Below are 70105 nucleotides of genomic sequence, written 5' to 3'. Positions count from 1 at the left end.
CAGGGTATTTGCTGAGAGGACTGGGGATCTCTTAGAGATCAGAATTACCTAGGATGAGGGGCACACAGCCCTTAGTTCAAGCAGGGGACCAGTGTAGACGGTTGGTGCCTGGGCTAGAGGTTATTCCTTCGAAGTGTGTGGGTTTCTATGTTTTCCTACCCCTTTATACCCTCTCTGTAAGGTGGGGTGAGTGGGTAAGCTTCATAAAAGGGATCAGAGCCTCTAGTATCGCATCCAACTGATCAGAGGTATGGTGCATTCTCTGTATTCCTCCCAACTCAGCTCAGGGCTTCTCTCCACCTCTGAGCACCAAGGCCTGGAGTATATCAGATAGTGACACGATGCCTTTTACTACATTGTTCTCTTCAACGACCACCAGCCGGTGAACCTGGCACAGGATGGCAAAGGAGAAAGGAAGGGAACTTTTAGGCTAAACTCAGTGAAATAACTTTCATTATTCTCTTCCCTATTTCCAAGCCTCCCCCTTCAATCCAAGTAGTCATGGCTTTGCCCTCAATCCCAAGTCTTTTGATTCTCCTTCCCCACCTCAGCTTCCACTAGTCTGTTAATGATGGTCTCCAGAGTTTCATGCTGGTAGCACTTGAGTACACCCTCAAAATAGTGGGATCGATGCTGTAGTGCTTTTGTCACAGATATATCCAAGTTGTTATAGGTTTTTTCTGCTGCCAAGTTCTGGGAAAATGAGGGCAAAGAGCCCAAAATTATGGTTTCCAATTCTCCAAACCCCAATTCCATTCCACTCCATCCCACCAGAAATGGAAAGCTCAGGAGAACTGGGTCATCTCTCAGTCCAGACTCAGCCAGTAAGGGAGTTAGTTCTTTTCTCACATCAGGATGTGAAGGCCAGTGTCACAAAAGCCCCTGAACCCACAAAGAATTCCCTCTTTTTCCTTCCCACATTCCCCAATCCCTCCTTCCTTTTCCCTACCACTTGGTCCCTCTGAAGTCACTCACAATGACATCAAACTTGGAGTAGATGTCCACCACACGCCCTGTGAAAATAGGGGCATCTTAACCAGAAGGGCTTGGAATCCAACAATGAACCCCCATCATCGTCCACAGAACACCCCTGGGGGCAGATTCCCCCACCCCTTTTCTCCTTCCCCAATTCCTTACCTTTTTCATCTACCACAGGCAAAGCAGAGACCCGGTGCTGAACAAAGATGCCCAATGCAACGTAGACAGGTGTGGTGGTACGCACCAGAGCAATGTTGGCATAAGTGCCTATCTGGAGCTCCTCCAGAGACTTAGACATGAAGTCTGGTTTGGGAAACTCTGCAATCTGGTAGAGAGACCAATCAACCAGACTGCCAAGTCCTCCAAATAGCCCTCAGACACCAACTCCCTAACCCGGCCCAGCTGGCCTTGAGGGCAGTATATGTGATGATGGGAGGTCAGAGAGGAAGAGAAATAGCACTTACAAAAAGCTTGAGGAACTTGAGGATACGTTTGTGGGTGAGGATATACAGAGTGTTGCCAGAATCAGGGTCAATGACTGGCAGTCTATGGATCTTATTTCGGATCAATGAGGAAACAGCATCAAAAAGGCTGTGGAAGGAAAGGGTAATGATTAGCTCTAGCTGCAGGTTATAGAAGGTTTGGGGGCAGTGAGCAAGGTCAGACCACCCCCAAGGCATGTGTGTATGGGGTCACCACTCCCCCCACCCTTTCCAGGTTCCTTTTGATGATGATGACATGTTTCCATTCTGAAAAAGCGGGTGGCAGCTCACCTGGCATTAGGAGAGATGCAGACAAGAGGTTTAAAGGAGTCCTGGAGGTACACCTCTGAGAGGAGAAGAGATAGTTTACACACAAAATGCCATCAAAGCAAACAGTTTCCCAAGGAAATGTTCCAGCCCATTGTCTCCCTGTGACCCCTTACTACAAACCTCTCCAGGTTTCTATCTTATGTTCTTCCAGCTCATAAATCTGTACCTGGAATAGAGGTAACAGGATTCAGGCTTTTATCACTTTGTTCCATTAGCCCCCTGATAGCCTGTTCCCTGGGAGGTGGAGCAGGGACAAGAACTGTGTGCCCTATGGAGGAAGCAGACCCAAGGCCACAAAGAAGACACTGTGGGAAATCAGTGGCAGGGCTTGGAGATGGGAACTTAAAAGAGGAATCAGTGGTTCCTGACTATGGTGTTAGAATCACTGGGCTGTGGGTTCCTCACCAAGGCTGACTTGTAGTAACGGTGTAAAATATTGATGAAGTCAGTGATGGTCAGCATGCCTAAAAGCCAAATGGATACTTATCAATTATACTGCCTCCCCCACAGCCCTCAGATGAGGGAATCCCAAGCACTACCCTCAACTTCCCTCCATGCCTAGCATGATGACATCATCCATCCCATGGACCCCTCCTTACCCACAAAGCTCTGTTTCTTGCTGTCCCATAACGGGGCTGCCCGAACTCCATTTGTGACAAGGGCAAAGAAAGCTTTCTTTACCTGCAGGCAGGGGATGGGTAATGGAGAAGAAAGGGTCACTAGGACAGAAACCAGAGGAGGAGGATAAGAGGCCTAAGGGGAAAGAAGAGTAAGAGTAGCCCTACAAATGGCTTTGGATGGGATATATAAAGCTAGAGGCCTCAGGGAAAGGGTAGAGAATGAAAGCCTCACTCACCTGCAGGGAGGTATCAAACACAACCAGTTTGGAGCTCGTGGGGATCAAATCATAGCATCGATGGGATTTCATGAAGCAGGTATAGACAGCACTGTTGGATTCTGGGGTCTCTGCATAGCATGAGAGGATTAGTGTTCTCCCTTCATTCTGCTGCTGTGATCCCTGCCTCCCCATCCCCCCACCTTCCTGTCGAAGAGGAAGAACACATACTTGTAGTTTCCCAAACGCTAAGGTTGCTCTCTGCGAAGCCCTCCCTATTTCATCCTGCCTTGCTCTTCTTGCTCACACCAAACCTAGACAATGTCTTTTTGAATCCGTCTTACTCAGTTTCCCCAGGCTAGAGACAATTTCATCATCTTTCAGCAGGACCATACCAATTCCTGTCAGGTAGAGAATGTTCCACTCAAGAGTTCTCCAAAGGAGAAGCTCTTGGTAGTCTATTCTTGTCTGCAAGGTTCTTCTCTAAGCTAAGTCTGAGCTTCGTTTTTTCATCCTAACTTCTGTTCATTCTCTCTTGCTCTTCTCCTTGAATAGGAGAATAAGAGTCTTGTGATGCTTCAGAGAGCTTTTGATGGGAATATGACTGGCTGCCTTATCCAAGCCATTCCAATTCAATACCATGTTGGTGTGTGTCAGTAAAATGCCCTGTCGGATGGGATTTCCTGCTGCCTGTATTTCCCTCCTGCCCTCTAAGGCTCTGAGGATAAGTCTAGGGCTAGGTTAGGCTGGGTGTAGGATCCTGGAAGTCCATTTGATGACCAAGAAAAATCCACAAATAGTCTGTACCAGTAGTAAGGTCTTGGGAGAGAGGGCAAGCTCAGGATCCAGTGAACACTAAGATCATCTCCAGCTCAGTCTTTTTATTCTTTGTCAAACTAGGGAAATATCCATAGCCTGCACTGCCCTACCTCATACCATCCTGGGCCCAACATGGATTTTTTTTTTTTAAATATAAGGCAGAGAGCTGCCTCTATCCTTTATCCTCAGTGATTACGCCAAGCCCCATGAAGCCTCTGGAGTTCCTGAGGCTAGTAAAAGGTCTGTCTGGGAAGTCCACAGAAGTTTCAAGGAGTTCTAGGAATGGTCAAGAACCTCCTAACTGGTTTTCAAAGCTTTCCACTCTTAATTCATTCTCACACTGCTGCCCCAGTAATCCTCCTAATGTCAATAATCTTTTCAGCAGCTTTCAATGGCTGCCCACTGCTTAATGAATTAAAAGTTCCTTACTCTGGCACCCAAGGGTCTCCATAACCTTTCAACTTCCAACATACCTTTCTAGTCCTATTTCATACTACTCATTTTCTTATACTCTACTTTCAAGCCAGACCAGACTAGCCTCTATCCCCTCCTCTCATTCTTCCCTCACTCCTCTCCAAATGTGTATTGTTCTCATGTTTAGTTAATTCTCCAGTCTATCTCTTAATTCTGAAAGTTTCCCCTTTCCCTTACAACTCAACTTAGATACCATTTCCTTCAGGAATTCTTCCCTCTTATCTCAACCAAGTCAGAGTAGTCTTTCCTTAAATTTCACATGCTACTCATTATCACAGTTATTTGTGTACATGTCTTTCCTTCTGCCCCTTTAAATTATACGTTTTAGAGAGGTAGTGTGGCCTAGTGGATATAGGGAGCCCTGGGATCAAATCTGCTTCTGACATACACCTGCTACGTGACCCCAGGCAAGTCCCTCCATCTGTCAGTACTCCAGGCAATTCTCTGAGACTAAAAGTTGCAGAGAAGGTAATGACTGGATTAGTAAATGGAGTATCCTCAGCTGGAAGGGGTTCCCTATACCAATGAAATCACAGGTCAAGTCCTGATCCCTCCCTACCCTTCAGGTAAAGTCTGTGTCATCTCTTTGGAGTCTTAATGTCTTAAGGGCAATAGCCTACACATAACAGGTGATTAATCAAATCTCATTTTAAATAAATGGAAGATCATTTCACTATTTTGGGGGGAGTGTCACATTTGTAAAGGCAATTTAGGGTTCTTTCATAATGGCTCAAAACTGATAAGGAGGTCGGGAACACTGTAGGATTGCTAAACCCTGTGTCTTGGATTTTAGTACAATATCCCTAATCCATTATATTCCTAACTTGAGATGCTGGGAAACTGTAGAAGTCTTCAAAGTGATCCCAAATTTGAGGGTACATACTGAGAGTGATCTAAGCCATCCCAGATTTGGGGGTACACACTCAAAATGATTTAATTATAGATACTGGGTGACAAAAGGCTGGCGGTTCCTGGCTCTGGGGTCTTTAATAGGTAACAGGGACTTGTGGAATGCAGTCTTCCAGCCTTCGCACTGACTACAGTTGAGAACCCTACCCTGAAAAAAAATCCCACTCTCCATCTAAATCACTTATGACAATCTTAGTAAGCACCACTATAACACCAAACTTATCCCTACTGTTCTCTACATAAGCTATTGACTCTAACTTTTATGAAGTGGCCTAATATCTCTGGCTTTTGGCTCAGCCCTGATATCCCCAGCACATACGATGGGAGAGAAACAAAACCTGCTGAAACTGCAAACAAATTACAGTCTGGCCACTGGTTTTTACAGAAGCGCTCATCCTTCTTTGAGTACATCGTAATGAAATACATTACCTTCCAGAGCTGGGGTGCATTTTTCCATACCACTCTCTGGAATAGTGACCTGGAAGGACAAACAAAGGAACTAAGCCTCACTTAGGATCTAGTGATCTAATTATGTTCCTAGCGGCTCTTGAATCCACCCTTCCCCCAACATTAAGGTAGACGGTATAAAAGGAACAAGGCTTCAAAACTGACATTAGTGATTCTCAGCCTAGCCTAGGTTCTAAAAGCTTCTGAAAAGGTGGCCCAAAGTATGGGCATACACTTGATTCCCAAAGAATCTGCCATGGGGGGGGGGGTCCAAAAACAGGACAGTGAGCTATCACTGCCTTCCCCAAGTACTATTTTGAGTAGAAGGACCATGTCACTTGGTCCCTACCATGAAGACAAGTAGCCAGTAGGAGAGTACCCTAGAAACTGGCAGCCAGTCAGTCACCACTAGTTGAATGACTGAAAGGTAAACACAAAACATGTTCGATAGCTGAGAAGCTTTTTTGAAATCCCCACCCAATCCCTTTTGTCAATTCAGTTGATCAGTTAACAAGCATTTATTTAGTGCCTACTACATGCCAAGAACTTCTCTAAGTATTGGGGATACAAAGAAAGGTAAAAAACAAACAGCTACTGGTTTCCAGGAGTTCAGTCTAATGGGGAAACAAGAGAACAAGGGAACGGAACAAACATTTATTAAACACCTTTTACTATGTGCCAGGCACTGTGCTAAGCACTTTACAAATATTATCTCATTTAAGCCTCACAACATGCAAACACTTATGTACAAATAAGATATATATAGGATAAAAGGGGATAGTCTCAGAAAGAAAGCACTAAGATTATGGAGGATTTCTTGCAGAAGGTGGGACTTTGAGATCTGAAGAAAGCCAGAGAAGCCAAGAGGTAAAGATAAGGAAAGACAGTGTTCCAGGCATAGAAGAGAGCCAGTGAAAATGCTCAGAGTCAAGAGATGAGTGTCCTGTTCGAGGAACAGCAACATCAGTGTCACTGGACTCGGTATGTGGAGGGTAGTAAGAGGTAATAAAACTTTGAAGGCAGGAATGGGCCAGGTTATGGAGGGCTTTACAAGCCAAAGAGAAGATTTTTCTATCCGATCCAGGAGAAAATATGGAGCTAAAGAAGTTTATTGAGTAGGAAGAATGACATGGTCAGACCTGCACTTTAGCATCACCTGATGAGCCAGAGCTTCCCAAAGCCAAGAGAAACACTAACTGCCTCTGTTTCCTTGTCCTATGGACACAGAGAGGGTAAAGGGGCAGTTCCTGCCTCCTCTCCTTGCTCAGAGTAACCAAACCTTGGGTAAATCTCTCTACATCTCCAAATTTCGGACACCTGGAAATGCCAATGTTACCCCAAAAGGAGTATTTCTTTTTTCTGATTTCTATCTGTACTAGCAGCTCCAATTCAACATACTCAGAGAATGGTTCCAAAAGCTACACTTCTTCCCCACAAGCTTTTGCAAACATCTGAGGCTAAAGGTCTTGACTGGGATCTGTCTGCTGGCTAGCGAACCAAAGGCAAAGGCAAGCTGAAAGGACAGCTCTCTGCTGCCAAAAGGAAGCAGGAATCTTCTGTGCTATTAGCAGCACAGGGCAACCCGTCAGCTGCATGTGACATTTTGGCAATGCCACTGGAACAAATCTAGTCACCTGCATATGAAGGTTACTGAGCAATGCAGATACATACATGTACACAGGAGAGATATATTCAAGATCACACAACATCAAAGACTGGCTCAAATTAAGAGAGAAACCAAGAACTGCAGAAGTTTACTTTGGCATTTATATACTACCTTGTATTGTGACAATTTTTTCATATGCAAATATCTTGTCTCCTACACCAGAATGTAACCTCCATGAAAGCAGGAATTTTAGTACCTAGGCTGGTACTCATTTGTTGTGGATCTTCCACTAAACTTCCCACTATGATGCCTCATTATAGTATGGAGGTAACTTTCGGTTTTGTATTAGATGCCATATTGCAAGCCAGAATGTTTTAGACTACAGTCTCAGTGATTAGCCCAGCTAAATTCAGAGAGTCATCACTAAAATGATGGTTTACCAAGTGATAATTTTTTTTTGACGCAGAAATTTATAAATTCATCAAAGCTGTAGAAAAGCTAAAATCTTTATTGGTGGAGAGAATACTTAAATGGATGGAATCACAGATTATTTGAATCACTGAAAAAGATTATGATGGTGATGTACACAATGACAGATGGTCAGATAGCTGCACTAAGAAAGACAAGGAGAGACAAGCACTGACTAGACAAAAACATACATATGGCTAAGTAACCTTATCATCTTTATGACCATTTTTCCACTTGTATTATCTGCTCCTCAAAAATTTCTGCTCCTTCTTACCTCCCAAAGATGGTATTGAATGAACTGAGATAGGGTACTTATGAACAGGCCTGGGAACAAAGTTGCTATGTAAATTTAAGAGAGTAATATATTTGACACAAATAGACATTTGCACACACAAGAACTGGAAAACTGGATTTGAACAAACACAAACGTACACAATCTATACAAATGTATAGCTCTGGTCACAGATATCTATTCAGAGGCAAACCTAGACAAAGACACTTAACAGAGAAAATTACAGGTAGGTCTGTATAGCACTTCAGAGTTTGCAAAGAGCTTTACATAAATTATCTTATTCGATACAAAAAGTTACTCATGAGATACAAAGAGTCACTTAGAAGAACATATCTAGAACTTTCAGCACAAAACATCAAATAGTTATTGAGTGTGCAAAGTCCTGTAACTAACTTAAAAGAACTCCCCAGGGTGGGGAAGAGGGTTACCCAATACCCACGGTTCTTCCCAGGATGTACGTGTTCCAAGGACCATCCTCCCTTGCTAGCCAAATCCTTCTTAGCTACTTTCTAAAACTGCAGGATTGGACTCTTTCGGGTCGTCCATAACTTATTCTGAATTTTACTGTGATCAGATGGAGAACAATTCAGCTCTTAGTATGTGAGCTCCTTGCAGTTTCCACGCCCCATGTCACCGAATCTTAGATTCTTAACGTTGCAAGGGATTTGTGGAGATGGCTGGGTCCGACCGGGCCTAGAGAGATGAAGTAACTCGCCCAAGGTCAGTTCACTGATGGCACAGTTGTTATTTGAACCCAGTTCTCCAGACTCTCGGTCCGGTCCAGAGCACTTTCCAAATCTACAGGGTTGACGTCGTCCCTGGGTCATGTTTTGGGGGTCCCCGTTTTCCTCTTTGCAAAGGAAGGAAACCAGTTTGTTTTTTAAGAGAGGGATCGTAAGGAATGCGAGCGAATGTGAAACGCGTGGGGCGATCCCTGGAAGAAGGACCACCGCAATGGGAACGCTCCCCAACGGTGGGCTGGGCTCCCTAGCGCCTGGGGGCTGCGCTTGCCTGGAAGGGTCCCAGGGCCTAGGGTCCGGAGGGAGACCCGTCTTCAGGAGAGCGGCCCAGGCTACAACTCAGCTTCCTAAAGCCAGTCGGGGCCCGAGGAGACCTCAGCTCCGTGACGGACGGGGGTCACCGGTAAGGTCCAGCCCAGGCGGGTGATCTGACATCCCCGCCCCCACCTCCCCAACCTTCCTCATCCCGGCAGTGGGGTCCCGGCTGGCCGCGGGCCGGAGGGCTCCCGCCGCCGAACCCTTCGGCTCCTGGCCCTCCCCCTCTCACCGTCTCCATCCCGCTCCGCGCCAGTTCCTTTCGTGCCCTCCGGGACGCTTCTTTCCGGATCCGCCCCTTTCATCACTTCCGGCACGCCACCCTACTTCCGCCCTGTCACGTAGGGACGCGCGGCCTCCGCCCTTCCGGTAGCGGCCGGTCGCCTGCGAGCGGCCAAAGGGGCGTTGCCCCTTCCCCCTCCCCTCCCGGTTGCGTCCGGGCCCCGGGCCGCTGGCGGCGGCGTTACCGAGCGACTCCAGGCGGCTTGTATTTAAAATGCTTTTTTTTATTTGTCCTTTAAAAACAAACTTGGAAGAAGCAAAATCCAAAACTTGCCCTTTGCCTCTCACAACATAAATTATGTACAGTTCATAATGATCGCCGATACAAAACATGCCACGGACAGGGGCTCTGGGGGCGGGAGGGGCGCGGCCTAAAAAAGGGGGGGTCATTTCATCTGTTGTTACGAAGGACAAACCTTGCTGTACAGCATACACAACACAAAATAAAGTCTTCACGGGATTCACACTTGTCAGCGATTTTTTTTCCAAGGGAGGCGGAGGGAGGGAGGGGGGAGGAAAGTCCTGGAGATGAAGAGGAGACTTTAAATGGGGAAACCGAAAATCGAATATGTGCAAGTGTAAACCAACCCAAAATACAAACACGGGATGGGGGGAGGGCGCTTCCGATGCAATTATACAAGCGGGGAACTTAAAAACAAAACAAAAAAACCAAAATTCCAACCTTGCAGCTTGGGTCTGAGTTATAGTTTATATAAAAATTAAAAACTGTATAAGGTTTCTTCACTAAGATCTACAGGACTATCAGATACCTAGCATATGCTTACAAAGTCTGCCCCCCCAAACCCCTATCCCTCCCCAATCCCAAACCCTAAGCTGGGCTCCAGCCCAGTCTGGAGCCAGACCTTCTGGGGCCAGTTCCCAAAGGGTACGGCCCAAGTGCTCTCCACTCCCAGCAGCCTAGGCCTTGCTCTTGGAAAGGAAGGAAGAGGTCCAGTGGTTGGGGGTTGTGAGGGCAGGGCCGGGGTGATGGTGGGATAGTGGTAGAGAAGCCGAGTCTTGCTGCCTGGTTTATTTACAGCAGCTTCTCTGCTCCTCGTGGAGCTGGGGGGGGGGGGGGGGGGTAGGGTTAGTAGTTCTTTTAAACCTTTGCATCTTTAAACAGTTGAGGAAGCAGCTTTTTCTTTTTCCCTAAAAAAAAAAAAGAATCTTCAGCCTCCTCCCCACCCCTGCCACCCCATTCTGTCTCAAATTAAAACACAAAACAAAAACTTAAAAAAAAAAACCTAAAAACACAACAGCAACTAGGCTCCCTGCTCCAGCCCTCTCCACTGGCATCACCTTCATCCTCATGCTCCAAATTTTTGATTCTTTAAAATAATTACAAAATGCCCTTTGCCCACAGCCCCTAGAAGAGAGAACTGAATAAAAACTTCATCTTCAAACCTATGGCTCCCTACCAGAGAGGGGCCTAGGGGTTACTCCACCCCCCCACCCCCCCACCCCCCACTCCAGGAAGAAGTTCAATCAACTGCAGCACAAGTTAGGGAGGGAGATAGGAGAAAAAGGAGGGAGGGGACCCGTCACCCTCTGGCTCCCCTAGGGGCCAGCTCACTTTTGTGCGTTATAAAAGTCCAACTGTACATCTGGGAGTGGGGAAACTGAGCCCAGCCCCTGTCCCCTCCCCTCACCTTTACAGCAGTCACAGCCAGGGAAGTGGGGGGGGGGGGGGTGGTGAGGAGCAGGGCAGCAGGTCTGGGATAATGGAGGGCAGCCCCCCCACAAGGGGAGCTCCAGGTGTCCCTCCCCTCGCCCCCTACCATTTATAAACTGGTTTTGTAAAAAGAAAATAGATATATTTATATAGAATATATAAAGCACAAAAATTAGTAGTTTTACATTTGCTCTCCCCAGGGGGTGGGGGGGAGAGGGGAGGGTTCTCACCTCCTGCTGGCCCCCCCATGCCCCACATGACTATATACAATCCGGCTTATAAATAGATAAATACCCCCCCACCCTCCCCACGATGACACTAAGCTCCCCTACCCCCAACACCTCCCTTTCCCACCAGACCAGCAGCAGTTTGGTGGCTGGGGAAGTAGGGAGCTCTGGGCCCCAACTTGCCCCATGGGGAATGGGTACACAACTCAAGAGAACCTCTTTCCCCTCCAATTCCAGGGAGAGGCTGAGGGAGGCACTGGGCTCATGATGGGGTTGGGAGTACAAGAGGAGGACACCCTGGTTCTGAAACACAACCCTAACACCTCCCCCTCCCAACTCGTTCAGAGGGGGAAGAGATGCCCAGCCTCTGAGGGGATCGAGGGGTCACCCTCTCTCAATCACTTCCCATCAGCCCTAGTCACTACCCCATGCCCACAGTTAAAAACAGATTTTTTTTTCCTAAAGATTTTCCTTTTTCCCTCCCCTCTCTTCTACCCCCAATTCAGACAGGGGGTTGAGGGATTTAGAGGGCTGGGGAGAGGGTCTCACATTTCAAAACAGCAAAAAATCCAACACTTAAATGAGGTAGGTGTGGGTGCAGGATCTCCTTGCCCGGCTTGCCTGCCTTGCCCGCCCCACCCGGGCAGTTGGGTGCCTCTTTCCCGTTCGTGTTGCATTTGTCAGAGAGAAAACAAGGAAACACAACCCAGAGAGAGAGAGAGATGGAAAGAGGGACGGAGAGACACAGAGGAGAAGAGGGAGACAGAGAGAAAGGGAAGGAGGGGATTAGGAAGTGGGGACAGGACCCAGCGGGCAGGGCCAGGTGTGGGGACCCAGCCTTTGGGATTGTCAAGCTTAATCAAGTCTCTTTGCAGCCTTGAGTTGGGCTGGGGACGTCAGTGGGAGCACTGGGGCTGGGAGACCCAAGCTGCCACCCTCCTCACCGTCTCTGCTGCCTCCCAGACGGTGCTGGGTAGTTCCCCCCCACCCCCCGAACCTGAGATGCCCAATGGCTGTTTCTGTCTGTCGGCTCCTGGAGCTGGGGGCAGATATGCCAGCCTAGGGCCTGTGGTGGGGGAGGGAAGGCATCCCTGGTGCCCAGAACGGGCACTGCCCCGGGGCCCTTAGCCCCATCCTGCTCCTGGGGCTCTGGTCAGCCAGCAGCCCCAACTCTGGGTCCTGGCTCTCTTCCCCTTCAACCCTTTTGGGAAGGGCTTTGGAGGGTTTCCCCCGCCCAGTTGCCTCTGAGCTTAGTTCATCCACTTCCGGCAGTTCCAGGCTCCACAGTGGCAGGGGATTTTGTGCTGATCATCCTCAAAGTCAAACTGATAGTCATAGGTCAGCTGGGGAGGGAAGGGAAAAAGAATCAAATCTAGCCAGGCTTTAGGAAAAAAAAAACCAATTCAAAGGAAATCCCACTGCCGATCGCATCAGTCCTAAGACTTCCTCTCACCTCTTCTCCTTTGGGGATGCGCCGGCTGGAGATGATAATGATCTTATCCTCCTTATCAAAGGTCACGACCTCCGCCACACAGTTGGGGGCACATGAATGGTTAATGTACCTGAACAGTAAAAGACCAAGGAGGGGTCAGTGTCAGGGGAGCCTGGCTTGGAGGCAATTCAGGTGAGGGCCAGTTCTACCCTGATGTGCCCCTCCCTCCCTCTCCATCTTACCTGGCAGGGCCTCCAGTAAGTGTGGCATCAATCACATGCTCATTGTTTATACGGAACATATAGATACCTCGATTCTGTAAAGAGGAAGGGAACAGGATAAACAGATTCAAACAGATTCAGGCTTCCTGGCTTTCCCCAAATGCCCCTCACTTTCCCTTGAAGACTCAAAGTTTGCCCACCACAGCCCCATCATCCTGAATCCCCAGAACCTCCTGCACATGGCTCCTCTCCTTGGCCCTAACCTGCTCCTCATAGATCTTCTCACGACGGTTGGCCACCTCATTTCGGATGATGGTGCCAATGTACTCAATGACCATTGTGTGCTTCTCCAAGTCCTTGGCAGCATACAGCCCCAGGCCCTGGATACGAGATCGAGCCAGGTACACATTGTTCTTCCATTCGGTGCGAAGTCGTCGGTACTGGGATGACTTGGAGTGCACAAACTGTTTGCTGTATGGGGTGTTGGTCTCGCCTGTGAAGGTGCTCTGGTATGCCTTGGACATGCTGGTGCTGTTGAGGGTGTGAGGCCTGGTGGCAGCAGGAAAAATGGCAAGTCAGATCTCTCCTAGAATGAGTGGGCACATAATGACCTGTACCCAACCCCGACCCTGGGATGTGGCAGATGTTAGCCAGACCTTAGGACATATGCTATGGGCATATGGGAAATACAGACTTGGCAAATGGAGGCAGAGCTCTAATACTATAAGGGTATCATTCTTGGTGTGGCAGCAGTTAAGATCCATAAGTCCCTCTACTCCAATGGGTACAGAAAACCTGAGATGGGTCTAGGAGTCAGTTGAGCTCAACTCCTCTCATTCCCAGATATGTGGATATATTCTCTCTCTCAGGACTAGCCTGACATAGGTGCTCTTCCCTCAACCACGCCTGGGGATTCCACTCACTGGGCTATCCCTTGGATCTCTATTCCTAGGACATATTCAGAATTCTGTCCCCTTACCACATTAGAATAATTCTTGAGAATTAAAGCTGTTTACACCCCTGCCTGCCCCACCCCCAATCACACAAACACAAAAACTACAAACTCTTCTCAAAACAGGGACAATCTCTCTCTCCTCTTGCCTCTTCACTGACTCAATTCAGGAAAATGATTAAGTAACCTGTTTGACTCCATTTCCCTCCCCCACTGCCCCCATCCCTGCCTCCTTGCTCCCTACCCCCACTCCACCTTCTCCCACCCTCCCCCTCAGCAACCACACAGGCTGCCCTTCAGCTCTGTACCACCACAGAACAAGTCCACCTCCTTGCTCTGGGCTTGGTCTTTTCAAATCGTTTCTGTCTTCCTGTACCCCAGCCGGTGAGCTAGGGCCCACCAACGGCATAGTGGGAAAAGCACTGAACAAGTCAAGAGACCAAGGTTCTAGCTCTGGCTCCATCTTTGACTTGCTGTGTGACCCTGGGCATGTCAATTAACTTCTCTGGGCCTCAGTGTTCTCCTCTGTAAAAAGGGGGCAATACCACCTGCCCTACCTACCTCATGAGGTTGTTGTGAGGATCAAATGAGATAATGGATGTGAAAACGCTTTGGGAAAAAAAGTATAAAATGCTATGCAAATGTGAGGTTTTAATATTCTTCCAATCATTACTCCTGGGGCCACCTCAGCCTGGGGTGCTTCTGAAGGCTCCCTCAAGGTGGAGGGAGTCAGAGCCCCTTAGAGGGGGGAAAGGGGAAAAAACCACTGGCCCCCTCATCCACAGCATCATTAAATACCTGCCTACTGCATGCCTCCCTCCACCCCCACCCCCATTGCTTGGCTGGTTAGGCAGAAAAGACAAGGCAGCTTTAAGGGGGCCCCTGGCTCCAGCTCTTCAACATGTCTGAGTGATTCCCCAACCTTTCCAAAGGAAAAGATGTCTCCATTTTCATGCCATCTCCTCCCCCATTATCCCGAGGTCTCCAGTCCTCCACCCTGTTTCCTACCCATTCCTGTGGCTTCGGACCCCTCCCAAACCTGGCTCTACCACAGACTCCCTCAATAAAGAGGCTCACCGTTTGTAGTGAGTGAGGATTTTGGGCTCAGAGCGGGCACAGCCAGTAGGGTTGATCATAAGTGGCAGTTCCATCAGTGGGTGCCGTCCATATCGAAACAAATAGTTGTGACAGCTCTCCACGCCAGGCAGCTGTGGACACAGTGAGCAATCTACTGCAGCCCAGACCCATGGGAGCAGCACTACCCCAATCAGCCTGCCCCAAAATCCTCTGCAGGCCACCCTGCCCTGCTCCTGCCTTACCGACTCTGCGATCCGTAGGACAGCATGTACTGTCAACCCAAAGAGCTCCTCGCCCTTAAGATACTCTGGGAATAACCGAAGCATGTCGGCTTCCTTGCGCATAGCAGCCACTGGTTCAATGATACGGTTCCACACAGCTAAGAGGGAAATTGAATGACCATCAAAAGGCCCATTTCCCCCCAAATCTGGACTCCCCCCCGACACAAGAGTTATTTTCTATCTGTGGCTCCCATGACCTAGGCCAGGGGTGGGGAACCCGCAGTCTCAAGGCCACTTGTGGCCCTCAGACAATCTTCACAGAATAAGACTGGATTTGGTCAAAGGGCCGCACGTGAGGTTCCCCACCCCGATCTATGCCTTGACTCCTTCCCTCTAAAACAGGAATGTCCCCCTGTGGGCCAGATCCTCTGCTCTAAAGACAATGAGGAAGATAAAGTAGGAATATAAAAAAAATTATCTCTACTCCCAACCCTAAATATAGTCAATACTGGCCAGGGCTTCATTTAATGCTGGTTCCAAGCAAGGGAAAATATTGATGGGTTAGGATCAGGCTAAGGGAAGCCTGAACCCAATCTGTGGGGATGTGGAAATAGTTCTCTTCACCTCAAATAAGGGAAAAAAAAAAAAAAAAGAACAGCAGGAAAGATTAAGGTTGAACAACAAAAAACTTGCCCAGTCTAATGGATGCTAGGCCATGGAAGATGAAAACCTCTGTGCATTAGAGCTAGGAAGGATTTCTTCCAACCAAATGGAAGGATGGATAAGATGACCCAGCCACACAGCAAAATGGTCCCTGACTCCCTAAAGCCTCACCCTGGGGGGACGCATCAGTGAAGACCAGGTCCTCCAAGCCCTGTTCCATGACCTTGACGATGAACTCCGGCCGCCCATTGTTCTCGATGATGGAGCAGCGGTAACAGCAGCGCCGATTGTTGGTGCGTAAGCTCCAGTAGATGCGCGTGGCCTCATAGCCCACCGGGTAGAGGGCTGTGGCACTGTGGAAGTCGGCCATCTGGTGGGGCAGGAGCTGCCCGATGGCATGAAACACCAGTCCTCCCACCCGGAACATGTGCAGCCGCTCACCGCGCTGGATAATGCTAGCAATCTGCTTCACCTCATCCCGCTCAATGTAGACTCGGCGAAAGACGGCAAAAGAGCTCAGCTCCTGCTCACAGGGCCCCTTCAGCTTGTGCAGAGGGCACAGCATTGTTTTATCCTTGAAGAACATGCACTTGGCCCGGATGGCACAGGCAAAGTGGTAGACGCTAGGACATCGCAACCGGTTACAGCTATTAGTGGCTCCTGTACGCTGGCACAGTGAGCACTTGGTCAGTAGCCCTCGGTGGAGGGCACCCTCGACATTCATCAATGCCCCGCCCTGAGTTTCATAAACCTCTGTGGACCACAGGGCGCAGTTGAGGTGGACCCACAGGTCCAGATCTAGGTTGAGGAGGCGGGCAGGCCCATCAGTAGCTCCATCACCCTCTTCATGGCAGAAGCAGCAACGCCGTAGGTCACGGGGCACCTTGTCGGGTCGGAGGGCTGTGCCCAGCTGCTCCATGAACTCAGCTACCTCCCGTTCACCCTCCCGTCGTCCACCACCCTTCTGGATCGTCAGCAGCAGCCGTAACCGTTTCCAGCGAAGTCCTTTCCACTTCTTAAGCCGGGGTGGCCGGGAATCCTCACCCTCTTCGGGGGGCCGGGCTCTGGGCTTGGGGCGAGCTGCTTCAGGCATCGGAGGTGAGGGAACTAGTGGTGGGGGTGATGGGGCTGAGGGTTCAGCTGGGGGGCTGGCAGGGGAAGGAGCTGAGGGTGAAGGGGGAGGGGAAGGCTCCTCAGGGGGTGGGGCAGAGAGCTGTCGGACATCCAGGTTGGAGACGTTGTGGATGTAGCAGTGTTGGGCGGGCAGCTCTGGGACAGGGCTTTCCTACAAAGACAATCCCATACCATCAGAACAAGGAAGCCCATTTGAGCCTCCCGCTTGTTCCCAGAACACCAGACTGGTATCTACCACTGTTCCTTCCCAAACCCCCGAACCTGCCCCTCTGAGGTCCTCTGCCCTCCCCCCAGCTCGGACCCCTCCAATCCCATGGCCCCACCTGCTTGAGGAGGCTCAGGAGGTCTAGTTGGCTTTTGAGAGTGTAGCCCGGCAGCACTGCATCAAACTGTTTCAGCCAGTCACTGCCACCCTCCGTGGGCTTTCCCCCTAGGCTTTTCTCTTTACCACCTGTAGGAAGAAGTGAGGGAGAACCCACTACCCATTGAATCTAGAGCGGCACAGCACCCCTTCTCCCCTGGCCTCCTGCCCAATCTCTGCTATACTCACCAGGCCCCTCCACTTCCCCCTTCTTGGGCTCGGCACCTCCCGAACGGGCAGGACTCTCTGGGAACATCACCTCATAGGAGCTGGGGATCTTCATGCTCAACAGCTCTGCCACAGCCACCATGACACCATTCAGATTCTGACATATGGGGGGAAGAGGGATGGAGAGAAGAGAGAGAGATGTGTCACCTGAGGTCCCTAGGCGCAGCACTGCCATTACAGGAGAGGCCAAGGCTCCTCCCCCTGCCCCCTGCCCCCCGCCGCCGTCTCCCACCACTTCGGTATACCTTGGCGGCCGTGGCAGAAACAGTCAGCATGACAGACACCTCACTCCCCTTGCCCTTTTCCCAGGTGTTGGCAGATAGCTTTCCTGTTGGTTCTAGTTCCAGAGCCCCAAAGGGCTTGGTATCTGGGAAGACTAAATAGGACAGGGAAGACCTTGAAAGCCCAGCTGGTCTCTAACCTTCCCCCTCAACAAGAACAAAAACCTAACAATAAAACCAAAGCAGCAGCTAATATTTACCTAGTACTTTAAAAAACATTTTTTGATTTGATCCCCACAATACCTCTTAAGTATCATTACCCCAATTTTGCAGATAAAAACTGAGGCTTGGTGAGGTCGAGCAGAGAAGGTAAGATTCAAACCTGTGACTTTCCTGACATCAAAAGCTAGCCCTTTTTCTGCTTCACCACAATATCTGCTTTTCCTAGCCCACACCACAGCCAGGCACATACACACACCTGGGATGCTGGCCCTGGGGATGATCGGAATGACTGGGGAGAGGGCCCTGTCCTCCTGCTCCTGCTGGCCCGATACCAGCTGGGGAAATCGAGGTGCCTCCTCCCCCAGAATACTCTCAGGTGAAGAAGCTGGGACAATGCTGTCAGGAGAGCCACTCTCCTCATCACTCTCCATCCTAGACAGAGACACAAGGCATGCTGGCACCATTTGGTGGTCACCCCTCCCCAGCCTCTTTAAGCCTGGGGATATCATAGCCCCACCTGAAATCCCGATGGCAGGGTAGCCAAGCACCCCACCCCACTCCTCATTTCATTTCCAACCTGACATCCTCAGTCTGGTTGTGAGGAGGAGTGGGAAGCGCTGCCAGCAGGTCCAAACTCTTCACTTCAGGGGCATCTGGGAGCAGAGGGGGAGAAAGGACATGGCTGGAATAGGGGGGCCCCTCCTCTCTTAGGATCCTGGTTCTGTTGCTCTGATAGTTTCCCCATGCCACAGGGTCTGCCTGGGGCCTAAGGACATGAAGCTTAACTCTGTCCCCACCTCCACATGCTGCCAAAGTCTGGGTTTTTAGAACCCCCCCCCCCCCAACCAGAGGTGGTAAAGGAACAGAAAAAACTCATTATGCTTTTGTTACAAGGAATGACTCTCTGTGCAGGGGATGGGGAAGGGATGATAGAGACCTATTTTCTTCTTTAAGGGAAAAATCTACCACAGTTTTGGGTGCTGGAGGCCTTTATGCAGTCAGACCACCAAGCTGGTCCTTTTCAAACTAAAGACCACTGCCATAGAAGGGAGCAGGAAAGAGGCAGGTAGGGGCCTCTCTCTGCCTCACATCACCATATTCTGCTTACCCCTTGGTCCCCCATCAGGCTCTCGGGCAGGGGCTACATTTTTAGGTTGTTCCCCCAGGTCCTCAGAAGGAGTGACTCCATTCACCAGTTTCTGCTGTACTGATGGGGGTGGGGTAGGTGGCAGTGAAGAAGGCGGCGTTGGCGGGTTACTCAGGTTATTCTAGGTGGGGCGAAAAAGGAACAGCAAATCTGACAGTGAACAAGTCATCGTGATGCCCCTACCCTGTGTTAGGCTAAGAATTCCCTTGAGCCCTCCCATCTCAGCATGGTGCCACCTCTTCCAGACCTTTGTAAGAAGCTGGGAATAGTAGTCAGGGCCAGTGGGTAGTGCCCCACTCCCAAATGCTCCCCTCAGCTGGCTCCGCCCATTGATGAGGCAGCCACTGCCAAAGGGCGCAAAAAGGCTGAAGTTGTTGGTGATGCTGGGTTCTGTAAGTGGCAGCAAGGACAGCTCCTGGGTGGGGAGAGAGAATCAAAGCCATGAGAACACTACAGCATCTAAGCCCCTACAGCTAAAGAGCTAGAGAAGGAACTCCCAAGGGACCACCCCCCCCCACCTCCTCCATCTGCCCTGGGGGCTGTGCAGCTGCAATTCCCAGGGGTCACCTGCTTTAGCTGTTTCAGCAGGGCCTCATTGGCTTTCACCCCATCTTCCTTCCGGAGCTTCTTTCGGGAGCTTGCTACCCTGTCACCTGCCTTCTGTACCCTTTTGGGCTTGGGGGTCAGTGGTTTCTTGGCTGCGGCATCCTGTGATAGACATATCTACTGTAAGGCGTGCCCACCCACCTCCCCTCCAGCCTTCTGCGACATCTCATCCCCCAGCTTCATAAAGAACTCGGTTCCTGTGGATAGTGCCATGCACATAGTAACAACAGTTAGAAAGTACGTAGAGAAGGCAGAGGTCAGACATGTCACTTGACAGACAGACCAAGTGGAGGCTACCTCTCTAGCCAAGGGACTCACCTCCTTGCTGACTGGAGTGCCCTGAAGCTTCTGCTCCAACCCAGCCAGCTTGCTGTCAATGTGCCCATTGATCTCTGCTCGGAGCCCCTCAGGTCCATGCCCTGTGCCAAGCTGTACATTCTTTGCCCGAAGCAGCTTCTGCAAAAGCAGGTGCCCAGCCTCTGAGCGGCTGCCTGCCAGTAAGAGGTGGTTGCTGGTGCCTGGTGTGCCCACAGGTTCCCCATTAGTCTCCCGTTTCACCACCTGGGCCCCCAGGGCACAAGGCTCCTCTCGAGGCTCCTGCTTGATCATGAGTCGGGGTGGCTCAGGCATCTCCTGCCCATTCACCTGCTCTACCTCTCCAGGCCTCATGTTGCTCTGCTCAGGCTTATGGGCCTCAGCCAGGTTGCCTGGGGTTTCCCAAGGTCCTGGTCCCTTGACAAAGAAAGCATCTGGAAGCTGGGAGGCAGCCGGTGAGGGGGATGGAATGTCCCCTGAAGGTAGCTCCAAGGAGGATTCTTGGGGCTTTGGGGTCTCAGTTTGGGTAAGGGTGAGCTGAGCCTCAGCAGGAAGCTGAGGGCTAGGGGGCAGCAATCGTGGGGAAGGTCTCTTTGGCTCTTGGGGGCTGGATGGCAGAGGAGGAGGCTGTACAAGGCCAAGGGTTGACCCTGATGCTATGGCTCCTTGTGGCGTAGAGAGCCGGGAAGGGCCCTGGGGTCGGGGCACTGCCCCTAGCTCCTGTACAGGCCCCGATGGAGCTCCCAGGAAGCCCCCAGGTTGGGGCTGGCGGCCCAGGAGGCCTTGCAAGGAAGAAGGCTGGGTCCCAGGCTCCAGATAGGGCACTGTTTGCCTTAGCACCTGGCCTTGCTGCAGCTGCCTCTGCATGAGAAGGGCCTGCAGCTGCTGCTGCTGCTGAGGACTTAGGTGCCGAAGCTGCGGGTTCTTGGCCAGGACACCCTGAAGCTGGGCCCGCAGCTGCCCCACTGTGGGCATTCCTGAATGCCCTGGCAGACCCTGCCCAGGGTGGGGTAGAGGGCCTGGCTTGGGAGGCTGTGGCCTAGGGCTCCCTTTCAGGGGTCGATCCAGCCCAGAGGCCCGCTCCCCTACAGAACTAAGGGGCTGGGTGAGCAGGTGGGACATGGAAGTAACTTCAGGGGGTTGCCCACCAGCCATTTGCCCATGACTTGCACTGCCTGCTGGATGGAGTAAGCTGATTTGCTGCTGCTGCTGCTGCTGCTGCCCTGGGAGTCTCAGAGGTGCCTGTAACTGCAGGGAGTTCATCTGAGGGGGCTGGGGCTGGGGCTGGGGCTGGGGCTGGGGCTGGGGCTGGGGCTGGGGCTGAGGCTGGGGCTGGGGCTGGGGCTGGGACTGGGGCTGGGGCTGGGGCTGGGGTTGGATCTGGAGCTGGGGCTGGGGCTGGGGTTGGGGCTGGGGTTGGGGCTGGGGTTGGAGCGGAGGATGAGGCTGGGGTTGGGACAGGAGGAGGTGAGAGTCCCCAGGGAGGGGGGGCTTCACCTCCACTGGCTCTGGGGGCAGGGTTTCTGTCGGAGGACCCAATGCCAATGGTCCTCCTAGGTGCACCGAGGAGGCTTCAGTGCCCTCGGGTACTAGCACTGTCTCTGCCCCAGCTTGCTCCTTGCCTGGTAGGCCTGAAGGCAACCCCTGGCTCAGCAAGAGGGTTGGTCCCAAGGCGCCATGGCTGGGAAAGTGCTGGAGGGGTTTGGCAGGCAAGCCGGGACCCAGGGCCACCTGCTGCTGCTGCTGCTGAGGAAGAGAGCTGGCTGGGGGTGGCAGCGACTGCTGCTGCTGCTGCTGTGGAGGCAATAAGGTTCGACCCTGGTTTAGGAGCCCCAGCTGCTGCTGCTGCTGCTGCTGCGTCCCCACGGACTGGGTGCCCAGCTTGGGTTGCCCACTAGGAGGCATCAGTCCCTGTTGAAGATGGGAGAGCCCAGCCAGGGGCGGCTGCTGCTGCTGCTGCTGCTGGGCCATGACAAGGCGGTGGGCCATGAGGCCTTGTGCTTGTTGGGCCAGTTGAGGGGACCCTAGCATTCGGGGCTGGGCAAGGAGCACCTGTCTGTGAGGGCCCTGGGGACCCAGACCTCCAGGGTGCACCTGCTGCTGCTGCTGCTGCTGCTGCTGCTGCAACACCGCCACCTGGGCAGGGCCCAGCATGCCCTGGGGCCCTGGGGGCGGCTGCGGGGACAGCTGCTGGACCAAGAGGCCCTGATGGCTGCCAGGAGGCAGGAGGCCCTGCGGCTTGGGGCCCAGACCCTGCTGCTGCTGCTGTAGAGCCACCTGTCCCAACAGGTGCTGCTGCTGCTGCTGCTGCTGCTGCTGCAGCTTCTGAGTCAGCTGCATTCGCTGCTGCTGCAGCTGGAGCTGCCGTTCCTGTAAGAGCCGTGCATCAGCACCCAGGCCTCGGAGAGCAAGATTCCCAGGGAAGAAGCCTGCCGAGGGGCCTGCCAGGGTCCCTGCCCCAGCCGGATGCTGCTGCTGCTGCGGCTGCTGCTGGCCCAAGGATGTATTGAGGAAGGGGCCGCTGGGCTGGCCAGTCAGTGCAACGCCCCCAGGGGGCAGGCGCAGGCCGCCCGCCTGCCCCCCTGGAGGCCCCTGTGGAGGCTGCAGCCCGTGGCCTGGGAGCAGCTGCCCAGGGAGCTTGGCCAGCAGCCTGGGGCTCTGGGAAGGGCTCAAGGCCAGCACCGCAGAATGCTGCTGCTGCTGCTGCTGCTGCTGCTGCTGCTGCTGCTGCTTATTCCGATACTCTGCCATGAGGTTTGTGTGCTCCTTCTGCTGTTTCCGAACCTAGGTGTCATCAAAGGAAGGGAGGAAAGATGTCCGGAGTGGGTAGAGGCCTCCACCTCAGCACTCACCCCCACCTTCTTAACCTTTCTCTGCCCGGGGCCTCTACCTGGTCCAGCTGCTTCTGGATCTTGCTCTGCTGCTCTGTGACCAACTTGAGCTTCTCCGCATCAGCCTCTGGGAACTCTCGGCCAGCCTTTTTAGCGGTGCGCTGCTTGGCGCACAGAGCCTTTCGGGATTTCCGGTGCACCCCGATCTGCTCCTCCAGCACCTTGAGCTGCATCTGTAGCAGTTGCTGGGTGTGAAACAGCCACTCCTCATACTGCCGCTGGTCAGCTTCATCTAGGCCAGCAGGGAGAAGAGGAGGAGTCAAGGGGCCTGGCCACCACAGGCCCCGATGGGGCACCACACTGCTCCTTCACCCCGCCCCCCTCGGGTCACACCATACTCACTGATCACACCGTGGGCAAAGGTGGGTGGGTTGGGCCGAGGCTGGGAAGGGTCACTGCTGCTCCGCTCCTGTCAGTGGAAAGGATGCCATGGGTCACCACTCTCTCCTTCCCACTAGGTTCTTTTGATCAAACCCTCCTTACTAGCTTTTACATGAGTATAGTCTAATAGTAGAGATGAACATGGGTGCCAAGACACATTCCCTCTGCACATGCCACCTATCCACAGCTCCACCTGCTCACTCACCTGCCCACTCCCAGCTGCCACATGATTCTGTAGGTCAGTGCTGCCAGGAGCTCCTGACAGCCGCTGGGCCAACAGGGACACCTGTTGCCTAGAACCAGTCACAGAAAAGATGGTAAAAGGTGAGAGAGAAGCAGGATGGGAAGAACAGAGAAAAGGTAGTTGGGGGAGAGAAGGACGAGTTACAGAGGCCTCACCTGTTCATGCCTGGTGCCACCCCAATACTGCCCTGTGCCATCACCTTCTTGATGCCCTTCAGGGCAACCATCTTAGCCTTGGCAATGGGATCGATGATGTCCTCTGCAGCAAACTTGTCTAGGTCTTTGAAGAGAGTACCAGAGGGTGAGGGAGATAGATGTTGGAATTAGCTGTCTCTTCCCCATCTCACGCCTGCCCCCCAGTGCCTGTCTGGTCCCTCGCCTTCCCTGTCCTCAGCCCAGAAGCAGCGGCTTGTGCCAAATGCCAGGATTCCACTCTGGACACCTTCTGGTAGACCCCACCCACACCCCAGGCCCCGTGTTCTCTCTGCCTGCTCTGCATGGCACGGAAATCAGAGGCCAAAGACAACATTCCTAACACACTGCTTTTGATACGTCAACGGAAGCTTCAGGGCTTCAAATGATTTAAATTGGCATTCAGGGCTCTCCACTAACTGGTCCCAAATCTACTATCATTTTTCTGCCCCTGCCCAAACTTTCTACTCTGGTCAAACTAATTTACTAATTACTCCCTGAATATTTACCTTCCTTCTTTGACACCATTCCTGCTACCTAAAGCCCAGCTCAAATCTCAATCCTCCCACAACTGCTTCCATACTCCACGTTCCCTCCCTCCCTTCTGAACACTGGGCACACTGACTGAGCCGCACATTTAGTGTTTCACTCGTGTTCCCTTGTACTGGGACTCATCTCTTAGGGTATCCCACCTGGTTCTCCAACTACAAGGCTGAAAGTTCTCAAAGAGAGGAGCAAGCACTCAGAACATCACCATTCGGTCAGTTTAAGATGACAACAATGAGGATTACAGACCCCTGCCCCACCCCCCTTCCTACAAGAACAGGTACCTGTGTCAGGAAAGAAGCTGTTGGCCAGCTGTTGCTGCATTGCCAGCTGCTGCGGCTTCATGCACATCGACGGTGGTACTGCCCCCATAGGCTTCTGGGCCAGCACTGGCTGTGGATTCTGCTGCGGCACCAAGCTTGCCTGTCCTCCGCTAAGCATATGTCCCTGGTTGGGCACCATGGCCATGGGAGGGACTAGGCGCTGCTGCAGGGCATGGGACGGTTGCTGGGTGGACATCATTGCCTGGGTGGACACTAGGCCAGGCTGCCGGGCCCCAAGCCCTAGTGCAAGCTGTTGTGGGGTAACAGCCAGGCCAGGAGATGGACCTTCTTGGGGCAGAGGCATGGACTGGGCAGTGCCTGAGGTGGCCAGCAAAAGGTGCTGCTGCTGCTGCTGTGGCGGCGGCGGCGGTGGCGGCGGCGGTGGTGGAGGTGGCGGCGGCGGCGGCGGTGGGGGTGGCGGCGGCGGTGGCGGTGGGGGCGGTGGTGGCGGCTGCTGTAGCTGGGCAGAGAGCTGTTGCTTCTTTTGGAGTTCTTTCTTCTCATGCTCCAGGAGGTCCTCAATGAGCAGAGGCAGCTCACTGGCCACCAAGGAGCTCTCCATCTTATCTAGCTCATCTCCAGATGGTGGAGGCCCACCAGGCAGGGTCAGTGCCCCACTCTCCAGGTCAAACTTCTCCAGCAAGGACGCTCCGCCTGGGCCACTCAATGGGCTTGGGGTCAGTAGCTGGGGTGGGGCACCTGCTGCACTTCCAAAGGGACTCTTCTCAGCAGTATGCACATTGTTAGGAAAGGGACCCATGCTCAGCCTGCTGTCTCGTGGCCCCAGCAAGTTCTGCCCAGGTTTCAGCCCCAGCCCCAGAGTGCCAGGAGGTACTGGGTCTGCTTTGGGGGTGGCCACAGTGAACTGGCAAGGAGAGGCCTGGTGTCCACCCTCCTCTAATTTAGGCTTTACTTCAGCAGCCCCAGGGGTGAGATGGGAATCAGGTCCATCAGTGGTAGGGGGTGGGCGCTCCTCAGGGCCAGACAGACTGGGTTCTGTGCCCCTCAGCAGTGCCTCACGTTCGGCCTTCTCATTGGCAGATTCTACCAGTCGCAAATGTTCATTAAATATGTCCTTCTTGTCACCAGTGTCCAGCTCAGGGTCTGTGTATGCTAAGAGGTCAAATTCATCCCCGTTCAGCAAGTCATCCAGATGGGGGTCATTGGTCTCCAAGTTCCCCAGAGTGCCTAGCTCATCATCACCCTTGGCCACATCCACCCCAAGCCCCAGGTGGGCCAGCTCCTCGTCATCTTCCAGCGCCTTGTGGGCATCGAAGTCGTCATCCAGCTCAGGCTCCTCACAGGGCAGTTTTCCAGATTCCAGGACCAGGGGTGGACGTCCTGCCTCTGCGCTGGAGGGGGATCGGCCAACCAGCTCCAAGCTAGCGGGAAGGCTAGGGCCCTTGGCATGGGGGAGGGGGTGGAGGTTGTTACTCAGTTCAGGGGGTGGAGGAGCTGAGGGTTTCTGTTGGGGCAGGGTGGATGCTGCCACAGGCCGAAGACTATCCGGAGCCAGGCGATGGGAGTCCTCAGGCACTGAGAAGAAACGGGGTCTCTGAGGGGGACCCTGAAGATGGTAAGGAGCACCTCCAGGCCCTGGCCCCTTCTGCACATTGTGACGAAGCTCGATGAACTGAGGAGGACCTGCTGGACCGGGAAGTGGCTCCCCTGGGCCGGGTGGTCGGTTGGAAAGCCCACTCAAAGGAGGGCCTAGGATTGTCCGGCCGAGTTCAGGCCCAGGTGGTTGAGGGAACCTTGCAGGCATGGAAAGCCGCATGGAAGCCACAGCGGCCTGCTGCTGCTGCTGCTGCTGCTGCCAGAGCTGCTGCTGCTGTTGAGGGGGCAGAGGTCCAGAGAAGGGCCCCCGTGGAAAGAAGGCTTGGGTGCCCCCAACCAGTTGCCTGAAATTGTACACAACAGAATCAGAGAGACAAGGTAAGGCAGGAAAGCACCAAGAGTTAGAGCCAGAACAGAGGCTTGGAGGAGGAAAGGAAGACAGGAGGAGAAAGAAGGGGCAAGATGGCCTGGGCATACACGATAACCAGAAACTGACTTTCCAGAGCGCATTAAGGTTTACAAAGTGTTCTATGTCTGTTGCCCTAATCTGATCATTTCCACAGCTCTGTAAGACAGGCAATATAGGCATCTTTATCCCTACTTTAAATTAGGAAGCTGAGGCTCAGGCATCGCACAGCCAATATACGTCTAAGGTAGGATTTGAACCCAGGGCTCCTGATTTCAAATCCAGTGCTCTTTCCAGCAGGTGGGATCAGAAGTTAGAATTCAAAACCTATCCCCGGCCTGTATTCACAGTCGCCCCTGGTGACTCACCGGCCATTCATGTCAATGGAAGAAGGGGTTGGGGGTGGTGGTGGCCGAGACAGTCTCTCCTCTGCAGGGAAGGGGCCAGGTCCCAGAACTGAGCCACTTAGTTTGTTAGGGGGCAGTCCTGTAAGGCCACTTTTGTCCTGGGTGGCCGGGAAGAAAACAGGTGTGTAAGGAGAGTGAGAAGGCCAATGTTCAGCTTGCCATGGTCTACAACCCCCCTACCAATGCACCCACCTGTGCCCCAGCGTAGGAGGTGGGGCCTCGGTTCAGCTGCTCAAAAGCAGGGTTGTTGGACTCAGCACCCCAGTTTCCTGGCCCCACAGCACTTGTGGCTGCCGCCGTTTCCTTCTCCTGCCGAAGGGTGTTACGCTGAATCTGCTGTCGGATCAACAGCTCTCTCAAACGCTGGCGCTGGGTAGGGACAAAGGGAAGATGGAGAGGGAAGAGTCAGTCACTTCTATCAGGCCAGGTCTGGCAAGAACCTGCAAGACTCAGAAAGCTGGCTCTTCAGACGCAGAGGCACACCCATCCCTGCACTGGAGACATTCTCACCTGTCGCTGCTTCTCCAACTCTGTTTGGCTCAGATTGGCCATGCTTGGGTCCTGTGGACCTGGTAGCTCGGGACCCACCAGGGAGCTGGCCATCCCAGACACTGAGTCTTCTCGCTTATCAACCGGGGAAGTGATGCTCCCCCGCTGTGGGGCACCATGGGGCAAGTAGGCGAGAGGACCATCTGGGGCAGGCTGTGGTAAAACCGATGGTGGACGCAACGGAGACAGCCCATAGCCCTCACCTGGCGGCCCCGTGCCTGGCCCCAGGGGGCTGCCTCCTGGGTGGAAACTGCCTGCGGCTGTTGTGTAGTTTGTGCTTTGGGGCTTGCCCACAGTGGGTCCTGGCCCGTAATGGCTGTTGATCCCATGGGGTGGAGGGAGACTGGGTTGAGAGGCAGGGGGCTTCAGGGTCGGCTCTCCCACTGCCTGGGGGAAAGTGAAGCGCACGGGGGAAGGATTGCCCACAAACACATTTGCCCCAGGAGAGCGGACAAAAGATGGAGGCTGGCCACTAGAGCTTTTAGTGTGATGGTCATTAGACTGCCCAGAGGGCAGAGCCGCTGGAAAGCCCCCTACTCCTAGTGGAGTATGGGCCAGGGGTCCAGCCTTGAAGGCAACTTCAGGGGGCTGGGACCTAGGTGGCTTGTGTAGTGGGGCAAAGGGGTCCCGGGACTGGGGCCTTGAGGGTGGACGAGAGTAGGGGTCAGGTGACTGAAAACATGGGGTGACTGGGGACTGGCAGAAGGCTTCAGTAGACAGCGGGCGGGGGGTTAGGGGTGACTGAGAGCTAGACTGAGACTGGGGACTGGCAGGTACTCGAGTGAAAGGGTCAGAAGGCAAGGAGCGAGGGGGCAGGGTACAGCAACTCTCAGGGGGTGGAGGTTGAGGCCGGGGTGTCAGTGGGGGCTGTGAATAGGTCTCAGGATAGGAGCCAGAAGGAGCTGAGCGATACAGGTCTGCATGGCTAGGGGGTGAGGGGGCCACAGCATGGGCAGAGGGAGGCTCCTGGGGCCTCAGGCCTATGCCCGGGCTCTGCGGCTCTACCTGAGATGCCCGAGGGGTCAGGGGGGCTTTGAAGACATCTGGTGCCTTTAGTTCCAGGCTGCCTAAGTGGGGCCCAGAGGAAGGTGAGTCTCCAAAACCAAGGCTGGGGGGGCCATAGCCAGGAGAAGCTGCCCCCAGCTCTTCCTTTTTTATTTCTAGAGCTTTCCGAGGCTCTCCAAAAGGTGGAGGGGACATCAGCTGCTCAGAAACCTTGGCCCCACCCACCCCTGGACTCTCTGGAACTGCCAAGTTGTCTAGTGAGGGGCAGCGGGGTTTGAGAAAAGGATCAGGTGTGGAAGGCTGGTGCCTCGGGGTGCCAGGTGGGGTGGATTGGAACTCTCCTGCCTGGCCAGCCCCAGGCCGAGGGGGAGCACTCAGCATCTGAGGCTTCGAAGGGGCCACTACTGGTCCAGGATAGGGGGGATAGGCTGGTGGTGCTGTGGGGAAGCGAGACTCCAGAGTATAGGTGGGGGCCAGTCCAAAAGGGTCCTGCAAAGGCACTTGGGCGGGCACCTGGGGTGGGAGCTTGAGGAAGAGATCACCAGGCGAGTCAGGGCCAGGCACTGTGCCTGTTGGCGGCTTCAGGAACCCGTCCGAGGAGGTAGACAAGCCAGCTGGGGTAGGGGGACTGCCAATGAAGACAGTCGGAGCAGAAGCTGGAGGGGGACTGCCCAGCATCCCTGGCTGAGGGGGAATGCGTAGGTGCAGGGTGGGCCGATCGGTTTTGCGGGCTATGTCGCCCGCCTTGGACTGCTTACTGATCTGGCTCTCCGCCTGCTGTGGTGGTAGAAGAAGAGAGGATGGGTGAGATTGGGGGACGGAGCTATGGAATGGACGTGGAAGGGCCCTGGGGTGTCCATCTGTTCCAGGGATGCCACTGTCCAGTTAAGGATGTGTGCTGCCATGTAAAAGACCCTCCCTACTCCAAATCCATCAGGCCCCAGGCTTCTCCCCCAATTCCCCAGGTTCCAGGCTCTCACTCACCTTCTGCACCTTGTTGATGCGGTGAGCTGCTCGGTTATCTTTGGCCTTTTGCTGAGGGATAATCAGGTCCAGAGCTTAGTCATATGCTCTGATCCTTAAGCCCACCCTCACCTGGAAGCCTATTCCCTGGGTGAATGGAATGGAGGTGGAGTGGAGAGACTACCAGCTCCAAGTGAACTCCTTTCTTTCCCCAAGGCCCTGGATCCCCTCCTCCAGGGGGAGCTCCCTGGGACCCTGGATCCCTCTAGGTGGAGCTCCCTGGGTCCCTGGATCCCCTTCTCCAAGTGGAGCTCCCCTGGAGCCCTGGCCCCTCTTCCTTTTCTCATCCTTACCAGGTAGGGGGCTTTGTCAGTGGCCGGGACTTTTCTCCACAGCTTCATGATCTGTTTGCAGCGACTGGCCCAGTCTGTAGACCAAAGGGTCAGAGGTCAAAGGGGATGGGACAGAAGTCACACTGCCCCATACCAGACTTCAGCTCCCCTTTCTACTCTGGCACATACCTGGATAATCCTGCTTGAGGTTGGGAAAATTAATATTGGCGTAGAGCACAGGCGAGATTGTAGAAAGCTGGCCCAGCTCCTCATCCTTTTCCCAGCGCTGGAGGCTCCGCTGGTTGTAGGAGAGCCCGTCGCCTTCGCCCTCCGTGGTTGGGGTTGTGGGTGTGGAGGGTGTGGTGCCCCCTGAGCCCGTCCAGGGGCTGTCAGGCTCACCGGGCTCTGGGCTGAAGAAGCCCCCGCGCTCCCTGGGGCGCAGGGGCAGAAGGTCACAGCGGGCCAACAGTTAAAAGCCTAGACCCCTTCTCCCACCCTATGACAGGTTATCATCCATGGAGGGAGACAAAGAGGGCAAGGAACCAGGAGTCAACAGAGGGAGGGAAGGTAGTGGCCAGGCCATAACTTGAAAAACCAAGTCTGTGTGTCTATACAAGTGATGGGGAGGAAAGCAGAGAAAAGGGACCACAGGGATAACAGCAATGAAGGGTATAGATACCTACCTACTATCAAGGAAAGGAGACTGGCAAAGGCCCGGGTAGGAGTCCATTGGGCTGCTGGTAGGAAGGTTGCCCAAAGGAAGCCCACCTGCAGAAGGTAAACAGTGGTTACAGGCACTGCCAGCACAAAGAAGAATATACTGGGTTTCTCCACCCTAAACCTATGGGCTCCCCCAACTTGTAGCCCAACTGGTTTCTGACTATAGCACCTTGTAGGAAGGGCCTCTGTTGCATTGGGGTGTGACTCCCATCCAGGTTAGGAGTCCCACAGCCAATCTGCTGCTCCCGCTCTGAGCCTAGGACATCCTTGAAAAGCTGCTGAAGGTCCTTTGATTCCATCTTGGGCAGCTCTATATGGGAAAGGGAAGGAGATTGGTAAGCAAGGCTGAGAAATGGAACCAGGGAGTAGCAAGACCCACTGTGAAGCCTGGCTGGGAAGGAGAACCAGGGAAACTGTAACCACCTGCCTGGCAGCCTGGCATGACGATAGCCAAACCAGAAAAGTAAGGCCACAGATAACAACTACAACTGGTATTTATTTAATCCAGACTATCAATCCCAATCTGCCTCAGCCCCTTTTCCTTTGAAGGATTCTTCTCCAGCTGGATGCTCTTTAAGGACAAATGCTCTTCTCTTACCTTTCCCTTACAAGCTACACCTTACACATAAGGGGAATACTCATTCCTTTTTAAACATTTCAGCTAGAAACCCAAAACAAACCTGAGGGAGAATTTTACTAGAGCACCAACCTTCTGTGGGGATCTTGTCCAAGTCAGAACTGAGCATTCCCTCGCCTGGGGTTCCTGGTTTCTCTGGGTCACTGGGTACAGGAGATGTCTTGATGCCTCCATCTTCAGGGCCTATGGGAACAAAAACTACTGTGTTAGGGTTAGAGGGCTTTGGGACAACTTTGTAGTCCCCAACTCCCACCCATCCTTATCTCCAACTTCTCAAGAATAAATAAGTGAGGCTGATAGGTACAAAGCCATTCCTGCCTCCAAAGAACCCTCTACCCTACTGATGCCCACTGCAGCACCCCACAACGGAGTCTCCGAATTCTGCTATTCAACAAAACTAAGCTAAGCATATGCCCAAGGAGATCAAAGACAGAGAGAAAGGCCCCAGATTGATGGACAATATTTTTAGCAGCACTTTTTGTAGTAGAAAGGAAGTGGGTATCCACTGATTGAAGAGTGGCTAAACAAATAGTGGGACAGGAATTTCATAGAGTATTTTTTTTTTTTTGCCACTAAGAAATGACAAATGTGAAGAATTCAGAGAAACCCAGGGAATCTTCTTATATGAAATGATACATACTGATAAATGCTTGAAATAAGCATAATCAGGAAGGTATTTAATTTACATGATGATCACAGTGACATAAAGGAAGACAATGAAAGCGTCAGAACTTTTAATCAGTGCAATGACCAGCTATGACTTTCAAGGCCTGATGGTGAAGCAGATATTGTATGGATTAAGATATGTCATCAAACATGTCCCCCATGTTGATTTGTTCTACTAAGTGGTGAGGAGTGGGGGTGGAGGGGCAGGGTAGCAGGTATTGACAGTGATATTTTGAAAAAAAGAAAGAAAAGAAATCAACAACACATTTTAAAAAGAAAAAAAATCTGGCTGCTCACCCCAAGGTCCCTTACCTGGAGTCTCTGAATTGCCCTCAGGGCCTCTGGACTCTTCATCTGCAATGTCTGGTCCATCCTCCCCTATGAGAAGCAGCCACCATTCTCATCAGACATACCCTCTTCCCTCCTAGTGCCTATGCTGGGCACCCAATAACATGGTTAAATGCCCAAGCCCACTGCACTCCATCCTCCAGTGTTTGCCCAACTGCTACAATAACCAACATCCTCCTTTCCAGATCCACTGACCTTTCTGTGAGGCAGAAGCCTCTTTTCTATCAGGACCTGGGTCCCCCTTGCCCCTGGGGGCGCCTGGCACAAAGCCTGGTCGTCCATCCCCAGCCACCAGCAACGCCTTTCGGCTAAGGTCCAACAGCGCTTTCCCAAAGAAGGCTTCCTACATGATAGGAGAGAGGGAAGGTGGCGAAAGATAAAGGATTATTCTCTGCCCGACCTTCAGCCCAACGTTCCCTTCTCGACCTTCCTGTTCTAGTTCCCACCTGCAGGTAGGCAGGGAACATGTCCTCCAGTTTGCTCTTTTTCCGACCCCGACGCTTCTTCTTCTCATCACCTTCAGCGGGGCTCTGCTCCACTGCACCCTCTGTAGGTGGGTCGACTGTCACAACTAGAAAAGAAGAGCCAGGGCTAAAAGCTTTCCTCCCCAGGAAGCCATGCCCTCCACTCCACTCCCCTCCATCCTGCCCAATTCACCACCTGTTCTCTGCCCCGCACACCTCCTGCCTACTTGCATCCCCCCTTGACCACCACCCCACTCACTCTTCCGACTCTGTTGTCTCTACTGACCCTACTGATCCTAGTGTCCCAATCCAACTCACCCTCATCGGGCTGGCCCTCCCCACTCAACACTTCCACCAACACAGCAGGCCCTTTCTTCAGACGAGCATGAGATTTGCGTTGTCGAACCATGAAGCCCCCAATGCCTAGAAAGAAGTATGACCAGGATAAGAAGTGGCTAGGAGGGCTAGGTGCAATTCTTCAGTCCCCTCTTGCCTTACCTCCACTTCCACGCTCACCCCCAAAGACCTACCAGGCCTGTAGGGTTTTCGCTTGCGTTTTTTGCCCTCATCAGTCTCTTCCTTGCCAGGCTCCCCATCAGGGCTGGCAGGGGCCTCCAGCTTGATCTCACACTCCATGTGCTCCACACCGACCCCTGCCAGCAAGAGTAAGGGGGCAAGGTTAGGTATGTGGGTGGGAGGGCACAATACTCCCCAAAAACTCACCTCCCTCAAACCCAGTCCTAGAGCAGAGCCTGGAGTCTCCCCAGAGACATCCAGACAAGGCAAGTGGCTCCAGTGTGATCCTGGGACAGATCCACATTCAACCACTCCACTTCTATCCCCAAACTCTGACCCTCAGCCAAACCTTCGCCCTTCAGCAACTCGTCAGCATCCAGGTCCCCATCTTTCTTGTCGTCGGGGCCGCCGGGGTCCGAGGGCTCCGGCCCCTCTAGCCCGCCCTCACCTAGGAGGCCGAGCCGCCCACGCCTCTGACGCCGCTTGTGGAGGGGGGACATGGACAGATTTCGAAGTACAGCCATGCCGGTCTCCGTCAGCCATACTCCCTCAAAGCGGAAGTACTGGGGCTCTGTGAGGGAGGGGAGGGAGATGGTGACCCCAGGGCCAAGGGGCCGGCAGAGTCACGGCTCTCAGGCAGGCCAACAGCAGCCAGCCCAGCGTGGGAACAGATGGAAGAATGGATGGGGGAGAAACAGACTAAAATGAAGCCCCCAAGACTGGGATGTTCTCGAGGAAAGCGAGGCCCCCAGGCATACTTCCATCTGTGCCCAAGCACCCACAGAGACCTGGTTCTTTATGACTAAATCAAGGGGAAATTCAAAGAATTTCTCTGGCACTGGAGCAAACTTTTGATTTCGTTATAATTAACCCTGAGCGCATTTACCTTGTTCTCCAGGGCCCAGGGGCTTGAAGTGTACAGTGGAGCTCCCTACTTGCTGAATGCCAGCAATAAATGCCCCAGATGACAAACAGCACCCTTGTTCTAAGCTGCCTACCTGAACCTGAATGGTGTTCTCTGGTGAGATTATCAATAGGGATGGTAAAATGGCAAAAAGCATTCAGCTAGCAATCAGGGGACTAGCCCTCTGGTCCCAGCTCTGCCACTAACTAACTGAGCCATCTGAGACAAGTATCTTCACCTCTCTGGGCCTCATCTGAGAAATGAGGGAGTTGGCCCAGATGATCTCTAAGCTCCCTTCCAGATCTAATGTTCCATGATTCACAACTTACCCGGCTCCTTCACCTTCACAGGCACGAGCTCTGGTGGTGCAATGGGCACTGGATGGGGAGGAGCAGAGACAGAATGAGGGACCTATTCTCCAAGTGGCCCCCAAGCCCTTTTCCCCACAGCTCCCACTATTAACTCACCCACAGGCTTCACCACATAGGGCTGACAGGAGACACAATCAAAGCCTTCATCCGCTGCTTGTTCCACCTCTTCCTCAGTGAATAGGCTCTCACAACCAGCATGCATCCACCTAGCATTGGGGGAGGAGAGACAGAGGCGTGAAGCAAGCCTGAGAGGTGGGACTGAGGGGAGCAAACCCAGGGGATGGGCAGGGGAGGAGGAGGTCCTCTCACCGGTCACAATGACGGCATTGGATTAACAAATCTTCTTCTACATAAGGAGCACGACACGCCGGACAGGTCACCAGGCTGGCACAGGGCCCACAGTGCGTGTAGCTGTTCTGCCACTCGCAGTGGAAGCCTGGTGAAACGGCCCCGCACTGCATGCAACTCACGCACCTGGCAGAGGAAATGGATGCTCGGCACCAGCCTGTCAAATCTTGGCATCCCTCCGCCAAGCCCCAGGCACCAAACTCAGCCTCATCCAGTCATCTCAACCCTCCACAGCATACCATGACCATCTACGGGCCTACCTCCCTCTCCAACAGGCCCCGATTCCCGCCCTCCCCCCCACCTCCAAAACACAGACCCCTCCCTCAATTACCATTTGCACTTCCAGCCACCCTTGGGCACTGTGAGCAGCGGGGGATCCAGACAGTAGGTGTGGTAACTGATGTCACAGTCATCACAGAGCAAAAGGCGAGATGGGTCAGAGGCCTGGCCACACACCTCACACACGATGCATTCCACACATCTCCAGCCCTTCAGCAGCATTACCTTGGTAATCTAGAGGATGGAAAATGACCTTCTCAGGAAGGGGAACGGAAGAACACTTCCCCATGGAGACTGAGATCAGGCCCACTGCAACAAAGCCTAGCCCACCAGACCAGCATTCGCAGTCTATGAATGAAGGGCTCTTCACATATCGGTGGATCATCTTTAGGGGGTGATGCTTATGGTCAATCTCCATGGAAGGGTACAGCTCATTTAAAGACCTCTAAGACAACATTCCACAACGACCAACCTCGTCTAGGACAAGTAGGAACTTAATAAACGCTTGAATGATTGTTTGCGAAACTTTAGTTAAGATCAAAGATTCTCGTGCTTTTTAAAACCTATAAACTTAAAACCACCTAACCCTCCTCCCCGAGTCCTGCTCTTCCCATCTTTGCTTCCCTCTTTCTCCCTATCTTTCAAAAAGTCCCTACTCTTTGAAGCCAATGAGATTGGGGAAGAAACTGTGAACTTCTCCACTGAAGAGAATTTAGCTATTTTACTAGCCTGAAGTACAGTTTAAAGACTCGACCCAACGTTGCCCCCGGGTGAGACAAGTTAGGTGAGCCTCCATCCCTCAGTTTTTGTCCCCTCTGTCTGTCCACTCTGCTCAGGGCCCTGGACTCACTCACCTTGCTGTTGACACAGTAAGGATGGTAGCACTGTGAACACTGAGAGCAGGCCAGGAGGTGGCCCTCCGCCCCTCGACCAAAGCTACCACACACTACACACATGTCCTGGAAGAAGACACATAGACAGACAGATGAGCAGAACCTCTAGCCACACGCCAGTTCTCTTCAACCCATTCCATAGCATATGTCCTCCTGACATGCCAAGCTGAGAAGCATGACTTATCAATAAGTGGGACACCATGATCACAGGCAAATCACTTTACCTCTGCACTTCACTGGGACCTAAGGAACTTCAGAGATCATCTAGATCTTAAGCTGGGATCCACAAACTTGGTTTTTTAACACTGAGATAGCTCTGTTTCCACGTAACTAGTTTCCTTTGCAATCCCATATATCTGGTTTTACATATCTAACAGCATGATTCTAAGACAGGGTCTCTGGACCACCAAAACAGTAATAGCCTCTCCTCTTCTGGTGTTAACTCCCTCATTTCAGAAGAAACTGAAGCCCAGAAAAAAGAAATGCCAAAGGTCATCCAGAAGCAGAGAAAGGGTTCAAAACTCAGATTCCTCATCTATAAAATACGGACATCAGACTAACCTTACCTACCTTTGGGCCCTTTTTCCCAGTTACAACATTCTATCATTTATGTGGCTTTATGGGAATCTGTTCTCATTTACCAGAAACCATATTTCATCACAGATCCTACTTTTCTTCTACCATCAACCTTTGCCCCTGCTAATCCGTGTTCCTCCTTCCCTTCTTACTACCCAACAGGACTCCCTTCTCCCCAGCTCACCTTCTCCATTTGTTTAAGTGGCTAGAATATTTAGAACCTGCTATCAGAGAGCAGAGTTCTCACACAGAAGATCATGTTGGGAAATCACATTGGGAATGTGCTCCAAAATGGTCATTTCTTCATCACCATTCAGGCTCAAGTGTAACAACTGAGGCTGAGGCCTACAATGCCTCCCTGGGGCAGGCTCTGGGTCTTCCTTAACACCTTTCCCCCGACCCCCAAATGTTTCTATGGCCCCATGTACCACTGCTGACAACGGGACCATACAGACAAAGTACAGTACCTGCATTAGGACAAATTTGTCGGTGTTGGAAAAGAGAACCACAGTATTCTGCATGGTGTCATCATCTTCCTCCTCCTCCTCTTTGCTGGGAGAGCTATCAATGTCCGCAACCTGAGAGGCCAAGGGAGGCAAGGAGAGTGAGCCATACTAAGCCCACCCCAACCAATTTTTCTCCTCCCTAGGGTGACGGGGAGTGAAGTTTGGGTCACTGCAGAAGGAAAAGGCAAAAAGCTGGGACCAAGAGGGCTCTGTCTCTCAACCCTGAACAACAGAGATTTTTCTTCAGAGGCCATTGGGTTGGCTCCCTTTAAAACCAAGTGGCCTAAGGGAAGGGGGGGTGGGCAGTGGAATGAGGGAAGGCAGGCAGCCTTGTTGCCTCTAAGTCTGGGAAAAGGAAATGGCTACGTGGAAGGTGAGGAATCTAGGAATGGGTACAGTCAGGGTGGCGGCCAGAAAGAGACCGCTCCTTACTACCAGAGTCTCCACAGAGGAAGTGGTTGACTTCAGCCGGGCACGTCCTCTCCCCCTTCCTCCATGGGCACCCCCCCGAGGTCGACGTCTTCCTGGGAAACTACTGCTACGACCCTGGGCAAGAGAAGGAATGGGCAACATGGGTGGTTCAGGAGAGTTAGGGGCTTGTGCCCTGGACCCAAGGGTTTGGCAGGGAAAGTTCATTAGAGCACTGCTATGAATGGGAGGAGAGAGGGCAACAAACAGGGACAGCTAAAGTCCTGGTGGCCTAACCAGGGGAATTCCCAAAATCCCAGCCTGGGAAGGAAACTTTCCTGGGTTTGGCATCTCCCGAGAGGCTAATTCCACCCAAGAGCAGCACTAAGTTGTAGCCATGAGGCTCCCAGAGGGAAGGTGGCTGCCCTGACCCCACTTCTCTTACCTGTTTGATACGGGAGCGGGCAGGGGAACTTCGTCGTCGCCCCTTATCGCCCTCAGCCTTGCCGCCAGCTCCAGCCACTCCAGAATCACAAAGTAAGGAGTCATCAGTCTCAGGCAGTGAATCGGTACAGAGCCGAAGGGAGCCTTCATCCCGCGCAGGGCTGACATCGGTGGACACACCTAGCTCCATGGAGAGTGAGCCACCCCCCTCGGGGTCTGGGGAGCCCAGCAGAGGCTCAGAGCCTGGGAAGCTGGCACTGGCGTCACCTTGGCTCAGGTTGGAGATCTCATTGACAATGTCAGACTTGATGAGGGTGGGAGGGGTATGCACTGGTGGGGCGACTGGCTCCTCAGGCTCTTCACAAGGTGAGCTCTGCCCAGCCTGCTTGCCATCAGAACCATAGACCTCCATAGGGGTCACAGGGGCCAGCTCCTCAGGGTCAAGGAGCAAGGGAGAGCCTTTAGGATCACTACCTGAACTGCCGGAGGTCTGTCCAGTCTCTGGCTCTGGACCAGTAGCCTCCGTCTCATCGAGACAGACTGTGTCCTCACCCAGACTAGAAAAGACATCCAGGGCTGGAGCAGGGCTGGGGGCAGGACAGGAGAGGTCTCCTGTAGGGCAGGCTGGGGGGCTGATCCCACTAGGCTCCAGAGCTGGGCACTCCGGTTCTGTCTCCATCTCCTGTGACTCAGACTCATCCAGGGCTTCTGGTGCCTTCTCCAGGAAGCCCAGGGGAGAAGGGGCTAATGGCAGAGGGGAGCACTGTGGAGGAGGGGGCTCTAGAGGAATGGGAGAATTCAGTTCTCCCAGTTCTTCAGGGGAGGCTGGAGAAGGAGTCAAATCGATGGGAGCAATGGGCTCTGGTTCAAAGCAGCTGGCTTCTGGAGGGGGGCTGATGGGCGTGTCTAGGATAGGGACCTCTGGAGGGGTTCCTGGCTCACTGTCCCCTTTGGCATCAGGGAGCTCCTCTTGCTCCCCCAAGGGAGACAAGGATGGTGGGGCTACAGCAGTGGCAGGAGAGAGTGGAGGAGGGGGAGGATCTGGAGGGGAAAAAAATAAAGCAAGATTTTAGAGATGCACGATCCCCAGGGACAAGAATAATAAAGAGTTCACACTGTGCTGTGATGTTTGCAAACCATTTTCTTGACAACCAGCCTACAAAGTAGCTAGCAACTATCATTGGCTTCATTTTAACCAGTGATGAAACTCAGGTAAAGAGAAATCCAATGGCTTGCCTGAGGTCACAGAGTTAGTGACTGTCAAGAGGCAGAATTGAAACCCAGGTTTCCAAACTCTCCGTCCTACGCTCGCTTCACCATTACCACAATGTCTCTAGGGGACAGACAGTATTGAGGAAAAAGGATGCTTCCCCACTTCCTTACCTGTTGGTGGTAGCTGAGGTGACAAGAGTGGTTCCTCGGGTAGGAACAAGGGCTCCAGTGGCATCTCCTCATCAAGGGGGGCAACCTCAGGTGGGGATGGGACCTCAGGTGGGGACTCAACTTGGGTCCCTGTTTGCCCTACAGATACAAGAGGCCAAAGTCCTCAGATATCCTCCACAGGAAGTCCAAGACAGGGGTAACCAACCCACACTCTGGTATAAGCGGTGTTCCAAACACTTTAGCAGCTGACACCTGCACTAGCTAAACTTTAATTCTCAAACTCTTTATTGATTTAGTGGACCCCACTCACCTAGTGGTTTGGCTTCACACTGCAGTGGCCCTGGTTCCTCAGACTTTGTACAGGCTTCTTCCTCCCCACCCTCCAGCTGTTCCTGGCATGCATTATCAGGATCATCAGGTATACCAATGGAGGCAATGCCAGGCTCTGGTGGTGAATATCTGCAAAAGGAGCAGAGAAACAGGCACTATAACCCTCTGTAGGGCCACTTCCCTGGCCCAGCTGCCAACTCTACGTTGGCATTAAGGTATCTTGTGAGCATGTTACATGACTATGAGTGGCACTATCTACCCCAGGACACCATAAATATGCTTCCCAAATTTCACTTCATCTGGGGAGGCTCTGGCCAATATTAGCATTCCCCCTCCCCCACTCGCCAAAGACCTCCTCTCCCACTTACTTGTTACAGACAGGGGGGTTCTGCTCGGTATCAGGGCTGCCCATCCTCCCGCCCTGGGTGTTCTGCTGCCCCTGGCACCGCTCACACAGTGAGTAATTCTCATACCACTGGCAGTTGGGATCCAGCTCTGCTGGGCACGCCCCACAGGCTCGGCACACCCGGCATGTCTGTAGGGAGACAGAGAGTATCTTGGGCATCAAGTCAGAGAGGAGAGGTGAGAGAGGGTACCCAAGCAAAGGAAATCCTGTCTACTTCAGGGACACTCACCTTGCACTTCCACGAATCAGGGGGCAGGCTCTGAATAGCTGGCTTCAGGCAGAATGTGTGGTAGCCCTTATCACATGCCTCGCAGACGAGCATCATGGAATCCTCCCCGGGCTGCCTGCAGGTTAGAGGGCACAATACAGGATCTTCCCCAGTTCCCTCCCCAGCTTTACCTGCCCTCCTCCCCATCTCCCAGCCTCTTCCTAACCCATACCCACCTGCAGGTTTGGCACACTTTGCAATCTGGGCACTGCCAACCAGCACGTTTTCGTGCAGTCAGGGCAGTGTCCAGACAGGCCCCATGATAGTGTTGCCCACAGCTGGTACAGAAGAGCAGGTCTCGAAGCTCACCCACACCGCATGCCACACAACGAGCATCCTCTAGCGGGGAGGAAAAGTGAAGAAGTAAAGTCAAAAGTTAAAAAGCACAGCATTCAAGTAAGCAGAAGCACCCGAGTCCCAAATGTTTCCCCTTCCCAGATGCTCACCCAGATGTGCAGCCTCCTCGCCATGCTCCAGACACAACAGCTGCAGAGTCTTCATAGACTGGAAGGAACCGCTGGCAGCAGCGCAGGGGAAGTGGTAGAGTCGTGGGCATCCAGGCGATCGGCAGGGGATGGAGGCTCCCAGCCTGGAGCAATGGGAACAGCGCTGCCAAAGCAGAGACTTGGCCTCAGACTTGGAGGGGCTAAATCCATCACTCCCCTCAGAGCTAGTCCCCAGCCCCACATTTACCCACTTCCCGCCGACCTCACCAAGTTTGCCAGCTCTGCCTGACTGTGCGGATTAGAAACACCGAAGTTGAATCATTCCCACCCTCTACTGTCTTTTCCCCTTTGCCCTACCTGAGAGATCCCTGAGAAGATGGCCTTGTCCACTCCATGCAACTCCAGCCCATCTTGGCCCTGTACTCCCACTGACCATGCTGCACACCAATGGTGAGCCCAGCAAGGTCCTATACGGGAAAATAGAGGAGAAAAGGGAAAACAATTAGCAGCAAGAATTCATATCTCTCCAGACTATCTCCCAACTCCCTTTTTCCTCCCCAAATTTCTCCTTTTCCATCATGCCCCCCCCCACTTTCTCCCATTCTTACCACCAGGCTTTCCCAGATGGGCAGGTGTCAAGCCCTCAGGGAAGCCAATCTGGGACAGATCATCACTGGGTGGTACTGACTCTCCAGGTCCAGGCCCCCCAGGTGGCACTGCCGGATCCAGGGGCCAGTCTGGTGGAAGTTCAAAGCACCGCAGCTCCCGCTGCCCATGGAGACTCCATTCCCCACAGTTACAGAAGGCACAGCGCCGAAGTGGGCCCTTGCTGCAGGCACACAATCATTAACACCCACACTAGGCACTCCTGTCAACCCCGGGTGGCAACACTCCCACCCCTCCTAAAACACTCCTATCTTCTAGGCCCTTTGGAAGAATTCTGTCTCCTAGGCCCTTCCCAAATTCTTCTGAAACCCACAGACTCCAAATTCCTACTGCACTTAAAAAAAAACAAACCTAAATCAGAGCCCCTTACTGCCTCTAAGTCTCTATCCCTTATTTCCCATAGGCCAGTTACCTGCAGTCCTGGGGAGTGTCCTGGGGCTTGGGGCTCCCTGCGCTGTGGACAGAGGCATCCCCCAAAGGTGGATTGGGGGGGTCTGGCTCAGTGGGGCCTGACTCTTCGGAGGCTTCAGGCCCATCAGCTAGAAGGACAGAGGATAGATATCAGGCACTGTCTAACATTCTGCCCAAACCAGGTTGCTCCCCTGATCCCACAAAATCATGGACGGAACCTCCAGTTTCTCTTTACATTAAGAAAGTCCTTTGTACTGAAAGGAGAAAGGCCTAGGAAGGGTAGCCAGAGCCCTTGGAATAAGAAGTAACATGATGCTACCCTACAGTCTACTACTGCCCCAAAAGATATGCATAGGCCTCGTCAGGTGGCTGTGCTCCCTATCACCAAGTAGGCTCTGTGTCTCTGTGCCAGGAATAAGTTTTCAAGACACCACCCACCTCTCTGAAGCTTCCTGTGCTCTCACCTGCCGGCTCTGAATCTTTATCTTCACCAGAGGGCTTCGGGTCGTCCATTCCTCTCTCCGACTGGGCAATGCCCTTCCGGGGAGACCTGGCAGCACAAATATAAAAGCCCAAGATGCTATACCACCTGACACACTAGCACTCCTTTCATAGTATTACTGAAGGAGGGACAGCTATGTACCTAGATACTGCAAGTACTTAACCATGCCCAGGAGTTCTGATCCCTCCTGCTAAAACAGGTCTCCACTCCCTTCATCCCTTGAGACCTGCCCACTAAAGAGTACTTGGTCAGAAGGACTCCAATCAGAAGTACATCAAACACCAAATGTGCTTCCCCTCCCAGCCCCTTGTCTTTTGGCAAAGCTTTTTGTACTCTGCTCAACACCCTCAAACGGAACCAGCTTGAAGCCATATAAGAGTTTCATTTCAGCCACCAGTTCGAAAGCTCAGCAGTGCCAGGTTCCAACCTCCTCCCTCCTTGATGCTGTCTCTCCCCACACAGCTCCTCAGAGGGAAAAGCTCAACTGGAAGGGGGCAAGCACCAATCCACCTCTTCTCTGGGGACACATAGCCCAAACTGGGCTTCACCAAGACCTTCCCTTGCGGGGCTTTCCCTAACAAGGAAGAGAAGATAGGAGGGATTCATCAGCACTACTGCCCAGCCACAGACTGGCCCCACAACAGATCCCCAGGTTTAAACTGGGGCTTCATTCTGAAGGGAGTTCCCTCCCACTGGCTCCCTGCCACAGAAGCTGACCCTAATTCCTGTCCCCACCTCCCCTCCCATCCTAATGAACCAGCACAGTCCCCTCCTCCTTGCCCCACCAGGGGTCTCACCAAGCCTGGAGCCCCCAGGTTGTTGCCCCTAGCAACGACAACAGCCCTTCCTTCTTAGATGCCCCCAGAAGCAACAGAAAAGGGCCCTGAGAACTACTGAGCATGTGTAACCAGGCCTACCGCCTGGCATGCTGGGAGTTGTGGTCCTTGGAACACACTGCCCCAACAGGAGTTCTAAAGCAGAGGACTGAGTAGTTTCCTTCCCTTTCAGCTAAGTGGGGTTTCCACATACTCAGTGGGGAGAGACAGGGGGTGGAGAAAAATGACTGAAGGTAGCACACACTTCAATGCAGGCCTGACTGTTTCAGGGCCTGTACTACCGTAAAACCAAAATACACTGCCCTTCCAAATGGGAGGAAGAAATCAGAAGGATCTGTCCAATTCTACACACTAAGCACTTTGCCCACTTTATATAGGGTTATAAGTAGTTTATATAGTATGGGGTTTGCTCCTGGCCCTCAAATAGAGTCTATCCTACATGCAGGATGGGGGGAAAGGAAGTTAGAGAAAGAGAGATACGTGGGAAGGAACAATGTTTGTAGTTCTTAGTGCTAAGATTGGGGGATTGAGTGAGTGAGTGAATAATCAGTCTAGATAAATATTTGGAAACTGCTCCAAAAGGATGAAGTTCTCACTTTTATAGCAGATCTAAACTTGCTCAGCCATGTCTCACCTTTCCCATACCTTTGAACGGAAAGCAGGGTTACATCAGCCTCAGGATAGGCCTCCCCCCCATCCAAAAACTGAAGGCAGATAATCCACCTGGATCTTTTCAAGTGATGCAGGAACAAAAGAAATAACAGGACTCCTCCAAAAGTTCTCAGGATCAGAGAATAACCCAAAGACCTCAGTCCCTTCCCTAGGGCCCAGGCCTCCAGAATCATGAGGCTGGAGTCTCACTCCTGGGATACTTCTCAGGAAAAAAAAAAATCCTTTCAATCTCTATCCTCCAAATAGTGCATCATTCCACATCCCACACCCCTTCCAGAAAGCAGTTTTCAGGAGAAGACACCCAACTGACTCCCACTATCTTCAACCACAAGAGCATCTCTCTTCTCCAACTTCTCAATTCACCTACATCTGTGACTGAAAAGGACAGGACAGAATAGCCACTTAATCATCCTATCTACCTGTTAGCTCCATGGAAAACATCCAAAGGATACCTTTGGGAAGAGGAGTTGTAGAAACTGACACTGTTCCAGAAGGATTAGAGCATCTCCTGCCCCTTGTTCCCATTTAATCATCCAAGCCCTAATCATATCTAGGAAGTGTGAGAGATTCTCAAAATTTCCTAAACAGTGGCAACAGCATTCTGCTACCTCCTGTCATCCCAACCAGGGACTCCCGATCCCACTGACTCTCACCCAAAGTTGAGGCCAAAGAAATCACAACAGCAAAGTGGGAGGGGGGGGCCAAAAACAGTGATAATGCTGTGGGGTGGGAGGAGAACCATCTTACACAAGGCCAGAGGGACAAATTCCTCTGTCCTCCCCCGAGTACAGCCCTCTCAAGATGAATAGCATGGCACTATTAGGGAAGAAATGGCCACCCACCCCACTGAGACAGGGTAAGTGACATCAGCAATTCCCCAAGCTATACCCTTAAGAACCTGAGTCCCCTAAAAAGGCTCAGAACCTTCAGTCCCTACCTCCCTATCTCTACTCTGCAGAGATTAGACAGAAGGGCCTGCCTGGCCTAGGCTAGCACCAAACCTCTCCTCAGGCATATATTCATGGGCAGCAGCCATAGTCCTCAAGTTTCTAAAACCCACTCCCTAAAACCTCCCTAATTCTAAACACTGAAGACTGGGTTTCTCACTCCAACACTCTCCTTTGCCTGTCAGCAATCAAGACCCCTTCCTATTCAATCCTTTCCACATGAGAAAGCTCTCCCAGATTACTATAAAAATATTATCTGGCAGGATTTAGGCAAGAGAGAGTAAGGAGAAGACCTAGGAGGACCCCAGGAAGTGAGCAGAAAGAGACTAGGTGGTTTTGCTTACTTTCCCAAACAAAATGTCCTAAGAAAGAAAGGAAAAGAGACTAGTTTTATTTCATCTCTATTCCCCCTCCCCACCCCTACCCTTACCCCCCACCCATGCCAACTGCTCAAGCCTCCTTTTCCCAAAAAAGCGGGAAACAGGGGCCTAGGGAGGTGAAGGGCCTAACCAAGCCTTTGAGTGAACAGCTAGTTCTGCTAGAGGACTCAAGACTTCCTCGTTCCCAGCCTGAAGATAAGACCACACCTCTCTTCACCCTTATTTTGGGGAATGCCCCCCAGAAAGGACCCTAAAGATAGAAAGCTGTCCCTATGGACTGCCAGGGTTGTCCCTGGCCTACTCTGGGGTCAGCCACACCTAACCGGAGTATTACTGGGGGGTAGGGAGTGAAGAGGAGTGAGGGTTTAGGGAGTAAGGGACCCTATCAATGAATATGGCTGGGGCCTCCAAAGAAGAGATGGAAACAAGAAGCACAGCTGCCACCTCATTTTACACCCCTACCAATGCCACCTCTTACAACGCGGTTAACACCAAGAAATATTTCAAGGACAGAGCCCACACTTCCCTAGTTTCTAGGCTGGGCCTAGGGAAACCTGGGGTAGGGGTAGGGAGGGGGAGTGGGAAGTAGAGACTCCAGTCAAATCCCTTCTGGACAGCATGACAGGTGGGGGGACTGAGAAGAAAGGCACCTGTCCCAGTACAAAGCCAGGAGAAGTGAGTATAATACTATATTCTGAACAAATGCCCAGAACCCTGGTCATACATAGGCCCTCTAGCAGAGTCAGCATTGATTTGTCCACTTCCCCTCTGAGAAAGGCAAGGCCACCCTATTTGCCCAGCCAGGGCAAATCAGAGGACCAGGTTAAGTCCCCACTTGGGAAAGGGTTGGAGAGGTGTGGGAGGGGCCAAAAAGGGCAGGCGGGAATAGCCAGGGGCTCATGGGCAGCAGACCCTCCAGGCCAGACACCGAGAAAGCCACAAACAAAAGCCATTTTTTCCGGCCCACATTCGCAGGAAACAAATCTCTCCAGCCTCCTCTATAATCCTCTGGAGATTATGTCCATCCCCAAGAGAGGGAAGGCAACAGGACTGCGACAGCATTAGGCCTCAGACTGGTCACTTTGCTTTACTGGGTAGGGGATAATTTTTTTGGGGGGTGGGAGGGTTATGCATCAGGGCCATCTCTGCTTCCTTCTAGACCTTGCCACCCCCTCCATCATACAAGTCCAGCTACAGGAACTCCTCCTATTGCACGCACAGGAAGGGGGAATGGAGGTGAAGGCGGGAGGGGTCCCCTAGTCTATGGCGCCTGTTAAAAGTGTGTGTGGGGGGCTTACGGTCAAACCAAGAGGTAGTTTTCACTAGTCCCCACCTCCTCAAGACACGGGAAGCCTAAACAAGGCGGGAGAGGAAGCAGCCCCAGGGGCGTGTGCAGACTGCTGGGACAACTCTAGCCAGTCCCCATAGCCGATCATCCTCCCAGCACACACAAATAAAAACACACCTGGGCTGCGGGAAGACTTGAGCCATCTTTCCCGGTTCTCAGGCACACCCCAACACACCAGGCCGCAAGGCAAGCCTCACTCCAGGTTCTGGTCTCTGGACGGACACTGCCAGGAAAGCTCTCCCCTGAGCTCTGACACCCTCCGTTCCCCGACTAGAAGCTGGTCTCTGCTAGGGGACGGATCTGGCTGCACCTATAAGTGGGCCCGGGCAGCGCGGACTTCACTCACCTCTTCACAGGGCGATCCAGAAATCTTCACCCGAGAACATGGCCACAGCTCCGGCCGCTCCCCGACCTCCACCCGCCAGGACGATCACAACCGCCCCCCACACGGGGGGGGCCAAAGAGGGGCCAAGAATGGTAAATCCAGGTCGGAACGGGGTCCCCCCCACACTTCAAAAAAAATTTAAAGTGGCTGAAAACACCAAGGCGGGGAGTTGGTTCTCTGCCCTCGGTCCCAGCAGCTTAGGTTTCCCAAGCAAAGCCCGGGGCGGCGAATCCAGAGCCGACACAAAGGGAGCACCGGTGGCTTTGATCTTCGGCCGAACAGTCTTCACATCCGACGAGCCGGTCCGCCTCCCAGCACCGGGCCCTCCGGGCGCCCCCCCACCCCCACCCCGATGCCCAGCGCCCGGTCCCCGGTGGAAGGCTGAAATGCTCCCGGTGGAACGCTGCAGGCTCCCCCTCGCCAGCCCGGTTGGAACACGGAGCCTCTTCCCCAGCTGGCCCGGATGGAACGCTGAGACTTAGGATGGAACGTTGAGGCTCTCCCCGCCTTGGGCCCCCTGAGGCCGTGCTAGCTTAGCTACATTGAAGGGAAGCCGGCAGGGCCTCAGGAGTGAAACTGACACACACGCTCGGGCCCCGCTGCCTCCGCCCCAACCTTTCTCTCCTTCGGCGGCTTCGGGCCCCGCACCTTCGACTCCTCCCGGGGAAGGGAGGGTTGGGTGAGGAAGGAGCGGGCGGTCGGAACCCTCTGCCCGCTCCTCTCCGGCCGCTCGGGGCCCAGCTCTCGCCTCCCTTCCCCTCTCGCTCCGAGGGCTGCCCCGACTCCGATCTAGCCGGATCAGACTGGCTTGCACTCCACTATCGTATGCAGGGTAAGACCACCGGGGATCTAAAGGTTCATGGCCCAGCCCCGGCTCCCGGCGCCGGGGGTCAGGAAACTGAGCGGAAAGTGGGGACCAAGGCAGCCATTTGCAACCGGAGAGGAAAGTAGTGCAGCGGAGACACAGCTCCGCCTCCCCCCTCCGCCTCCTGCGCGGCCGGGAGGGTGGATCCTGCGAACCGGGCTGCTCCCCGGTCCGAGATGTCGACGACGGGCGTAGAGATTCAGGTAGCCTCCTGTGGAAGAATCGTGTGGGGCTTGGTGCCAGAGGACCCAGCTCAAAAAGAGGAGAAAGGAGAGGACGAGGCCCTATTTTGTGTTGGACCTGAGCAGCGGAGGGACACAGTTCTTTCGGGGAAAGGCTGTGACTCTGCAGTTCTGCGCACACGCTGAAGAATCCCTCCGCTTGAGGTTAACCCCGACGGCGCCGGTCAGACCGATGCGCAGACACGTGGGAATGAAGTTCCCCTAAGATCTTGTCTTGCCCCCTCCCCCTTTTTTCAGATCGGCCTAAGCTCCGACTGGAGCCCAGAACCCGGAAGTCCCCATTTCCTCTGCTTTTTCTCTCAGTGCGTTCTCCTCGGGATCACCAGGACCCGAAACTCTAGCTCCCCCCACCCCCACCCGGTCCTGGGGCATTCTTGCTTAAGGAGGGGGATGGAAGAAGAGAAGAGGAGACTGGGGATTGGCTACTGCTCTGCATCCTGGGAACTGGAGTCCCCAAACGGAGAAAGTAAGGAATAGGCTCCTAGCTCTCACAGGAAGGGTTTTCTCTACCTTCTGGGCACAGAAGACCAGAGCAAAAGCCCCAGCTTCTCCTAGGAGAAAAATGAGTCTGGGGAGGAGTGGGGAGAACTGTGTACCCACTCATTTCCTCCCACTAGAAAGACACAGCCAAGGCAAAAAAGACTGCCTTGCAGGCTTGCTCCTGTTTCCTGGCTCGAGTATAGTTACCCAGGACAATTGAGAGAAAATCCCCTTGAAACACAATCCTTGCAAAGATGGGTAAGAGAGAGGAAAAAGGTTCTCATTTATTAGAGCAGCGGAGCTTTCTTTGGCCTATGATCCTGGTTCTGGGGCTTTCCAAAGCCACAAATAGGGAGAGAGGAGGGTCCTTCTGGACCTTCAGTTAAAAGTTACCGGAGGGCTGGGTATATGTGGAAGTCAGGGTGAGGTGAAGTGAGGGTATTTTCACCTCCCTCTCCCAGCTTCAGTTTCTCTCCTCACCTCTTGAACCATTCCAACAAAGCGAAAGATCCCTTTTTCAGGAAAAGGCTTCCCCAGCAGCCCAGGTTACTTTTTTTTTAAACAGACATACTAATCCCAGAGAAGAGGGGAGTAGATGGAATGATACAATGGCTACAAAACCCAGGAAGAAAGACAACATTCTTCCAGGAAATAGTCCTCAAGTTCACTGAGGCTGCTCCATATTTACACAATTTTTAGGGATTTCTAGTGTTTGCTATTCTGCCCAGAGGCACCACAAAAAAAAACCAGAGAGCAAATACTCTAGGCAAGTGGGTCTGGTCTCAGCTAAAAGGGGGTTGGTTTTTAATTACCTTTTTGCCCCAGTCTGTCCCAGGAGTGGGAGAGGTCCAGGCTACAGAGGTTCCTGTGACTTTGGAGTATAGTGCCAGTTGAGGGTAGCCAGCACTGCCTCTCCCCTTCCCCAAGCTATGTTAGAGATCAACTCTCTGGGCCCTAGAACCAAGACAACCTAAGAGTCAGATAGTGGGACTGTCCTTAACTAGCGAAGGTGGAAATTGAACAGGATCCTAGATTTCAATGTACCCTTCAAGTAGGAGCCTTTGATTTTTGATGAGAAGCTGGACAGGCCTGAAAGACACTTTGATGTGTCAACTGCAAGTTTTCTTGTTCTGCTACTTATCCCTAATCAGGGAGCTCCAGCTGGAAATAAAGGCCATAGGAGAGGCCAGCCAAGTCAGGTAGCACAGCTGTGGGCTTCTGGAGGAGCAATGCAGCCTTCTCAGAATAGCTCCCCAGTCTATCCAGGGCTGCTTCTGTCCTAATTGAACAATTACATGTTTACCTGACAACTGTAAGGCTTTTCTTAAAACTAGTATTAGAAATCCAATGGGGTAGAGAAGGATAGGTGTACTCTGAACACAGGAACCATATAAGCCGACTTGGTATCTATCCAAAAAATAGAAAGAAAATTAATTGCTTGGACTTACAACCCACGGAATCAGGACAGCAGCATTTTATATTTAAAGACTAGTATCTGTGGGGCCCAAAAGAAAATTTAAAGGGGAAAATGGTTTGGTGGGGTGATGTCCAGGTGTTTCTCCAGTGGGGAAAAAAAATCTCTCCAGTCTATCTTCACAATTTCCTTCCAGCCACCTTATCTCCACCCCAACCTCCACTTCAAAGTCTAGCTGCTGCCCACTGCCCTCACCACCCCTTCTCTTCCCGCCGCCCCCCAACCCGTACCCTAGATTCCATCCCTACAAGTTCTACTACAACATACAACTCAGCTGGCTCAACTCATGGGATAAAGGTGATCACAGTGTTGCTCACTAGAGGGCAGTGTTTCAGTAGTAAAAAGTAACCCCAGGATTTAGACTATGAAAAACCATAGCATGCTCATTCCACCCTACCCACCACCAAGCTCAGGAGAGAATAAAGGCCTTAAACCCAAGTAACTGGCTCAGCCCACACACAGTGTCCAGGGAGAGCCAAAAAAAAAAAAGAGAGAGAAAATAATAACTTATTTATACAGCACTTTATGGTTTACATTCCTCAGAACAACCCCGAAAGGTAGATAGTTTTACATGTGGGGCAGACAGGTTAAAAGTTTGCCTTATCTATCACACAACTAGTAAATAGAGTCAGCAAACTTCTAACAAAAAAGGTGTATATGTGGGAAATAGGGGGCAGAATATAATTGTGGACTAGGACAGGCCTTCTCAAACTTTTTCCACTCTGGAAGCTTTCAGCACTTCTTCTGTGGGTCGTGACCCCACACGGGGTCACGACCCACATTGAAGAAGTGCTAAAGAACAGCAATAGGGGCAGGGTTGGGGCAAAGGAAGAAAGTGAAGCACAGAGTTCAGAGTACTAATACACCCAGAGAAGGCCCATGCTTACATGCACAAAGCTCACAGCCCGGCATGAAAAGGTATGGTACCCATTTCCCAGATACAGAAGGTTTTATTGGCAAATAGAAACCAGACAGTTGAGGAGCTTGCTCCAGTGCAGAAACTCCCAGCTTTTCCTAGTTTGCCATACTCATGCCCTTCAAAGGATCCCCAAAGAAACCAACTTTGGCTCTTGCCTTAGTCTTCAATGACCTCTGACCAGAAATCCAGGAGGCAGAAAAGGAACAAATCTCAATAGCTGCAACAAAGTTCCTTAATAGAAGTAAAAGACCAGAAACTAGTGCCCATTTGTCTTCCTGGCCTCCTTGTAAACACTGGTAGCCAGGGAGTCAAGGCCCATAGGCTCTAGGAAAACAGAGAAATATGTATCTGAAGGGCTTTGTGGCACCAACACCTGTAGAGCCCTGGACACTTTTCCTAAAAACAGTCCTGGCCCATCACCACTAAGAATCTGCATTTGCCAGGAACATCAAGGAAGTTAGTTACCACTGCTTTGTGATTCACATGTGACAGCAATCACACTCTTACCTATAAGAGTTCTTCACTTGGGCACTCTCTTCAATAATTTATTGTAGAGATGCTCTGAGTCACCTGAAAGGGGCAGGGACACAAGGGATAAAGTGACATAGGCCAATACTCTAACACCTTCCACCATAAAGGACCTTTTATAGCTAATGAGATGTGCCCGATAGATGTGCCTCCTGGGGCAATGCCAATGCCATTCCCACAAATCCTGACCCTGGTTCTCTTGAGCTGATGATTCTAAGAAGATGGCTCCCCAGGCCTCACTAGCTTCTTCCCTTCAATTATCTGAACTTCCCTGGAAGCAGATTTGGTGCACAAAATCAAGAGTGACATTTATCCCCAAGATTTCCTGAAAGGGCTGTTAGTCTGCTAAGCCTCTCCTGATTTAGATCTCCAGACACAGTCCCTAAATTGGGGAAGGAGGAAAACGAAATCTCCCGTCTGAATGTAAAGCTAGAGTCTCCACGATGAAGTGATAGCCTTTTGGACTTGAAAGAAATGTTAGAAATTATGTGATAAGAGATCAACTCATTCAAAGATGAGGAAACTGAGGCACAGAACCATTAAGTGATTTGCCACAGTCCTACAACTAGCAAGTGACAGTCTTGGATTCAAACTCAGGTACTTGGACTCCAAATTCACTATGCTGCCATTTAGATCACTACCAATACGAATACCGCCTCAAAGGTTAAAATGACACACAAATACGAAAACTGCCTCAAAGGTTAAAATTACATGCCCAAATTCATATAGTTCATGAGTGTCAGAGCTAGAACCATAACACATCCAGCTCCCAGTCCAGCATTCTTTCCAACCCACAGAGTTGGTGTGGTTCATTTACCACATCATGAAGAAAGATCTACCTTGTTTTCCCCTCCCCCAGGCACCCTGCAATCAAAAAACTGTCACTTTTCTACACCTCAAGCACCTGTTTCCTTTCAACTAGCCTGAGTCCATCTAAGCTACCTCTCCTTCATTGGGAATGATCTGGACCAGGGATGGAGAACCTTCAGCCTCGAGGCTACATGTGGCCTTCTAGGTCCTCAAGTTCAGCCCTTTGACTGGATCCAAATTTTACAGAACAAATCCCCCGGACCCCATGGCTAGCACTTTTCCCTACCAGAACAGTCCATAATATAATCTACTTTGTGGCCTCCTGACTAAACTACAGCTCCTTAGGGAAACTTGCCTTTCCCATGACAGTGATAAGACATTTTGGCTTAATCTTTAATGGATCACTCACTGGGTTTTCCCATTTATATAGTTTGTGATGCAGACTCTTGATGGCTTAGAAGCCTCAGAGGCAAGAAGTTGCTGTAACATTAGCCCTCAGGTCAGTCCCGAGCCCTTCTGCCCTTCCTCCCTCCTTCATCCTAGTCACTTACCTTAGCAGAGAGATGATAAGAGTACATCAGCAAGTAGCAATGGACCTCAGTGATGAAGGAATGGAGCAGGATGATATATACTCATTCTGACAGGAAACACAGAGACCATCACCCCTGCCCACAGTACGGGATAGACACTATCCAAAACCTCCTCAGCCAACTCAGTGCTTGTAGACCTACATTCTGGGGGCCTTCCCCACCCAAGCCACTTCAAATTAACAAGGTTTTTGGTTTCTCATGGAGCAGATAAAAGAAATATAAGATTCAGAAAGGGTTTAGCACTTTTAATCAATCAAAAAACAAGCATTTATTAAGTGACAACTATGCAACATATACTGGTAGGCTCTGTGAGTGCAAAGGTAAAAATGAAAGTCCCAGTCCTCAAGAAATTTACATTTTATGAGAGGAGGGCAGAGGGAGATAAAATATATACACATATAATTATATACAAAATAAATACAAGGTAATTTTTGGGGATTGACACTTTATTTTTTCATTCTTCTCAACTGAACAGGCAGAGAAGCTGTAACACATCACCTCCCTCAGGGACAGAGCTATTACACTCAGTAGCTTCCTCTCCAAACGGTACCTGTCCTGCTGTGTCCACAAAGTGTAGATGAAACTTATTCTTGACAGTAATCCGGGTTTTGCTGTAAACTGGGGAGACTGGTGGGTGACTAAGGACTCAGCTACACACAGAACAGTACTTTGAATCTCTCAACAAATATTTTTAAAGAATGGTGATGGATCTCTGAGTGGTTGGGGAAGAGGGAAGGAGTGTCTAAAGAGCAGAAAAAGTTGGGAGGGAGAGGAGGGGCTGTGTTAGTCACAGAGCCTGGAGACCCAATCCATCAGCCCTTTTCCAAACCTCTAATTCCCACCTCCAACGCTGAACAAAAAGAGGTGGAAGATTGAGGTTAAGGGTCCATCAAGATCATTACACTGCATGGGAGAATCCAGATAAATCAGTGGGACCCAGAAGAATCTACTGCACATCTACCGACACACTCTACACAGCCCTGCCCCTAAGATACACTCCAATTAACTGCTTAGCACTGTGAGGTCGAAAGGCTTCGAAGAACTTGACTTCCAGAAATTGATGAGCCAAGGATGTTTTCCCTGAGGGAAATGTGCAAAATATTCCTCTCCCCCATACCCCAACAGAGCTCCAGTACTAAGGGGACCAGCTTGAATCAAAACCCCTTGGGATAGGGGTGGGGGAAGGGCTTTGATTCCCAAAGTCCCCCTGGAGGAGAGCTAGCAGTCTCTTCGGCGTGAGGAATACCGGATCCAGCCATAGGAAGCCAGCAACCTAGGTAGGCAATGTTGGATCCAGTGGTCCAACCCCATCCCCACCCCAACCCTTCCTCTCACCACCTAGTTCTCCCCAGGGCATTTTGAGCCGCTGCTTAATCGTTCTAGGCCCGCAGGGGATGGAAGATGCGCACTCCCGGGCAGCTAAACCCCCAACGCACCTGAGACAGCTCACACTCCAAAAGTGAGTCACCATCTTGGTTACTAACCCCTGCGTGCCCGCGCTTACTGTACGATCAGCCCCTGGGGACATCCACCTACAGACCTCAACAGCATTAAGCTCCCGGGGGCAGCTGCGCTTCCTCCAGTTCCGTGCGCGCTGCAATAACTCACCTACCAAGTGGTATCCTAGGAGCCCCACCTTCCTGTAGCGGAGGAGCGGCATGGCGCGAGCCGGCTCCAAAAGAACAGGGAAGCTAGGGGTTGGTGGCTGGGGTGCAGGCGAGACCTGCGGCTGGGGTAGGAAATCAGCCCACCCAGCACCTGGCCCGCGGGCCCAGCGAGCCAGCAAGAAACCAAAACAAGCGCCGCGCCCAGAGCCAGAGCCGGCCACGTGACCACAACACAGCGAGTGTAAGCGAAGGAACCTGGAGAATGCCCCTGCCACCCTCCCTCAGGCCCCGCCTCCACGCTTGCTACCTATTGGCCTACTAGATGGCAGGGGCGGGGCCGCTCAGTAGGAGCGAAGGGTTGGGTCTCTAGCTGGTCAGGAGGGAAGAACTGCGCGTGCGCATTCGTGAGTCAGTTCATTCTTAAAGAAATGGAAACTGGAAAATCCTTGGGGTTTAGTAAGGTGAGGGGGGAAGGGATGTGTGGGTGTGAGTGTAGGTATGGCGGGGGGGGGGTGGGGGGGTGGGGAATGTATGTGTCGCTGTGATTCTGGGAGATGCTTGACCTTCCTTGTTGCAAAGACTTGTGCTGAAACATGAAGTTGGCTCACTCACTCATTCCCTCAGTAGGCAGGGCCTTCAGTGCTTTAAAGAGAAAAGAGGATATTTGTTGGGAGACTCAAAGTACTGTTCTGTGTGTAGCCGAGTGCTTAGTTTTGATCCATGGTGACAGAGTTCCTTATCCCTAGTCCAGGCTCCTTTTTCTGAAATCTGATACTGAGCTGTCCTCCCCACTCCCTGCTAGAGCTTAGAAAGCGCTCTAGTATCTTTCCTTATCGTGTTATGCTGAGGAAGGTCCTTATGAAAAAATTATCAGGGAATGGATTTATAGCTGAAAGTCTGAGCTACTTAAGGTTCTTCCAAAGCCATAGGAGCTAACTTGATGTTGCTTGAGAATTGAGTTGAAGTGGGAAATTTAGAACTTGAAAGCCTAGTTGAAGGAACTGCCATGGGATAGTCATACTTCATCAGGCTCTCAAAAGGCACAAATGAGTTCCCTGGATCCCCATCTGGAATGAGAATAGCAGTGTTGAATAGCTAAACCAAGCTGGAGTCTGAGAGAGTGGGGGAGTGGAAAGAACAATGGGCTTGCAGGCAGAAGATCCAAATCTTCAATTTAGTGATTCCACAATGGAAAGAATATTACACTTGGTGTTAGAGCACCTGGGTTTGATTCTAAACTCTGCTATGTACACAGTGCCCTGTTTGACCTATCCAAAGTCAGTTAACTTCTCCAGACCTTCATTTCCTCTTCTGTAAAGTTAAAAGGTTGGACCAAATTATCACTGAACTTTTTGCCATAGTTTTATGATTCTATGGTGGGAGTATTTTCCAACCAATATTCCTTGACAAAATTTTTACTAGTCTGAAAAAACATTTCTATTGTAGCAGAGGTTAAATTCACCTATCCCATGAAACATTCCTAGAGTTGCCATTTGGGTTCTGGTCAACCTTGTGGGAGCTTTGGGACCTGCTTCCAACATTGTGTGATTCAGGACTAAAGGGCTTGCACTTTGGAATGATAAAAAGTCAGAGGCCAAAAATCTGGTGATTCAATGGTTGTTTAAATGGAACAACCCTAACCTCAAGTGGTTCTTCCTTTCCAGCTTCTAATAGTGTCAGGAATGCTTGGAGCTACTTTCTAAGAGTAGGATGGTGAAAAAGGCAGCTTGCTGTGTCCCCTAACCCAATTTCCATGGAGCCAGGAGGATATGACATCTAAAACACATGCCCAGAGTGTTTTACCAGCCTACATATAACAGGAATTGTTTGGACAGTGCAGAGATGAGGTAAAATATAAAAAGTCTAAATAATAGTCCTGAAATAGGTGAGGTTTAAGTATCAGCCTATTAGTAGATTGTAACAATAGTCATAAGTTAAGCTATTGAATCCTGTTGTTACTTCATGCCGTTAAGTCTTATGTTCAGCACTTCTTTTATGTATAGGCATAAAAGACTTGTACAATACTTGAATCATTGTATATTGAATACCTTTTTACTTACTCCTTTGGAGTAAATCCTAGACATGAGTCATAACCTAAGCTAATCAGTAAATTTTTTCTCCAGGGTAGTGGGAGTGGAGGTAGGGGTGGGGGAATTAAGAAGCCAAAGAGAGTGAGAAAGAGGAGCCTATCCCCTCTCAATAGAAACCCATTTACCCAAGGACTGAGCCTAGTCCAAATGAATGCTTAGAAGGACCTATTTGTACAAAAATATTTATAGCAGCTCTTTTTGTGGTAGCAAAGAATGGGAAATTGAGGGGATGTCCTTCAATTGGAGAACTGGTGAACAAGTTGGTTTATGAGTGCAATGGAATACTACTGTGCTATAAGAAATGACAAACAGGATGATTTCAGAAAAACCTGGAAAGACTTACACAAACTGATGCATAGTGAAGTGAGCAGAACTGGGAGAACATTTACCCGGTTACAACAATATTAGGCAATGATCAGCTGTGAATAACTTAGCTCTTCTCAGCAATGCAATGATCCAAGACAATTCCAAAGGACTTATGATGAAAAATGCTATCCACTTCCAAAGAAAAAACTGATAGAGTCTGAATGCAGATCGAAGCACACCATTTTCACTTTATTTTTTTCCTGAGTTTTTTTGGTCTGTCTTCTTTCATTACATGACTAATATGGAAATGTGGTTTTGCATGATTACACATGGATAACCTTTATCAATTTACTTGCTGTATCAAGGAGGGGGGAGGAGAGAGAGGAGAGGATTTGGAACTCAAAATTTTTAAAAATGAATATTCAAAATCGTTTTTACATGTAATTGGGGAAAAATATTATCCAAATGAATATTTGAGTCTGGAACAGGGAGACTCATTACTGGAGGAGTACTGACATAACCTACTACTAGTAACTACAATAGCCTTTATGGGCCTACCCAGTGGTAGTTCTTCTCATTGTTATACTATAACCATGCCATGCTTTAATCCTTATGGATCTTTACTTCTTAAAACTTAAAAATATTTTTAAAAGAGTCTTCTTTCTGCCTTGTACCTTCAATGTTTACCTTTTCTAGAGTACTACTCTACTGAAATTGTAACAGACCCATTGATATTAGATCTGTGATTTAATCTGTATGGGTACTCCCTCTGGCAGCAAAGGTCACAAACCACCTATACCTTATTCTGTTCATGACTTCTTATAGATTCTTCACAGGGAATTTACCCTCCATACTCAGGCCTTTAGATCTCTTGACATTGTACAGATACCAAAGGAGTACATGGAAGGTCCATTGGTCATCCTTCTCTTTGGATATATCATTAGCCCACTTCCTATTCCAGTCATACATTTATTTAATAATATTTTATAATTGTGTTTCTCTTGTGCAGTCCTTCATTAGTAACATTCTGCAGCCTATTCACAGCCCTCATGTATCCCTCAATTGCTCTTAAGGTGACCTGAAGAAAGTATGGTTCAAAATTTAGTTGTGGTTGTTGTTCAGTTAGTTGCTTTGGTCATGTCTGACTTTTCATGACCCTATTTGGGGTTTTTTTGGCAAAGATACTAGAGTACTTTGCCATTTCCTTCTCCAGCCCATTTTACAGATGGGGAACTGAGGCAAACAGGGCTAAGTTTGATCTGAGGCCAGATTTGAACTCAGGAAGACATGTCTTCCTGACTCCAGTCCTGGTATTTTATCCACTGCACCACCCTTAGATATTAGAGCTAAGTAAAAAACAAAAATTGCTTTGTTTGGTTTAGAAAATGGCCCCTTACTTAAGAAACCTACCTAAGGTCATAATGCTAATAAGTGACACAGATGAAACTAGCTACAATTCACATCTTCTGGCTCCCAGCTGAAAAGGTTCTTTCTAGTAATACTATATTGTCTCCTAGGGATTTTAGGAGACAGAAGAAACCCAGGGCGAGTCTGAAAGCTGAGAAGAAAAGCATGTGGAGGAAATGGGATTAATTCTATCCTGAGTGATGGGTAAAATTTCATCCTTGTCACTGTTGCCTCTTCCTGAGTAGTTCCCACCTTAAGTTCTGGATCTGAGCTGATAGTTGCACCTTGACCTTGCTTCACAGCTTGTCTATAAGGGCAATATTGATTCTGTGCCTTCAAAATCAAAAGAGAAGACTAGAATGGGACCCCATCACCACCACCATTCCATGTACCTCCCCTCGGCTCATGAAGCTTTGAATACTGGGATGGACTCCTAGGTCATGGGAAGAAATATTAGTACAATGTAACACTAACTTCCATAGCCTCTCTCAAACAGATTCTAGAGATACTGCTACTGTGCCTTTTAAAGACAACAGGATCTTAAACAGTAACAATTGACTGCCATTTCTATGAAGATTCTGTGGAAAAGAGGTTAACTTATTTTGGATGAGCCATATTTGCTGAAAAGGGGATAAAGGAAAAGGACTATAAGAACTTATTTCCTGAGAGAATTGGGCTTTTAACTCATCTTTCAGAAAAACATGAAGAAAACAACTGAGAAGAAAACTTTAATTGATACCCTGAATGGTGATACCATGTTTCCAGAATTAAAGAGTTAGCAGTTGCAGTGATCATTAAAAGTGACTGGCTGTGATCCTCCTCACAGTGAATTGTAAATAGTTATTTAAGTCTTTGTTTTATAGTTTGTTACCATGTTAACAAATGGTATAGAAATGGTATAACGATGTTTATTTAAACCTGAGGGAATAAAGGGTTCTATATAAATAGATATAGATTAGTTGTAGATATAGATGAGCAAATACTTAGGAGAAAGGGGGTTTTTTCTCCACTTTATTAAATAACTGGGTTGGGGTTCAGAGCCAATTATTTAATTAATAAGAAGAGATAGTTCCTGAGAGCTTATTTGTACACCCCCTTTTGAGGAGTTGCTTAGGTGAGTAGAGGCTTCAATGAGACAAAGAAGCCTGATAACAAGGAGATTGAAAGGAGTTGTTATATCAGAAAGAAACAACTCGCCTTTGAGAAGTATAGGAACTAGGTGACAGAGCTAATTCACATGTGGGCAGGTGAAGGCAAGGCAAGATCCCCTCAGTTGAACAGGAATGCAACACGTCTGGGAAAGGCTGAAATTAGACACATCACTCATAGAGGGCCATTTTAGATTTTCATTAGGAAACTTTTCTGGAGAAGTATCATGTCTTTCTAGGAAACAAACATGGGAGATTTGGTCACCAAGGTGACAGGATTGCTAAAAAAAAAAAAATACAAGTATTTGAAATGGAAAAAAAAAGAGAGAAGATTAATGGAATGACTCAGAGGCTCATTTTTTGTACTAACACGAAGTTAGAAAGACCCCAGCATGGATACCTAGAACAAACCTGTTTGCAAAAATTAGAGATGATTTGATGTAGATAGAAGGAAGGAAAGAACCATTTATTGAAGTACTTAATAAGTACCTAATAATTTATCAGCTAGGTTTTGCAGGATAGAGTGCCAGGTCTGGAGTCAGGAAGACTTAACTTCCTGAGTTCAAATCTGACCTCAGACACTTACTAGCTATGTGACCCTGGACAAGTCACTTAACTGTTTCCCTCAGTTCCTCATCTGTAAAATGATCTGGAGAAGGAAATGGCAAACCACTCCAATTCCTTTGCCCCCCCCCGCCCAAAAAAAATCCCACAAGGAGTCACAAAGAGTCAGACATGACTGAAAAACAACTGAATAATTTATCAAGTACCTAATATGTATGCCAGGCATTGTGCTAAGCACTTTACAAATATCATTATCTCACTGACTCCCCAAACCAATCCTTTCAGGTAGATTCTATTATCCCCATTTTTACAGTTGAGGAAACTGAGGCAGACAGAGTTTGTCCAGATTTGAGTGACAAGATCACAAGCTAGTAAGTCCCTGAGGGCAGATTTGAACTCAGATCTTCTTGACTCTAGACCTAATGCTGTATCTAGAGAAGCCATGACAAGGGTATCTTTTTGTTAATTCAATTAATTTTTAATCCAATTCAATATATAACCAGATTCTGACATATCAGTCAAACTACTAAAGAATTACTTTGGTAGAACAAAAATAATAATGAAATTCATTGAGGTGAACAAAAGGTCAAGAATTTCAAGGAAAATAATGAAAAAAAAATGGGAAGGAAGGGAGCCTGGCAGTACTAGATCTCAAACTATATGAAACGGTAATTAAAAGAATTTAGTACTGGTTAAGAAATGGAGAAGTTAATCAGTTAGTCATACAATATAGGAAGAAACAAGCACAGTAGCCTAATGTTTGATAAACCCAAAGACCCTTGTTAATAGAGTAAGAATTCACTATTGAACAAAAACTGCTGGAAAAATTGGAGAAAGAATGCAAAAGCTAAATATAGACCAACATCTCACGTCATAGACCAAGATAAGCTTCAGTTACTTAGACATAAAGAGTAATGTCATGAACAAATTAAAGCAGCAAGGAAGAAATTACCTGTTAGATCTATGGATAGGGGAAGAGTTCGTGACAAAACAGGACTAGACAGAGAGGTTCACAGGACATAAAAATAGATAATTTTTGATTACACAAATTTAAAAAGGTTTTGCACCAAAAAAATCAAGGAAGAGAAAATTACAAGAGAACCAGGTAGAGGGGAGTGGAGAGTCTTTGCAGCAAATTCCTCTGATAAAGTTATCATTTCTAATATAGAAAGAACTGATTCAAATCTGTAAGAATAAGAGTCATTCCCCAATTGATAAATGGTCAAAGGATTTGAACAATGTTCAGAGGAAGAAATTCAAGTTATCAAGTCATATTTTTTAAATGCTTTAAAGCACCAATAATTAGAGAAACACAAATGAAAACAATTCTGAAGTTCCCCCTCACACCCATCAGATTGGCAAAGAGGGAGGAGGAGAAGGAAGGGAAGAAAGTGTGTGTGCATGTATGTGTGTGTGTGTGTGTGAGAGAGAGAGAGAGAGAGAGAGAGAGAGAGAGAGAGAGAGAGAATGACAAATGCTGTCTGTGGGAGAACAGGTACATTATTTGTTACAATTCATGGAGCTGCAAAATGGTCTAGCCATTATGGAAAACAATTTGGAACAATACTCCAAGTTTTTAAACATGTATACCCTATGATCTAGCAAACCACTACTCGATCTATACCCCAATGTGTGTGGTGGCAAGGAATTGGAAACCGGGAGAGTACCCATCAACTGGAAAATGGCTAAACCAGTTATGGTAAATGAAGATGATGAAATGTTATTGTGTAGTAAGAAATAATCAAGGGGATGGTTTCAAAGAAACCTAGGAAGACTTATATGAACCGATACTGAGTGAAGTAAACAGAAACAGAACAATTTATATAACAACAATATTGTAAAGTCAAGCAGCTTTGAAAGACTTGGGAAAGCTGATCAATAAAATGGGCAACCAGATTCCAGAGGACTCGTGAAGAAACATGCTGCCCACTTCCTAATGGACAGATGATGGACTCAAAGTATAGATAGACATTTTTTTTCCCAGATGTTGCAGTGCCAGAATTAATTTGCTTGACTCTAAATGTTTCTAACCAGAATTTTTTTTTTCTCAATGGAAAGGGAGAGTGGGAGAAAGAGAAGGCAGATTTTAATTAATTGAAAACAAAATAGTAACCAGATTCTGGACTTAGTTCTCCCAAATCACAAGCACACTTAGTCTCCTAAATCATGTGTATACTTGTATGTTGAATCTCCAGGGTAAGCTATCCATATCACCCCCTCAGGGTTCTAGGTGTATCCCTGAAGAGCTAAAGGGTTTAATGCTATCAGTTCAAACTCCCATGCCTGTGTGTTCTCCCCACTATCAATGGACAGTGACAATTAATATATCCTTCATATTATTGATTAGTACCCCACTATCAATTTAACTAGTTAATATCAATTAGGTTTTGCAAAAGGATATTTGCAGAAAAGATATACCGTATTTCCCCATGTATAAGACGTACCTTTTTTCAAAAAATTTGGGGTCTAAAAACTGGGTACGTCTTATACAGTGGTTATAGATTTTTTTTTTAGTTGCATTTCCCGCTTTTTCCATGCTTATTGTCTTTGCGCTCATTGTTTTGCATTTGTTACCAGTATATTAGGTTATGTTTTGCCACGTTCTGCCCAGAAGTGGCTCAGAAAAGATTTTCGTACAGCTGCCATGAGAGACAAATGGAACCAATGGATGAAGTCTTCTGGGGACAATTTGACGCCAGCAGGAAGAGTGAAGAAACCAACTATAGGAGAAGTTTGTACCTGGGTGTAAAGATCCTGATGATATCAAGATTGAGATCATTGTCAAGTCATTTAAGAAGTGTGGCATTTCAAATGCCATAGATAGAACTAAGGAGGAGGCAATATATGAAGACAGTGATTCGTCATCAAACACAGATGAGGACAAGCTAATGGATGGGAGTTTTGACAGTGGTGAGGAGTTGTATGAATTTTTTTTTTGTTTTTTTTTTGTTTTTTTTATTTTTTTTTTAGTTGTATGAATTTTATGATGAATAAAACTTGAGTTCAATAACTTTAATACTTTTTTTTTTCAAATTTCAGGCCCCAAAATTAAGGTGTGTCTTATGCATGGGGAAATACGGTAGTAAGAATGGAAGTTTAAAAAAATCCAAAAACTTCCCAGGGCACACTCTTCCCTCTACCACCTAGATCCCTGGGGAGAAGAGGCTCAGACTTAAAGTGGTTGCTACAAGGCATTTCCCCCACCAAGTCCACTTCTAAATGTGGCACCCCTGATGGGCAGAGTTGCTCCTTTGCTTGCCAGACAGTGTCTTCACTCGCCACATCAACTCAGTACTGGGTTTGATCCTGAAGTTCACTGCAGTCCTCACAAAGCTCAGTGGCTGGCAAACTCTCCTGGGTCTTCTGACCTTTCAAGATCTCAGACAGTCTATCAATCAGCAAACATTTATTAGGCAGTCAGTTAAGCATTGAGGCAACAAAGAAAAGTAAAAACAAGCCTTGTAGGAAAGGTGCTCACATTCTAATGAGGGAGATAACATGCAAACTACGTACCAGAAAGATAGGAAGGCGTGGCTGGTGAAAGATGAAAAGATGGGAAACCAAGGTTCAAGCTTCCGCGTTTAGCTTTGTTAAACAACAATGTAAATTGTCCAACAAAGGCAGACCACAGCTCCTCAGTTAAGGCCTAGACCCCAAGTACAGCTGGAGATAAACTTGTATATATTAAAAAAACTAATCGAATAAGGCCAATTAATTAAACAAACCAGGTGATCTGATTTCTATTTGGAGGAAAGATCAGGGACTTTCCAAGTTGGGAGGGGTAGAGTGAACAGGTGTAATTCTGTGAAATCAGAAAAAGTGTCTCTCACACTCCACCCCCAAGTATCTGTGTACAATCAAGGGAACATGGAAATAATAACTGATTGATTAGTACGCGGCCAGTTTCCAGATAAGACATATGAGTTGCTTGAGATGTACAAATGTGAAAAAAATTCCTTGCATCAATCTTTGGGTGAGTTTCTGGTCAGCATAACCTTAGTTAAGAGTCTCTAAGCAATGCGTAGAGGTGGGTCAGCTTCCCAGCCTTGCAGGGCTAGGTTTAAACAATGCGACAAAGTCCTCTCCCAATTCCCACAATTTAATAAAGTTTTCTCACAAGACATAAATTGGACTAGAACCATAATTAACTAGAAAAGGAACTGAGCTAGCTCTAGAACTGAGTCACAAGATGGAGTCAAATGTGTTTTACTTAATTACCACAGTTAACTACTTGCCGTCCTAATCTTCTTAATTCCCTCAAAGGTAATTTCAGAGGAAAAGTGCTAACAGTGGGGGATGGGAATGTGGAGAGTGAGAAGTTTCTTGTGGAAGGTGGGATTTGAGCTGAGGTTTGAAGGAAGCAAGGGAAGCCAAGAAGCAGAGATAAAGGAGACCATTCTAGGCTTGGGAGATGGCCATCGAAAATATAAAGTAGCTGGCAGTGGTGGTGCATGTCTGTGATCTCTTGTCCTGGGGAGAGAGAAAGACAAAGAGAGAGCCTTTGAGAGGGTACAATTCTTATGAGGTAGTAATATTCCATTACTTTCATGTGCCATGGGTTTTTTTTCCTAGTCATTAACACCCAGTTTGTGTCTAGTACTTTGCTGTAACATAAAGTGCTATTTGTACATATAAGTCCTTTTCTTCTGTCTCAGATCTCTTTGGGGTTTATATCTAGTATTGGTATTGATGGGTCAGAGAATATGCACAGTTAGGGATCTTTTTTTAATTGTAGTTCCAAATTACTTTCCAGCATGATTGGATTAGTTCACAGAAGCAGATGTGAAATGATATGTGACTTGATAAAAAGCCCAGATATAAAATGGCATTTAGTTGACATTAATCTGTACCAGCTTCCATTGGATTTTGAAAAGTTGATGGACATAGTATGTAAAATGGAGTAGGACTGCAAATGTTCCCAGGAATGCTTGCTTTAGGAAGACTTAATTTCACCAGTTCTAGAGTATCCTCTCATGTATGGGCTTTAAAAAGCACAAAAGAGAGTGACACCGATAACCCAAATCTGAAGGCAAAGATTAAGATTCTCTGTAAAGAGAATCTGTTGTAAAGTGGAACATAAACAAATTGTCCTATTTGTGAAGATAAAAGACCAAGGGAACAGAGGCCATACATTCTGAACAATTGTTCAACACTGGAACGATACCAACACAGAAGCAGAATTGTCATCTGTTATACCTGTGACCTACATGGACTCATGAATGATGAATGCATCTGAAAGAGGAATGCAGAGTTGATATGAGAAGGTGAATTCCAATTGAATGAGCATTAGGAAACAAAGATGGGGTCAGAGATAGCAGTTGAAACAAACTCCCAAAACAGCATGACACCACCATCAGTTGTTTATGGACCTATCTCATCTGGACTCTTTGGAACTTGTAAAGAAACGATGGTGAAAATGGAGAATGTGGCTTGGAGTGGACACATGGATCCCAATGAGCATAGAGCATGCACAGAGATTCCCTGACTACTTCCAGTTAACCATATATTCCTGACTCAGAATTGAGAGAGGTTTGTGCTTTGAGGTGATTGGCTACTAATCAAGAACTGATGACTCAGCAGATATTTAAACCTCAGGGCTCTTTCCTCCCAGATTCAAATTAATTTCAAGACTACTTCAAGGCCCTTCCCATGAGGTGTGAGAAAGATGTCTTTCCCTATTCCCCAATCCCAGCCACCATCTAACCATGAGCATATGGAGAATAAAATACATATCCTGCCTAGGCAGCCCTGAGCCTGAGTTCAGTATGCCTTTTTTGTTGTTGTTGTTCCTTACACCTCTTTAGTGAGTGTCTATCCTGTGTTGAATATGTAAGTATCTACTTCCTAGGAGAGTGTAAGGTACTGAATTCTGTTTTAATTTGTTCTATGAGTATTGTGATCCTCTTCTGTCCTTTGCTTTATCTTTATATATAGGAAATCAATACTTATCCCATGCATGATTCATATTAAACATTGAATATCTTTCTACTCTGTCCTTCTGTGGAGACCCTAGACATGAGCTACAGCCTAAATTTTTAAATAATTTGTTCCTAGGGGACTGGAAAGAGGAATTAATGAGTGGAAGAATGTGAACCTTTTCATTAGAAGCCAGGCTCTCCCAGGAATAAACCCAGACCAAATCACATAGGGAGGTGGTCTCTTGGGCCCAGGATCAGTTCTTTAATGTTCAACTATAAAAAGACCTCTCAGGAGAAGGAATAAAAAGAGTACTCATATTTGGGAATCTTGAGATTTCCTGATAAAGAAGTTGGTGTCAACAGAAAGGTGAACTTCAATTTGTCCAGACCCACCTACAATTGGTGGAAGGTCAATATTAATCAGAACTGATTCCAGTGTATTTCAAGAATTAGCAGAACAATATAAGCAAAAATCTGGGGCCTGCTTTCTGTACACTTTGACCTTTTAACATACTATTCACAGAACTAGTAGTCACATCTTGAGAAAACTAACATTTCAAACTAGACATGAATTTGGAAAAATTTAACTTTTGTGACTCTTCAATGGAAAAAGGATGGAAGAATCAGTTGCGACAGATGCTTATAAGGGTAGTCATCCTCCAATAGATAAATGACCTAAGGATATAAACCAGCAGTTTTCAAAGAAAGAAATTCTAACTCAAAAGCACATAAAAAATGTCCCAAATCACTAATAATAAGAAAAATGAAAATAGCTCAGAGGTGCTACCTCATACCCCTTGTTTCCGTAAAGGTGACAAAAATGGAGAATGACAGTAATTGGATGGTCTATGAGAAGAGAGGCACACTGTTGACGGAACAAAGAATTGACCCAACCATTCTTGAAAGGTATGCGCAAGAGTACCCCAAAAGTCACCTAACTACCAAAAATATCACTACTAGAAAAATCACACACACATACATCCCCACATCCCCCCACCAAGAGATCCAAGGAAAGAACTCTCACATACAAAATATTCATAATAGCACATTTTATTGTAGCAAAGAACTAGAGACAGTATGAGTACATGTTGTGGAATGGCTGACCAAATTATGAAAGTAATGGAATATTATGAAAAGGATAAATTCGGAAAACCTAGGATGACATCCTAATTGATGCAGAGTGAAAGAAGAAGAACCAGAACCAATATATACAATAATTACAATATTCTAGAGAAAAACAACTTTGAAATACTTAACTACTAAAATCAAATTGCAATGACTCCTCCAGATTAAACATTTCCCATCATTTATCAAAGAGGTGAAGGTACTCAAGGAGCAGATTGAGGTGTATATTTTTGAACATGGCTAATGCTTGGACTTATTTTATTTGACTGTGCTTATTTATAAGGGAGGATTTGTTTTGTTTTCATTTGGGGAGGAGGCAGGATTTGGAAGGAAAAGGATTAGGAACATGAATGCCAAAAAAGAAAAGAAAAAAATAGAATCATTGTTAGATTAAAAAATTAACCACACTACCAAACAGACACAATCAAAGCAGTTTTGAAACTAAGACATTAAATTTATTATATTCTTTTTAAAAATGAAAGCTGTACAAAATAGAGATTTGTGGTTTCATGTATAATCCTCTTTTTCTGTTCTGAATATATGAAAATAGTCCTATCTGATAATGATAAAGAATACAAATGTTCTCATTTACGTGAGTGTGATATGTTCAAGAAGCAATTCACAGCATATACCTTACTGATTTCCAACACTTTAGAGAATGAAAGAAGATTCCTTTATCTATAATGAAAGCTTTCAGAAACCACCTTAAATAATTATTGGTTAGAGTTCATCATCACAGTCTAATTTTGTTGGCAGAAATGCTTTCTAGTAGCTTGTATGTATCACACATAGTGGTGTTACAAAAGAGAAATAGGAAGAGATGAATGTTATAAACTATCCAACTCCAAACTAAAGTGGATCAGTACACAATGCCAAGAATTCAAGATGCTCCAGATTATTTGTTAAGTGGCTAGTGGCTTTCAATACTGGATTTATGCAGCAGTTATGATCGTATTTCTATCAGAGAAAGACAAGAAGGCGGTTTTCATCTGACCAGCTGGTGAAGAAAATGGCTGCTGAGCAGCCATTTCTCTTGGTAGTAACTAAGGGCTACTATACGTCTCAGAGTGGAGAGATAGAGATAGTAAATTGCCTACTCTCTTCACCTTGGCCAAAAGAAGCCATGAGTACATGGCATGACTGTTGTCTCTGCTGTGTTTCATTATTTCCCGTTCTAAAGTGAATAAGTGTTGGTAACGGAATGGATTCATTCATAACCTTGTGAGCTTCAAAAGGTTAAAAGAGTCACCAGACGTCCAAGCACTGAAGTCCATACTAGCTTTCCAGTAGTGGAGAACACAGCCCCACTGTGCAAACTAGGAGACCTAGCTCAACAGTAGAAAACTACAAGTCTTGCAGTGAGGGAACAACTCATCCAGCACTATGCTACATTTGGAAGTGAATTTGGTGCGCTAAAGACATTGTAACAATTGTTTCAAGTTTGAACAGATTCCCTAGGAACAAAAATGGTAGAAAGTAAACTATTCCTGGTTCAGGGGGACATTTTTATACTTTCATCATTGCTATATCTTTTTAATAAATTTCCCACTGTAAAAGCTAACTGGTGTTAATTGCTTATTAATATTGAAGAGATATTAATTGATGATTGATACTGAGGAAAACACACTGGAAAAGGGGCTCAAACAGACAGTACTAGATAAAATTTCATAGTCCCTTAGGGTTACCCTTAGAACCCTGGAGAATACATAGGTATCCTTACTCTAAGGATCCAACCTGCTAGTGTACATGTGGGTTGGGACAGTAAGTCTAGAGTCTATAAAGGATATACCAGTTCTGCCAACTTTGTTGTATGTTTGTATGTTTGCATGTAAAAATAGATTTATTTTTCTTCAGCCCTTTCTATTTCTAATACAGGAAGAAGCAATTTTATGCCTTAAGTTAGACTATAGTCATCATTCAGATTAGAACATGCAGTAAATAAATAGAAAATCATGTAAAGCAGATTTTAGATGCAGGTAGAAACATTTTTTTCTCAGTACACTCTAAACCCTTCAAAGTCATTTGAAGATTATTTGATAGATAAATGTGAACAAGCTTTAAAGATTTAATGAATTGCTTTATTATATGAACTGGTGTTGGCATATACAGATCCAAATAAAGTTTTTGTAATCTGAATGGCTTAAGAACAATCTCATCATAAGAGTGATGGTCATCAGAAGCCATTTACCTTTGCCAATAAAGGGCTTAGTGACAGTGAAACTCACTATCCTATAAATAAATTGGAGTTCTTAGCTTTGAAATGGACTGTCACTGAAAAATTCCAAATCATGTATATGGAACCAAATTTCAAGTGTGGGCTGACAAAAAGCCAGTGACATTTTGACTAGTGCCAAGTTAGATGTAGTTTGTCAGAGAGAGGTAGAAATTTTAGCCAGTTATAAATCCTGCATAACACAATTGGCTAGGGAAAGTTAATGTGAATTGTGATGCTTTTGTCTTGAAGGCGATGTTTTGAAGGCCAAAGCTAAGTGCTGTAAGGTGAGGCTCTAACCCTAGCATTCTCTTAGTTTAGATTTGATGTTAGAAATGAGGCACTTGTGTTTCATTAAACCAAGAAAGTGTACTTTGCTAAATGTAGCAAAGATATACAACAAGGATACATTGGCGCTTTTCTTCTCTGGATGTCCACCCCACTCCACCACCATCTCCAAGTGGAAATTCATCTGGTCAGTACATCATTAGGGTATGGTAGCTCTCCACAAGATGGTCTCAGGTACCCACCAGGTCTGAGAGTTGGATCTTTTATGCCTTTAGGACAGGAAACTGGGGCTAATCAGGTTACATAGGGGGAGGAAGTCGGGAAAGCTGTGTCAGGAAACACATGAAATCCTATCATCTAAGGAAGGAGTAAGAGTTTATATGATACTCAGGGATCTAGGTCATAAACAAACTGAAGTGTAAATGAGAGTTTGGGACTCATACCAGACAGCATGCCAGTAATGTAGGTGACCTTTGTTTCATTTAGACCCTTGCCCCCTTAGTCATCTGTGGGACTGGAGGAGGGGGATGATGACTAATTAAGGATTTTAAAAACTAATACAATCCAAGAACTGAAGCACTGATGCTGAAACTCAAGTCCTGAGAGGCCATCCTACAGTTGAGACAATCACAGAAATTGGGGTTATATAATAAAATATTGCTCTGGATTTTCAACTAATCCCACACTTGGTATCAGGAAGCAATTGGTACTACACAGAGTTTATAATTCTATGGTCATGAAAGCTTTATAAGATGACTTTGTCAAGAGAGGACCCTAGAGCTAAAGAGGAAGAGATTTTGACATTTTCCTAATCCTCATCCTTCTTGCCTTCTCTGCAGCCTTTGACACTAACAATGACCCTCTTCTCCTTGATAGTCTCTTCTCTCTAGGTTTTCTCTCCTGGTTCTCCTCCTACTCATCTGATCGCTCTTTCTCAGTCTCCTTTGCTGGATCTTCATCTAGGTCACAACCAGTAACTGTGGCTCTGTGCTAGGCCATCT

The 70105-nt window shown here is 49.2% G+C and overlaps 2 protein-coding genes across 2 annotated transcripts in view; both read right to left on the bottom strand.

Annotated features, from left to right (window-relative positions):
* PRKAG1 (protein kinase AMP-activated non-catalytic subunit gamma 1) overlaps positions 1–9014 on the bottom strand; it is a 9275-nt gene extending 261 nt beyond the window's left edge. Inside the window, exons 1-12 of the mRNA XM_036761269.1 lie at positions 8928–9014; positions 5257–5305; positions 2647–2756; positions 2390–2471; positions 2196–2254; positions 1911–1956; positions 1752–1806; positions 1443–1569; positions 1138–1303; positions 976–1013; positions 547–693; positions 1–388 (exon numbers count right to left, since the gene is read on the bottom strand). The exon at positions 1–388 is cut by the window's left edge and continues 261 nt beyond it. Coding sequence (XP_036617164.1) covers positions 284–388; positions 547–693; positions 976–1013; positions 1138–1303; positions 1443–1569; positions 1752–1806; positions 1911–1956; positions 2196–2254; positions 2390–2471; positions 2647–2756; positions 5257–5305; positions 8928–8936 — 993 coding nt within the window. The 5' untranslated portion in view covers positions 8937–9014 and the 3' untranslated portion in view covers positions 1–283. The remainder of the gene's footprint in view (positions 389–546; positions 694–975; positions 1014–1137; positions 1304–1442; positions 1570–1751; positions 1807–1910; positions 1957–2195; positions 2255–2389; positions 2472–2646; positions 2757–5256; positions 5306–8927) is intronic.
* Positions 9015–10966: 1952 nt separating this feature from the next.
* KMT2D (lysine methyltransferase 2D) lies at positions 10967–46789 on the bottom strand. Its single transcript, XM_036759189.1, has 56 exons — positions 46493–46789; positions 41926–42011; positions 41463–41589; positions 40993–41213; positions 40742–40851; positions 40385–40547; positions 40115–40277; positions 39900–40014; positions 39633–39799; positions 39245–39393; positions 38935–39072; positions 37553–38592; positions 37132–37245; positions 36661–36771; positions 35579–35683; positions 34777–34958; positions 34407–34571; positions 34194–34303; positions 34056–34103; positions 33172–33393; positions 32837–32959; positions 32625–32729; positions 32289–32413; positions 32038–32185; positions 31807–31872; positions 30901–31011; positions 30361–30501; positions 30155–30239; positions 29661–29902; positions 29493–29566; positions 29161–29211; positions 27133–28953; positions 26815–26991; positions 26584–26720; positions 24214–26153; positions 23348–23471; positions 23154–23241; positions 22910–22976; positions 22567–22799; positions 21117–22460; positions 19680–21032; positions 19323–19463; positions 19003–19170; positions 18717–18876; positions 18186–18261; positions 17865–18040; positions 17411–17541; positions 17127–17262; positions 16900–17027; positions 15614–16727; positions 14801–14937; positions 14559–14689; positions 12793–13078; positions 12551–12624; positions 12330–12438; positions 10967–12219 (listed from the first exon to the last, which is right to left on the bottom strand). Exons 2-56 carry the CDS (start codon positions 41972–41974, stop codon positions 12127–12129), a joined length of 15114 nt encoding a protein of 5037 aa, XP_036615084.1. The 5' UTR covers positions 41975–42011; positions 46493–46789; the 3' UTR covers positions 10967–12126.
* Between the last annotated feature and the right edge of the window lie 23316 nt (positions 46790–70105).

This window comes from Trichosurus vulpecula, chromosome 5 (genome assembly GCF_011100635.1).
Source record: "Trichosurus vulpecula isolate mTriVul1 chromosome 5, mTriVul1.pri, whole genome shotgun sequence".
NCBI lineage: Eukaryota > Metazoa > Chordata > Mammalia > Diprotodontia > Phalangeridae > Trichosurus > Trichosurus vulpecula.
The sequence above is the reverse complement of the archived record's forward strand: the minus strand, read 5'-3'. Positions and strand labels throughout refer to the sequence as shown.

Bases quoted from the DNA above. Each gene is read 5' to 3' on its own strand.
- KMT2D (XM_036759189.1), bottom strand. From the start codon at position 41,974: ATGGACGACCCGAAGCCCTCTGGTGAAGATAAAGATTCAGAGCCGGCA. The intron at 30,502-30,900 runs GTTGGTGCTCTA...TTTCCCATATAG, and splicing joins GGACAAGATCCCCACAGAAG to AGCTGCCCAAGATGGAATCA. The intron at 19,464-19,679 runs GTGAGTCCCTTG...TGTCTATCACAG, and splicing joins GCACTCCAGTCAGCAAGGAG to GATGCCGCAGCCAAGAAACC.